This window comes from Nicotiana tomentosiformis, chromosome 1 (assembly GCF_000390325.3).
Source record: "Nicotiana tomentosiformis chromosome 1, ASM39032v3, whole genome shotgun sequence".
Classification (NCBI taxonomy): domain Eukaryota; kingdom Viridiplantae; phylum Streptophyta; class Magnoliopsida; order Solanales; family Solanaceae; genus Nicotiana; species Nicotiana tomentosiformis.
The window spans coordinates 133,707,466-133,779,554 of record NC_090812.1 but is presented as its reverse complement, the minus strand read 5'-3'; the positions used below and the strand labels follow the sequence as shown (position 1 = coordinate 133,779,554).

The following is a 72,089-nucleotide window of genomic DNA, read 5'->3' as shown; positions in this document are numbered from 1 at the left end:
CATGTTGATTCTTATATGTCTTTAATTAATGTTGACTTATTGTTATGTTTTAGTTCTGCCTTATATACTTAGTACATTATTCGAACTGGCGTTCTTTTGTTGGGGACGCTGCATTCATGCCTGCAGGTATAGATAATCAGTTTGACGAACCCTCATAGTAGACGAGATTGGCATTCAGCGAAGGATCGGTAAGGCTCCACTCATTCGGAGTGCATCCGAGTCTATGAGTCATCGTGTCAGAATTTTGCTACACACTTATGGGTAGGCCGGTACCCTATCCCATTTGATGTCAAATAATCATAGAGGCTTTGTAGATAAAGGTTCATTTTGTACAGTATGTCAGAGGACTTGACGCCCATATGTATTCATGTTTTAAGAAAAATGATTCACTGATACAGTGTTTTCCCACTTACACTTGTACATTATTAGTTGTGACCATGTTGGCCCATGATAGTTACAAAAGGAATGAGTTCATCCAACTCGACCTATGTATGTTCTAGTTTTGGTCGAATGATCATGAGTTTCAGAATGCTTCACTCGGGCCAGCACGGCACTGAGTGCCAGCCACGCCTCCCCAGGTTTGGGGCGTGACAATATAACTGAGACATTCCCGGATGAACAATTTCTAGCAGTGGCAATGGAGGAGGCGCCATGGTATGCAGACATTGCAAACTACCTGGCGAGCGGTATTGTCCCCTTTGACCTTTCCTCTATCCAAAAGAAAAAGTTCTTTCGTTACTGTCGCATGTATTATTGGGATGAGCCTTATCTGTTTAGGATTTGTGTTGATAACATGATCTGGAGATGTATCCCCGAGATAGACCAATCTTCTATTTTGCAGGCTTGCCACGTGTCACCATATGGTTGCCATTTTAGGGGAGTAAGGACAGCTGTGAAAGTGTTGGAGTTGGGTTTCTACTGGCCAACATTGTTCAAATATAAACACTTATGGGTGATGGGTTGTGATGAATGCCAACGAACCGGGAATATTTCCCGCCGACATGAGATGCCTATGAACCCAATTCAGGAGGTAGAAGTGTTTGACGTATGGGGAATTGATTTCATGGGGCCTTTCATTAGCTCATATGGTAACAAGTACATACTCGTAGAGGTGGACTACGTGTAAAAATGGGTGGAGGCTGCAGCGCTACCTACAAATAATGCAAAGGGGGTAATTGGTTTTTTGAGAAAGAATATATTCATCCGATTTGGCACCCCAAGGGAAATAATCAGTGACGGAGGCACTCACTTTTGTAATCGCGCCTTCGCCAAGCTGTTAGAAAAGTATGGTGTACACCACAAGGTTGCCACCCCATAGCATCCCCAAGCAAGTGGGCAAGTGGAAGTTTCGAACAGAGAAATAAAGAGCGTTTTAACAAAGACTGTGAATGCCACAAAAATAGATTGGGCGAGAAAGTTAGATGATGCACTCTGGGTTTATCGTACCGCTTTCAAAACTCCGATTGACATGTCACCGTACAAATTGGTATTTGGGAAGGCATGTCACTTACCAGTGGAGTTGGAGCATAGAGCCTTGTGGGCATTGAGGCAGTTGAATCTCGACATAGAAGAGGCGGGTACAAGTAGAGTCTAAAATATTACCAGGGCATGGTTGAGGAAGATAAAATGATCTCGACTGTGTACTTGAAAAATCCTTGATAAGGGATAAACCGAGTCATGCCGCGACATTAAATCAGGCGCTTCTTTGGAGGCGCTTCTTAGGAGGCAACCCATGAGTTTGTTGTAATTTGTCGTGCCGCGACATTAAATCAGGCGCTTCTTGGGAGGCAACCAATATTTTTTGTATTTTCATTATTTTTCGTGTTTGATTTTGAACTATGGAAGTATTGACAGGTTTATCAATGTGCAAGGATGAATTTGTGTGCGCTGGAATGACTCGGGGTGAAGAAATCAATCCGAAGAGGGGCTAAAAGTGGCTCAAGTGGAAAAGCTGGAAAGACAAACATGTGCGGCCGCGCACCAACCGCGCATAGGCTGTGCATATTTGGATCCCCACTGTCACACATGCGCGGCCGCACACTGACAGCATATGTGTCTGCACATTTTTGGACCTTCACTGCCACACGTGCGCGGCCGCGCACCAACCGCGTACCGACTGCGCACTGGGCATCGTTTTGTAGAGTATTTAATTAGTTTAATTTTCTTTTCTTTTCTTTTCTTTTCTTTTTTCTTTAGTTGTTTTTCTTTTATTAATACCGGACCCTCCCCATTCGCCTAAACCCCCCTCTCTTTAAACACAAGAAGCAAATGCCCAAACCCTCCCTTTTCCCCAATTTCAAAATCAAAACCTATACCCTTCCCCTCATCTCTCCCACTCATTCACTTCCCAACCCAAATCCTCACAAGTTCCTTCAGGTAAGTGCCATGGTTTCTGTTTCCCTCTTACTTTAGTTAGTTTTTTTTTTCTTTTTTTCTTTTCTTTTCTTTTCTTTGTATTGTTGTAGAATTCATTGTTGTTCTTTTCTTTTCTTTGTATTGCTAGTATACTTATTTGTATGTGAGGTTATAGTTTAATTTCATCTTGTTGAGTTGGATTAGAGACGTTGGTATATTTGTGGTGGAATTGAGATTATTATTGGGTGTTTGGGGAGTTTGGGTGCACTTGCACATCAAGTGTTTGTATAAATGCCACAGTGAGTTCATGAATGTAATTTTGTGACCAATTATGCTGGTGAAGTCTGAGTAACCGCTCTTGGTTCACACATCGTGCCTTTAACTTATAGTGGTATTTGTTCCAGGGAGTATGACGCTTTCCAAGAAATGATGAACCACAGGTGCCTCTTCTAGTAGTCACGCAGGCTCATCCCGGGCGCAGGCCTCGACCAATGCACCTCAGTTTGACAGCACAAGGTTCATATCCAGTTCATCCCAGGAACGTTTTAGTTATAAGGCCCCTAAGAAACCCATACCGGAACGGGGAATTGATATGGGGTCCCTCCAGAATGACTCTCCCAATATGTATTGGGAATTGGTTCAGCGTGGGCTGGGTATTTTCTTTGAAGAACCTGATGACGCCAATTTAATGGTTGTGTGGGAGTTCTACACAAATTGCTCGAAACATGTGTACCATGTTTTCATGGTACGACATAAAAATGTGGATGTATCTATCGACGCCAATAGGAGGGTTTACCGGTTGCCAGTATTTGATGGGGCGGAGGACTATTATGATACCTATGGTAGAGAACCAACCTCCTGGAGTTTGTTTTTTAGAACAATCTCTATGCCAAACAAAGACGTAGTGTGGATTACGCAGGGGCGGAAGTTTCACTCGGCTTCGCTCACCTTTGAAGGGAAGTGTTTGATTTATATCATCAATAGTCGCCTGCTTCCTTCTTCTAACACCACTGAGGTGAATGGTCCCCGAGCTGCACTGATCTCGTGCTTTATTAATGGCCACGATTTTGATGTGGCTAAGGTTATTCACGACAAAATGTTCATTCGTTATCCAGTGTAGAGGTATGGGTTCTTCTTTCCTTCCCTAATCACTAGATTATGCCGGGCAGTACGTGTACCGGAGAACAGGAACTTGGATGGAAAAATTAAAAAAGAACAGAAGTTCCGGGCTGATAAAGTGACCATTGAGAAGGATCATGTGGTATCTGTCGAAGCAAAGAGCGATGAGTCTGATGCGCCAGATGAGGGATATGAAAGGCAGACTAAGGTTGTGGCTACGTCACCCCCACACGAGCAGGTTGCTGAGGCTGAGGGAACATCCGTGGTCAGATGGTACACAATGATGATGGCCGTAAAGCATGAAATGGCAGGGTTACAGACTTCTGTCACGGACTTGGGGACTCGAGTAGATTCACTGGCTACCCAAAATGCAAAATCTGAGAGGAAGGCCATGGCATGGCTGTGTGCACTTGGCAGGGCTTGCCATCTCGACCCCGGCACTGTCTCCGACCAGGACTGACATCATCAGGGAAGTTTCCTTTACCTTGCAATTGTTTTCTTTGTGTGGCATGGGGATATGCCACCATTTAAAGTGTGGGGTGGGAGATATTTTGTATGTATATTATATGTATATAGTAATGTAGAGTAGTGTTAGTTTCGTTGGTTAGTTTAATATATATATATATATATATATATATATATATATATATATATAAATAAAAAATAACAGAAACCAAAAATCAAAATCAAAAGTTTCGATCTGTCCCGGCGATGGATATCATTCGACGGGTTTCTTGAGGGATTAAAGTCGAAGAAAAAAAAGATTTTCTTATTTAGGAGTGTATAAATTCCCCCTTGGTTTTTCTTCGGGCCACGGTTCTTTTCCAAGGGTTTTGTTTGAATCGGGTGTAGTTAATTTTTTAATTTTTTAGAAGTAGGAACACATGGGCTATGGGCTGAAATGGAAACAAGGTCTCTTAACATCATTATGCCTTGAAGATAGCGGGTACTGTAGTGTGACGCTTAGGCTCAGTTGTTGACTCTTGTAGAAGTGCCTTAAATTATATCTTTTTAACTTGGCTTAAGTACTTTGACTAGAGTGTTATAATGATCCAATCTTGAGTAAGTCATGTGCCATGTGTGTGTTAGGCTTGTTGTATTTTGTGTATTGCAGGTGATACCTAGAACTTGCTCTGTGTGTTTGCAAAGCAAAATAGTAGTTTTGTTCAGTCTTGGAAGTGATATATAGTCATTTCTTTGTTGAGCCAGATATGTATATTTACCCACCTAATTGTTATGTATCATAGTTAACCCCTTTGAGCCGCAATCCTGTTTCTTTGGCAACCACATTATAAGCCTTACCCTTTTGTTTGAATTAGCCATCTATTTAAACCCTTTAACCTTGCATGAGCACTTGAATAGTTATGAACTTGGTAAAAGTTAAAGTGTGGAGTGGTTGGTTTGGCTTTTGAGTGGAACTAATGAAATAAGGAGAAAGATGCAATGTTTTGAAAAAGTAAGAGTCACTTGAAGGAAAAAAAAATAAAAAATATATATATATATATATATATATATATATTCCTTGATAAGTGGTGATTCTTGATGGGAGTATGCTTAAGTAATTGGGAGTTAATGTATATTGATTTGAAGGTGGGGTATGGTTTGACATAAGTGTGGGGTTCTGATTGCTAAAGTGTATGTAGCAAAGTGCTTAGAGAGGTTGAGTCACTCTTTTATACAAATGTATCCTACCCGTCCCGCAACCTACATTACAACCAGTTAAAAGTCCTACTTGATCTTTGACTGAATGAACTTGATTAGTAGAGTAGTATACTACGGGCAAGCCTATGGAGCATCTTTTGTGGCACATGAATATCGTTTCTGAGAGTGAGTGAATTCTGTCTATTTTGAAGTTCCTCATTGTTCATGAATTTTATTAATTGTGGGACGAGTCTCTTTTGTTGTAAGCAGGCACTTGATTCATGAAGGAAGGTAATTCTTGACATCTGTGTTAGAGTAAGTGAGTAAGTTGGGAATAATGTGTGGTGCTTGTGAGTCAACTCTTGAGGTGAAAATGTTACACTATTGTGCTTAATCTATGTGAAATATTCTTGGTGTGATGAGTTAGGAAAGTTGCTTAGTGAAGTTGTATCTATGTAAAGTGTGGTTTAATTGCTCGGGGACGAACAATAGTTTAAGTGTGTGGTAATGATAGTAGGCTATAATTTTGTAGTTTGGCCACTATCTTCACCCTAAATTGGCTACACTTTATTGATGTTTAAGTGTTAAATGATAATAAATTACTCTGATTGAGAACTTTATGCTTTGCAGGAGCAATTCCGGGCTATGATGAAGATTTGGAGCTAATATGGAGCATTGAAGGCCAATTAAAAGATTATGGAATAAATTGGGATCCCATTTGAGGATCAAAGTCGGTTAGCGCACTTAAAAAGAAAAACGAAAAGATGCATGAAGTTTCTCATTTGCGCGATTGGTGCGCGACCGCGCAAGTCAGGCAGAAACCGGCCAAAGTGCGCGGCCAGATGCGCGGTTACCTGCCTAGGTGCGCGGCCGCGCACATCCCTCTGAGAAAAAATATTCCAAGGATAAAATTGTAATTTCAGAGGTGACCATCCTTGACCTATATGAAGCCCAGCTCGCTGTCACGCCCCAAAATCGAGGAGCGCGACCGGCGCTCAACCGAGTGAACCCGACCAAGCAAGCATGTTAGATTTCTTCTACCCAAATTCATTCATGAATAAAGATAATATATGTTTTCTTTAATTAAATAATAAAGTGGTCATGTCTGCAACTACCAATTCATTTCCAATTGTTTCATCATTTTTAATGTCTCAAATGGACAAGTAATACATCCACAACATAACATAGTTTGTCTTTCCCAGCACCAATACACAACCCACACTATGTCTACGGAGCCTCTACAAATAAAGAATAGTATAATGATAATGCCTGCAACAAGGCCCCAGCTATACCTCAACCATAATACATAAAGATCAAAAGATACATGACCCCGAGATGAAGTGGGGCTCACCAAGTCAGCTGGGAAGAAAGTGTACTGCTATCACTGATCAATGTCTCCTGCTGTGGAACCACCTGCATCTATTTAAAGATACAGCGCCTCCGGCAAAAGGGACGCTAGTACCGTCGAATAGTACTAGTATGAAAACTAAACACTAATTTAAGAATTTAGAAATACAAGATAATTATGATGAACAAGTGCGGCAATAGAATAATATAGATAACTGTCTCAACCATAGCAAGCTTATTAAAAGCTATCAATAACATTTATAGGATTTAAGATGAGATCCTATGTAACTATCTTCACACAAAGCGGCCCCGCCGCCTCACCCGATGTATACAGGTGGAAGTGTACGTACAATACCACAACTCTAATCAAGCGTATCTGCCGCCTCACCTCAATGTATGCGGGTGGATGTATAACCACAGTACCAAGAACCTACACAAAGCGGTTATGCCGCCTCACCCTAATGTATGCGGGTGGTGGTGCCACAACAATACCAAAACCATGCACAAAGCGATCGTACCGCCTCACCCCAATGTAAGTGGGTGGGAATGCAGTCGCACAATATCATAATCCCTACACAAAGCGATCATGCAGCCTCACCCCAATATATACGGGTGGAGGTGTATCACAATCACAATCTCTACACAACTTGGCATAATACCTTTCACATAAATTACGACTACAAATTATAACATGTGGATACGTAATCCATAGTTTGGGACACATCCTCAATTTATAATGCAATATGATAAGAGCATTTGAAATACGAATTGAACATATATCTTCATCACAAAACTTATCTGAATACTCGATTTATAATCAATATCTCGGAACTCACAAGGATAATGAGAATTCCAAATCTTAAAGAAGAGTTTAACCAACATACCTCAATTGAGCTTCCTTAAACATTAAAACGTTCCGGAATTCTTAGCAACTTCAACCTATTTTAGAAATATAACAAATTGAACCACAATTAGGAAGATGATTATGGTTCTAGCTCATTTGAGCATTTTATCAAACACTAGGTGTGCATTAAGGTTCAAGGTCCTTTTATGGAGGATTCCATCATCCCACCACCCAACCTTTATCATTTTTAGCTCAACAATATTTCTACACCCTTTTATAATACATGCATGTAAAATAACCAACCTCCTTGCCTAGAAATTATCTTGCTTATTATTCATTTCCACACAAAATTCGAAATTGAGGGTTAGGGTGTAGAATCTTACCTCTATGATGAAGACCTAGTGAGTTTCCCTTCTTAATCTTCCAAATCTTAAGCAAGAATTGAAGAATAATTATTGAAGAATCACTTTCTCACTCTAGTGCACCCTCTCTAACTCTAAAATGTCAGATAATAGCTCAAAAATGACCCAAAGAGTGTATTTAACGAAATAGGATCGGGTTTTAAAAACCCAAAAATGGAGCTCCGGAACAGGTTCTGCGGTCGCATATGCAACCGCATAATGGTTATGCGGACCGCATATCGGTTGCATAATTGGTTACAAAATAGCCAAAAGAACTGCTTGTGTATGCGGTCCTCATAACTGTTATGCGGTCGCATAATGCACCACATAACAGTTATGCGGTCGCATAGTCGACCGCATAGTTGCTTCCAAGTGACCCAATTAACTGCCTCACTATGCGGCCATTAAACACGTAAGCCTAGTCCGGCACCATGAAATATTTGTTTCTTTGCAAATTTTACCAAGCTTTACACTTAAGTACTTTGAAATTTTTCGGGGTGTTACACTCCCCCAAAAATATGGTATCTGGGTTTTTAGAAGAATTTTGAAGGCAAGAACAGGCAAGTAGCGAGACGGAAGATTCGGAAACAAGTTTTTACCTCCCTTTCTCCCTTTTTTATCGTTGATGATGAATTCTTTATGAGTAGCAAAACTCTTTGTTCTAGGGTTTGATGGAACCTCTTGGAGGATGAATCTTTGTTGAGTTTAATACAAGTTTGCCATTAATGTTTCTCTACTTGTTCAACTATGTGATTATTGTGGTTGATTGAAGGGCCCTCAATTGGCTATGCCTATTTAGTGTGTATTACTTGGAAAAGGGTATATGTTTAGGTAGTTGTTGAACAACATCACTCCTAACGTATAAGAGGGATCAATACAGAGGGTTTAAAGGTGGGTTTAGGATTAACGAAACCTTGATGCGATTGTAGTGAGCGGTCAAATAGTGCTAGCTAGCGTAATTCGGAAGAATACATTTAGTAAATTGTTGTAGTTACTCATAAGGGAATTGCGACACCTAAAGTGCTCATAATCGGTAGAGAATATCTAGGCGGATTTGTAGCAGACGTAGCAGGGAGGATTCCGATAAGAGGGGAAATCGTAACTCTAGATCTTCCTAATCTTGTCTACAACAGTTGCTTTATTAGTAATAAAATTATAGCTTTTTATTATCTTGTTATTAGTTAATAAACACTCAAGTCATTATTCTATCTTGTTGGAAGTTGATTAATTGAATTCTTGCTTAACTAAATATTTTGATTAGTAGGTTAATTCCCTGTGAGATTCGACTCCGGACTTGTAAACCGGATTAGATTTGCAACGACCGCTTAGTCCTTTTTATAAGGCACAGTTGGGCGTGATCAAGTACTAATGCAAGTTCTAAAATCCCCGTAAAGATTTTAAGGTACTTTCACTTAAAGCCTAGGCTTTAGAGGATGTTCATGTGTCCTGAAACAGCTATTGCAATGAAATGGCATGCTAATGAAAGACCCAATGATGGGAATTTAAGGCATCCTGTTGATGGAGAAGCTTGGAATAATTTTGATTCCTTGCACCCAGATTTCGCTAGGGACTCACGTAATGTTAGGCTGGGTCTTTCAAGCGATAGTTTTAATCTATTTCGCACCATGATCATTTCTCATAGCACACGGCCTGTTGTGTTGATGAACTATAATTTATCGCCGTGGATTTGTATGAAGCTAGAATATATTATGTTGTCAATGATTATTCTAGGTCCATCATCTCCAGGAAATGATATTGATGTGTACCTACAACCACTAATTGCAGAACTGAAGGGACTATGAAAAATCAGGATAGAAACAAATGATGCTGATACAAACCAAACATTTCAAATGCGTGCAGCTTTATTATGGACAATTAGTGATTTTCTAGCATTAGCAATGCTTTTTGGATGGACCACCAATGGGAGATTGGCATGTCCGACTTGTAATTATGACACATGCTCTCAATATCTCAAACATAGTCATAAGATGTGTTACTTGGGTTATCGGAGATTTTGGCCACCTGATCATCCATTCCGAAAAGATAAAAGGTCATTTGATGGTAAGGAGGAGCATAAACCTGCACCTACTTCTTTTTCGGGTGTAGAAGTATTTGAAGAATTACTTGAATTCAACAATGTTTTTGGAAAGGGCAAAAAGAAAAGGTTTCGGAATAACAAGAGTCCGTGGAAAAAGAGATCCATTTTTTTTGAATTGCCATATTGGGCGCATAACAAATTGAGGTACAATCTTGATGTAATGCACATTGAGAAAAACATATGTGATAGTTTGATTGGGACTTTTTTAGAAATAGATGGAAAGTCAAAGGATCGTGTAAATTATCGCTATGACTTACAAGAAATGGGGATACGAAAGGAGCTACAACCAAGAGAAGATGATAATGGAACAGTGAGTTTGGCTCAAGCTTGTTTCTCCATGAGTCCAGAAGAGAAAAGATTATTTTGCACCGTTATAAAAATGCCAAATTACCAAAAGGATGTGCTTCGAATAAATCAGACTGTGTGCATGTGAAGGAGATGAAAATATCAGGATATACAAAAGTCATGATGCTCATTTTATAATGCATTACTTACTCCAGGTTGCAGTTAGGAAAGCATTGCCCAAGAATGTTTCGTTGCCCTTGATTAGGTTGGGCGATTTCTTTAGAGCCATATGTAGTAAGGTTGTAAGGAGAAGGGATCTTGAAAAAATGCAATCTGAAATTGCTGAAATAACATGTGAACTTGAAAGGATTTTTCTTCCAACATTTTTTGATATAATTCCATATTTGCCTATTCATCTAGTGAATGAAATTAAGCTTGGGGTCCGACTCATCTTCGTTAGATTTATTCTATTGAGAGGGACCTTCGTTGGATGTATTTTTCGACTCCAGACTTGTAAACCGGATTATATTTACAACGACCGCTTAGTCCTTTTTATAAGGCATAGCTGGGCGTGATCAAGTACTAATGCAAGTTCTAAAATCCCTGTAAAGTTTTTAAGGTACTTTCCCGATGTTCATGTGTCCTGAAACAGCTATTGCAATGAAATGGCATGCTAATGAACGACCCAATGATGGAAATTTAAGGCATCCTGCTGATAGAGAAGCATGGAATGATTTTGATTCCTTGCACCCAGACTTCGCTAGGGACTCACGTAATGTTAGGCTAGGTCTTTAAAGCGATGGTTTTAATCCATTTCGCACCATGAGCATTTCTCATAGCACATGTCCTGTTGTGTTGATGAACTATAATTTATCGCAGTGGATTTGTATGAAGCCGGAATATATTATGTTGTCAATGATTATTCTAGGTCCATCATCTCCAGAAAATAATATTGATGTGTACCTACAACCACTAATTGTAGAACTGAAGGAACTATGGAAAATCGGGCTAGAAACATATGATTCTGATATAAACCAAACATTTTAAATACGTGCAGCTTTATTGTGGACAATTAGTGATTTTCCAGCATTAGCAATGCTTTCAGGATGGAGCACCAAGGGGAGATTGGCATGTCCGACTTGTAATTATGACAGATGCTCTCAATATCTCAAACATAGTCATAAGATGTGTTACTTGGGTCATCAGAGATTTTTGCCACCTGATCATCCATTCCGAAAAGATAAAAGGTCATTTAATGGTAAGGAGGAGCATAGACCTACCCTTACTTCTTTGTCGGGTGTAGAAGTATTTGAAGAATTACTTGAATTCAACAATGTTTTTAGAATGGGCAAAAAGAAAAGGTTTCGGAATAACAAGAGTCCGTGGAAAAGAGATCCATTTTGTTTGAATTGCCATATTGGGCGCAAAATAAATTGAGGCACAATCTTGATATAATGCACATTGAGAAAAATATATGTGATAGTTTGATTGAGACTTTTTTAGAAAAATATGGAAAGTCAAAGTATCGTGTAAATTATCGCTATGACTTACAAGAAATGGGGATACGAAAGGAGCTACAACCAAGAGAAGATGATAACGGAATAGTGAGTTTGGCTCAAGCTTGTTTCTCCATGAGTCCAGAAGAGAAAAGATTATTTTGCACCATTATAAAAAATGCCAAATTACCAAAAGGGTGTGCTTCGAATATATTAGACTGTGTGCATGTGAAGGAGATGAAAATATCAGGATACAAAAGTCATGATGCTCATTTTATAATGCATTACTTACTCCAGGTTGCAGTTAGGAAAGCATTGCCCAAGAATGTTTCGTTGCCCTTGATTAGGTTGGGCGATTTCTTTAGAGCCATATGTAGTAAGGTTGTAAGGAGAAGGGATCTTGAAAAAATGCAATCTGAAATTGCTGAAATAACATGTGAACTTGAAAGGATTTTTCTTCCAGCATTTTTTGATATAATTCCACATTTGCCTATTTATCTAGTGAATGAAATTAAGCTTGGGGGTCCGACTTATCTTCGTTGGATGTATTCTATTGAGAGGGACCTGTGTAAATTGAAGGAGTTTGTTGGTAATCAATCGTGTCCAGAAGTATCAATAGCAAAGGATTTTTTAGCCGAAGAGTGCTTGACTTTTTGTTCGAGATACCTACATGATGGCGTGAAGACTAGATTTAGTAGGTACCAAACTGAGGATGATGAATGCCCTCAAAATTTATCACCTATATTCCCTAAGATTGGCTATCTAATTGGAGGTTACAAGAAGAAAAAAAAAAGCAAGACTTTTCTCATGGATTCACAGTTATCTTATGAAGCACATCCATATGCTCTGTTCAATACTGGAGATGAACTAGTGAAAACTTTTATCAAGTAAGAATAAATTATATAATATTTATTTATATTTTAAACATTATTTATTTTCTTATGATAAGATACTTTAAGTTCCATTTATGAAGGCCTAATAATTGAATTTAAAATATTTATTATTTCAGGGAACATAAAAGTTTAATGGGTAATCATACGAGATCAAATGCATGGGTAAGAACAAGGAATCATAGTCGAGAATTCAGCAACTGGTTCAAAGAAAAAGTTAAAAATATTGAAGTACCCGATTATTTACGGTGGCTAGCTAAAGGGCCTAATATGGTTGCCAAAAGATATACTGCATACTTCATTAATGGATACCGATTTCATACCATAGGACGGGATTCTTCAGGAAAGACTTAAAATAGTGGAGTGACTTTATCGGCAACAACTGATAGTTTTGCTAGTGCTAGGGACAAAAATCTTATCGATGAAGAGGTTATCTATTATAGAGCTATTCAAGATATCATTGACATTGATTATTGGGGTTGTTTTAGTGTTGTACTATTTAGGTGTGATTGGTACCACAATAAAATAGATGACTATGGGTTAATTTGGGTGTACTTCAATAAATTATGCAGTACAGATGATTCTTTTGTGTTGGCATCTCAAGTTTATCAAGTTTTTTATGTGGTAGATCAAATTGAGGAAGATGTTTATTATGCAAGAAAAAAGGTCCCTGTTGATTTGTATGATCTAGAGGAAGGGAATTGTCCTAACATAGAAGACACATTTTGGAGGGAATCTAATGATGACATTAGTTCCTCAAGTAGATTACTTGATGTTGATGTTAGATGGTCAAGAGAAGATGTACCTGTTGATGTCGTAGATATTCCATATCATGCACAATGTTCACAAGATAAAAATATAAAAACATCAGAAGAGGAAGAGGAAAATGAGTTTGATGATACTGATTGGGATTGGATGGAGGTTGATGACTAAAAAAGATATTCTGAACTTTTAAATATGTTATTGATTGTTGTTTTAATATTTTTCGAGTGAGTGATAAATTCTCTTTTACAAAATATTTTATGATTATTCTTGTTTGTATCTAGGGGTGGCATGTGGGCCGGTTAGGACCGGGACCGGCCCAGGACCGCAAGCCCACATGGGCGGTGGGCCTAAACGGTCCTAACCGGATAGGACCGGGACCGTGGGATGGTGGGCCGGGTAGTGGGCCGGTCTCATAGGGGAGGCCCGCGAGACCGGGACCGTTTAGGACCGGGATCGGCTCAGAAGTGGGCCGGTTCAAGCGGTCCTAAACGGGCCCAACGGATAATTTTAAAAATAAAAAAAATTTGACCGTTTGGCCATTTAAAAACCAGCCGTTTGGTTTGCCAAAATAGCCGTTGGCTATTTGTAAAATAGTCATTTAACCCCTCAAATTTTGTTTTAACCCCAAACATTTTATAATTACACTTTTACCCTATTTGCAACTATAAATACCCCCTCATTCTTTCATTTTTCTCACAAAATCATCAATCTCTCTCAATCTCTCTCTAATATTCTTCTATAATTGCTTACTTAATTGTTACAATTTGTGCAAAATTATGAAGTTGGTGAATTGAAGTCTTCAAGTCTTCAACGATAATTATTTTTTAACAAGTTGTTCGTCAATTCGGTAAACTCGTTCCAACTCTTATGTTTTAATATTATAGTTTTGTTTGTTTTATTTACTTTGCTTAATTAATTAAGATGGCTTATTCCCTAAAAAAAATATTTAGTAAAAATAAGGAAAAATCCAAGAGTGGTGAATCTAGTGGCCAATCTGTTCCTCCTCCACTTCCCCCGGCTCCCCGACCGAAACCTGTTACCCTTCCTACACCTGCTATTCTTGATAGTGATAATAGTTTATTATAATTTTCCGAGAGTCAATTTTGCCATAATATTGCCCCCGGTGAACAATTAAACCATGAATATATGAATGCTCTTTATGGTAATCCAACTATTGATGAAAATGATGATGAAGAAATAGATTTTGATGAAACGCAACCGGATGACGATACATCCACTAGTCCTGCTCTTGAAGTTAACCCAATTAATAATAATCCAAATGATCCCCCGTCTGACCATCCTATTACTGCCCCCTACTTTTTCTAGACAACCTTCTAAACGGGCAGAAACATCTCTTGTTTGTCCATTATTTACTCAACTAAGAGAAAAAAATAGGGCTAAGTGTAAAACTTGTGGCAAAGAGTTAGTTTTTAAATATGTTGGAAGTCGGGGGTGGAAGTCGGGGGGGACGGAAAGTTTGACTAGACACATATTGCTACACCCTCAAGATAAAGCTAGATATTTTCGTATGAAAGCTTTGGCCGAGGGGACAAGTGCACCTAGTCAGGCTGACCTTAGTACCGGGTCAAATCAATTTCAACCGGGAATTAACACTGTTACCGGTGGTATTTTATATTATGATAAAAAAAAAAAGATCGAGAAGAATTGGCAAAAATGGTTACTGTTATGTGCTTACTCTATTTTAAACATGAATATGAATAATATTTGCGCTATTTATTTACTCATATAAATTATCGTGTTGCTATTACAACTGATATTGGTAGAAGTGGTAATGACTGTGATTACCTTACTATTACCAGTTATTGGATTGATGAGGATTGGATAATGCAAAAGTGCATTATTGCTTATAGAATAATTAATTCACGTCACACATGGCAGTTTATTTCTAACACGATTACGGATATTTGTAGATATTTTTACATTAGTGATAAAATAATGTCAGTTTCAATGGATAATGCTACTAGTAACACAAATGTTGTAGCCTTGCTTACCACTACACTAAGTCCTGCATTTAGTAATATTTTTCATGTTAGATGTATTTGTCATATTTATCATTTAATTGTGGGTGATGGTATGCGAATTTTAAATGTTGAAATTGAAAAGGTTAAAATGGCTCTTAATTGGCTTTTTAATTCAAACCGTAGAAGTAGACTTAGAGAATATTTTAAAAGATGCAATGAATTTGGCCTAAGAGAAAGAAAGGTTCCTAAACCTTGTCCAACTAGATGGAATTACCTGTATGAAAGTTTAGTTGTTGCATATGAATATAGAAACCCCATAAACTCAACGTTTAATGCTCATGTAAGTGATGATAATGAGTACCTTACAAATGCGGATTGGGCTAATGTTAAAATGCTTGTAGATTTTTTAGAAAAATTTCATATTGCTACAAATAAATTTTTTGGGCAATATTATCCTACTATTTCTAACTGTTTAGTTTATATTGCAGAACTTACAAATTTGTTTGATCATTTTTCAGAGGGTCGGGAAATTAATCAACTTGCTATTGATTCCATGAGAAAAAAATTTAAAAAATATTTTTTCCATATTCCCCCTATTTATGATATTGCTGCATTGTTAAATCCTGCTATGAAATTAGAAGGTCCTCAATTTTGGTATGAAACTGTTTATAATGGTTTAACACTTGAAGATGAGGAGTTGTCTACACTTGCGGACGCAATAGCCTCAATTAAAGTAAATGTTCAAACTATTTATAATGCTTATCAAGTTGCATTAGATCATGCTAGACCAAATGTTCCAACTCCTTCTTCTTCTAGTTCTCAATCATCTAAAAGAACTGCGGGAGTAAGAGCACTTAGTGCTTGGGCAGGGTTCAGAGGTTCTCAAGGTTCTAGTACTAGTAATGTTTCACAACTAAACGAGCTTGAAGTTTATTTGTCACAGGGAATTGAGGAAGTGAATCCCGACGGCTCCTTTAATATTTTGGAATGGTGGAAGGACAAAGAAAAATACTTTCCGATTCTTTCAAGGATGATCCGAGATATTTTAACTATTCAAGCTTCAACAGTGGCATCAGAGAGCGCTTTCAGTCAAGCAAGACTTCAACTCGGTGATTATAGAGCGTCTATGAGGGAGAGCTAGGAAAAATCAGTACTTTTCAGATATTGGATCCGTTCGGAAAGAAGAAATTTTGGACTTGCTGAATCACAACCAGAGGTAGACGAAGCTTATGAAGAAATGCTAGCTGAACTTGCGGAGGATGATGCTTCGCCTGGAAGCGGTGATGACCAAGCTTCATTTCTGCCACCACCAACGGAAATTCCTTCGGACCTTGAAGGATTTATGAAATTTGTAAGAGATACCATGTAAATTAATATGTAACTTGTATTTTGGCACATCTTGATTAGTTTCTTTTTCTTCTCAATGGTGGTATTAGCACCTTGTTGTGCTCATTCCATAGGGGAGAGTAAGACTAAGAAAGATATTGCCATAATTTTTTAATGCTATAATAAAAATATAACGCATTGCTTTGAATATCTCTTTATAATATTTTTGTCTTTTTATATACCTTAAGCTATACATATAGTATAATATAGTATATACTATACTCTATACATATATATATATATATATATATATATATATATATATATATATACATCTTACTATATACATAGTATATAAGCCATATATATAGTAGAGGAGGAAGACTAAGAAAGATATTGCCATAATTTTTTAATGCTATAATAAAAATATAACGCATTTCTTTGAATCTCTCTTTATAATATTTTTGTCTTTTTATATATCTTAAGCTACACATATAGTATAATATAGTATATACTATACCATACTATACTATATATATATACATCTTACTATATACATAGTATATAAGCCATATTCGATAGTATACATCTTACGATATACTATATATACATCTTAATATAGTAAGATGTATATATATATATATAGATAGATATATATCTTAAGCCATATTCGATAGTATATAAATTATATATATCGAATATAGCTTATATATATACTATACTATATATACATCTTAAGATATATATATAACATCTTACTATATACATAGTATATAAGCCATATTCGATAGTATACATCTTACGATATACTATATATACATCTTAATATAGTAAGATGTATATATAGTATAGTATATATATATATAGAGAGATATATATATCTTAAGATGTATATATAGTATATAAATCGAATATTAATGTATAAATCTCTTAAGATGTATATATAGTAAATCGAATATAACTTATATATCTTAAGATGTATATATAGTATAGTATAGTATATATATTATAACGCATTGCTTTGAATATCTCTTTACAATATTTTGGTCTTTAAATTTGAATAAAAAAATTTAGGTGACAATTCTATAATATAATTTACTAGGAATTGCCTTAGATATTTTTATTATAATTTTTTTTCAACTTGTATAAAAATAATTTAAAAAATAGAACGTTTTCGTTGGGCCCACTTGGGCTCGCTTAGGACCGTTTGGGCCCGCTTAGGCCCGGAACCGGCCCACTTAATACGGGACCGCTAGTTCGTAGTCCCAGTCCCGAACCGGTTCCAACGAGAAGCCCGCGAAACCCGGGACCGCTTAGGACCGGCCCGCCTAGGACCGGCCCACTTAGGACCGGATCACTTAGGATGGGGCCCGTGAAACCCACTTAGGACCGGACCCGGCCCACATGCCACCCCTATTTGTATCTTTTCAATTAATTTTTTTTTATAGAATTTAATTCTGAATTGTGATCCATTTTACAAGATTTTCAAAAACCAATTTGAAGAAATCTAGTGTATCATTGAGGAGAATCGCGGCTTCACTGTTAACAGATTTGGAACTATTAAAAAGTATGTATTGTTATTTATCTTCATTTGTTAAGTTATAAACTCAGAAAAGAAAAAGATAAAATATTTGGTTTTGTTTCCTGAATTCCTTTGCCTTTTCCTATTCATATTTTTCTTGTCCCTTGTTATAAATATTTACACATATAAATTTACACATATATTTGGTTTGTTTTCCTGAATTCTTCTGCACATAAGGAGTTAAAAAATTATAATGTGAGAAACTATTAATGCCAAAAGTGTTTGTTGTTCTTTAGTAGTAGTAGTCAGCTAAATATAATAGTAAAAGTTCAATGGGGTTAGCTACCTCCTTAAGTAGTTTTCATGGATGTCAAAGCACAGAAAGGATGGGTAGATAAGATAATTAGATAAGGCAATACTTTTTTCCAAGTCTTTAGCTTTTACTACTATTTGGTTTTTTCTTTTGACCAGACCTCCTTTTCTAGAATTCATCGTCATTTTAAGGTGATGCCAAGGTTGCTTCCCATCCTTTCAATTATTTGTTCCTTGTCAATATTCACCTCTATTAAAATTAAAGTTATTTCCCCTTTTTTTTTCAAGTTATCATCATTATGTTTCATATTTTGATTGAAATAATCCTAAATTTGAAGAAGCTAAAAAGGGAACATAAAACAAGAAATATATAAGAACCTGGTATTTTCCTTTCAACCATGAGGATCTCATGGTATCATCTTTGTTCAGTTTTTGCACCAGTTTTGTATCATCTTTCTTCCCTGTTATCTGCTGAAGATCTGGCAGCATTTTTGTGATAACCCAAAAGGGTCATCTTATGTTTTAGAACTTGAATCTGTACTCTTAAGCCTTAAAAATCTCATTTTACCCTCCTCGATTTGCGTGCACAGTCCGGATAGGTTTCCGTTAAGCTTTTATGTTAAAAACTAATGAAAATAAGAATTTTTACCTTAAAAGTTGATTTTAGTTGATTTCGGTCAACATTTTTGGTAAACATGCTCGGATCCGTACTTTGACGGTCCCGGTAGGTCCGTATCGAATTATGGGACCTGGTCGTATACCCGGAATCGAATTCGGAAGTCCCTAACTTGAGTTATGAATTTTTGATTAAAATTAAAAGTTTGGAAATTATTTATTTTTAAGAATTGATTGATATTTGGCATTGTTAGTATCGGGTCCGTATTTTAGTTTCAGAGTCCGGTACAGGTTCATTATGATATTTAAGACCTTTTTGTGAAATTTGGTGAGAAACGGAGTTGATTTGACGTGATTCGAACGTCCAGTTGAGAAAATAGAAATTTAAAGTGTTCTTGAGAATTTCATTTGATTTGGTGCTAAATTTAGAGTTCTAGGTATTATTTTGGCAATTTGATCGCGCGAGCAGGTCCGTATGATGTTTGTAGACTTGTGTGCATGTTTAGTTTGGAGCCCCGAGGGCTCGGGTGAGTTTCGGATAGGCCACAGGATGTTTTGGACTTGGAAAAAATCTGGTTTTCTACAGATTCTGGTGTCTGGCATATCCTTCTTCGCGTTCGAGAAGGTCCTCTCGCGAACGCGAAGAGTAAACTGATGAGACAGGGATTTCTTCTTCGTGAACGCGAAGGCTTGGTCGCGAACGCGAAGCGGTGGGGTCGTTACCCTTCGCGAACGCGACAAACCCATCGCAAACGCGTAGTGTTAGGCATTGGGGAGGGGGAGTTAGCCGTTCCTTCATCGCGAACGCGAGCAATGCCTCGCGAACGCGAAGGCCAGGGAGGAGTAACCATCGCGAACGCGAGCTGGGTCTCGCGAACACGAAGGCTTGGCAGTCAGTACTCTTCGCGAACGCGACAGTGCTCTCGCGAACGCGATGAACACTGTCGCCCGGCACTTAACAGAATTCGAAAACAGGATTTTAGCCAAAAATTCATTTTCTCAAAAACCAAACGGTGAGAGGCGATTCTTCAAGAGCCATTTCTTCCCTAAATTGTTGGTAAGTGATTCTAAACTATTTTCTTTCAATTACCCATTACATTTCTTGAATTTTCAACCTAAAATCTAAAGTTTTCATGGTAGAATTAGGGGTTAGGGTAGAAACTAGGGATTTTGAAAATTTGGGGATTTAGACCTCAATTTGAGGTCGGATTCCAAAACCAATTACATATTCGGGCTCGAGGATGAATGGGTAAATGGATTTCAGTCCGAACCTCGAGTTTTGACCAAGCGGGCCCGGGATCGATTTTTCGACTTTTTGGAGAAAAATGTGGGAAATTTAATTTATGAAATATAATTGATTCATTTAGCAATATTTGATATTATTGAGTCATTTTTGAATAGATACGAGTGGTTTGGAGGTGAATTCCAAAGGAAAAGTTGTGATTGAGAATTAAGTGGCCTTCGGAGCAAGGTAAGTGTCGTGTCTAACTTTGACTTGAGGGAATAGGTATTATGTGTTCATTTGCTACGTGTTTGTTGTTAAATACGATGTATAGGTGAGGTGACGAGCATCTATATATCGTTGTCGAGTCATAGCATGCGAGTGAAATTCTATTCTTGTCTATTTTGTAGCCTTAAATTCTACTATCCATGCTTAGCGGGTTATTTGAAATGTTGGGTGACTCATATCTGGTTTCACTGAGATTTGGTAACTTTCGAATATTGATTCAAGATTGAGATTACATTGTGCTATTGATTATGGGTAAAATACTGGTTTCTTTGTGGTACTCCTATCTATCCATTGTTATTGATTCTGTGATTTGTGAGAAAGAGTGTAAAGCACGAAGGGTGATGCCGTACATGCATTATTTATATTGTGAGGAAGAGTGTAAAGCACGAAGGGTGATGCCGTGTATATTATGAGAGGTTTAAAGCACGAAGGGTGATGCCGTGTATATATTATGAGAGGTTTAATGCACGAAGGGTGATGCCGTGCCGTTCTATTTATTTATTTGGTGAGGTTGAGAGTAAATGCACGAAGGGTGATGTCGTGCCGTTCTATTTATTTATTTGGTGAGGTTGAGAGTAAATGCACTAAGGGTGATGCCGTGTCGTTCTATTTATTTATTTGGTGAGGTTGAGAGTAAAAGCACGAAGGGTGATGCCGTGCAGTTTTCCTTGCTGTTTTAATTGCTCAATTCGTTTAAGGATTTTCGGTTTAATTCTATCTTTTCATTATTCTCACTCTTTATGTTGTATTCCCCCACTGTATGTCCCCTTCCCATTATTTTTATGTTATTTCTTTATTTACTGTTGTTACCACTAGCATGATTATACTGTTCAGGTTATATGTGGGTGTCTTGTCCTAGCCTCGTCACTACTTCGTCGAGGTTAGGCTCGACACTTACCAGTACATGGGGTCGGTTGTACTGATGCTACACTCTGCACTTTTTGTGACTTTGATACTGGCTCAGGTTGATCGAGCTTTTACTATTGGTCCGTTGTCCGGAGACTCAAGGTAGATCTGTCGGCATTTACAGACCTTGAAGTCCCCATCTACTTTTTATGTCACTGTTGCTTTCTTTCATTTAGACAGTTGTATTTCTTTCAGACTATTACTTGTAGTAAATTCTAGAATGCTCGTTAATTGTGACTCCAGATCCGGGTGGTAGTAATTAATATAGTTTTATAATATTCGGTACTTATTATATTATATCTTAGTTAATTACTGTTATTTACTGAATGGAAATAAGAAATTGGTTTAACGATTTTCTAACGTTGGCTTGACTAGCAAGTGAAATGTTAGGCGCCATCACGGTCCCGTCGGTGGGAAATTTCGGGTCGTGATAATTTTCAATAGTTCCAGCACAGAATTAGTGCTGCAAAAGCTGTTGTTTGACCTGCATTGTTTTTGCACCAGTTGTGCACTGCTATTTTACTGAACTTGAAGTTGTTTTGGTTGGAGAAGTTCTGCACAATCTTTGAAGTTATTGCTGTGAAATTGCGGAGTTTTCTGTTGCAGCATAGAATCTGCATTGCTTGTGTTGCAGCAGCCACTGTTTTAGACTGTTCAGCTGCATGTTTTTGCACTAGTTTGACACCTATTTTGCATCTGTTTTGGATAAGCTTGGGACTGCAATTGAGCTAAAAATCTGCAGTATTAAGAACAAAATCTGCACTTGAAGAATCAGTTGAGAAGTTGGCCATATGCCCTTTGGCTTTTTTTTTTTCCTATTATTTATCTGATGAAAATATGGCCAGTTTTTTCTTTTATTTATACTTATGCTAACCTTTGTTTTCTTAACTTAATAGTTTTGAGATGACTATGAATCAAGAACTGACTACAAGGAAAAACAAAAAAGAAACAAACTCACAGTATCTTCCAGCTGGGTTACTTTCATTGTTGGTAAAGGAAAAGTTTTTGTTGTTGACAACCAAAAGAGTTGTTCCAGCTAAATTTTCAAATAGACAACCAATGCATCCAAGGTTAGGACCTGAAGTGCAAAAACCAGTGCGCCAATTACCACTTACCTCTCATGTACCACAAAATGTCCAAGAACAAGTACAACAAGTACCATTGGATTCTACTGCTCTTGTAGCAACAAAAGGGCAAGACTAAGTGCATCGAGCGACACTACATTCTACAGCTTCTGCTGCACAAGCAGTATTTGAACAAGTGCAGTAAGTGTCGCAACATTCTACATCTTCTACAGCACAAGTAGTATTGCAACAAGTGCCGCAAGTGTCGCAACATTCTGCCACTCATGAAGTAATTGAACAATCTGAAAATCGAGGCAAGAATATATAGATTTCAATCATAAATTCAATTAGCACTAGTGATTTGGTAATTATCTCTGGTTCGTAATTATTGCAGGCCCTTCCACTGTAAAACGAAAAAGAGGAAGGACACAGATGCAAAGTGTACATGGGCGGAGTGAGCGAAAATTGATTGTCCTAAATGATTTAAACCAACCCATTGGTCCTACCGACGAAATTGTAAAAGAATTGGATAGTTTTCTCGGTACATTGGCAAGAAATTCAACCTTTTGTCCTCTAAATATACATAACTAGAAGAAACTGAATACAAAAGAGAATATGTGGAAATATATCAAGGTTTGAAGTTTTCATTATTTCAATTTTTAGTTGATAATATTTCATATTTTTGCTCTAACTCAAGTACACCAAACTGTAGACAAAATATGACATTCATGATGATGGAAAAGAGTGGGGTTTTCAATCAATTCAAAATGCTTAGAGAAAATATAAGTGTTGGTTGAAGAAAAACTACTATGAAGCCTATGCGAATGACGAACTTCGAATGGCAAAAAAGCCTACATATGTTTCAGAAGCTGAATTTAAGTACCTTCTTGAATACTGGAAGTCTGATAAAGTTCAGGTAAGTTATAGACACAGTAAACTTAATTTTGGACAAAGATAATGACTAATTCTTTTTGAAGTTCATTCCTCGTCTTATTTTAGTGTCTAACACTCTTTAGAGTATCAAAATGCATAAGGCAGAAAAGTATTAGATGCTTAACATAAAATCTTACCTGTTGCAGCAAACTTCCAAAACTAATACTGAGAATCGAAAAAAGTTGCTACAATCCGCGAGGTTTGGTATTTTCTCTTATTTTTTATTAATATGAACTTGTTAACCTTACTTGTGAAGATTTTTATGCTGACTTTCATGTAACTAGAAAAAAAGAAGGGAACTTCTGATGCTCCGTCAAGTAAGGACATGTTTGTGGCAACAAGATCAAGAAAACCTGGTCGAGTATACAAGGAATCATATGAAGATCCAATGCGCAAAATTGTACAAAGATTTCTACTCTAAAGCTTGTTGAGATTATCTTTTTGGTCCTAATTGTTACCTCAGTTTTATTTACTTGTATTTTCTTCTCTTAAAATTTATTTTTAGGTTGAAATGGAGAAAATACAAACTCAATAAACTGAAGTTGATAACCAATCAGTTGACGCATTTGCAACAGTCATGGGACCTGAACATCCAGGTCGCGTAAGATTGTATGGACGTGGGGTTGCAAAGACTATCTTGAAACAAAAATTTGAAAATTCTGGACCCTCTTCAAATACTACTGATGAGATAATGCAGCAAAAAATAGAGGGAATGGAAGAGAGAATGCAACAAAGGATGCATAAAAAGTTCGAGGAACAACAGAAAACTTGGCGGCAACAAATCACACTTAATGTTGTTGCACAACTTCAGCATCTTAACCCAGATTTACGAATTGATCCTAATATGCTAACATTCGGTGGTCGTTCACTCGGAGAAGCTTCCTCTGCAAAACAAGCTGCAATTCAACCAATTAATCGTCCATTTGCTGGCAGTAATAATCAAGGTGTGTACTTAATTAATGCAAAATGTTGCATCTCTTCTTCTTCTTCTTCTTCTTCTTCTTCTTCCTCTTCTTCTTCTTCTTCTTCTTCTTCTTCTTCTTTCATAGTTGACAAATTGTTGATATCGTTCTCTTTGTTGCTGTCGTACTCTTTTTATTTCTGGAATTTAATATTAATAATGAGAATACTAGTATGGAAATAACCACTTCTTGAAAGCGGATTGAGTCTGAACCTATTCTTCTTTTTCTTCTTCTATTGTTGCTGTCATATTCTTTTTATTTCTGGAATTTATTATTAATAATGAGAATACTAGTGTGGAAATAACTACCTCTTGAAAGTGGATTGAGTTTGAACCTGTTCTTCTTCTTCTTCTTCTTCTTCTTCTTCTTCTTCTTCTTCTTCTTCTTCTTCTTCTTCTTCTTCTTCTTCTTCTTCTATTGTTGTTGTCGTACTCTTTTTTTTATGGAATTTAATATTAATAATGAGAATACTAGTCTGGAAATAACCACTTCTTGAAAGTGGATTGAGTCTGAACCTGTTATTCAACGTGTTTCCAAAAGTTGACCAACTCTGATGCTTTAGATTTGTTTAATGGTTCATAGGTTGCTGCTGGGATCATTATTGTGATAATTTCAATAGCCAGAATCCTGAATTTGCTTATTAAGACTTAGAATATACTTATTTCCTATAGGTCCGCTTAGTTGGAAAATCTTCAGGAAATGAAGCTTAAATCTCAAAAGACTATCAGAAAACAGAGAAAACAACCTTAACAGAACTTCATTACATGAACTTTTATTTGCTATTTTGGAAGCGAAAAGAGATAATAAATGGAGAAGATTTTTAGCTTAATGGAGTGACTTTTAGCTTTTGACCACCGCTTGTTCTATGGGAAGAACTTCAAGGTCAAAAGTTAAAAATATTTCTATGGGGCAAGCGAGATATAATACTTGGTAAAATTAGAGTTATTTATTTTCTTCTACTTTTAACAATCTTATTTAGGCCTTTGCTCTGTCAACAACCAAACAGTGATGGGTTTTTTCTACGATTTCTTGCAAAAGTTCACAACTTTTCAGCTCACCTTTATTCTTGAAAAGGTGTGAGATGTGATTCCAAGGAAGAAAATGTTATCAATTTTACAACTAAAAATTTTGGTTTATTTGATATTATTCCTGATAAAGCTATAGGTAAACTCACAAAGCTTCAGTATTTTGAGTAACGATAATCTCACTAGTTTGCCTTATGATATTTGGAGCTTAGGTTCACTTAAGTACCTTAACCTCTCACATAAATTTCTAATAACCTTTCAAGTAAAATAAGCAATTTGGCGAGCTTTAAATCTTGAACCTTTGATAACAATTTCTTTGGAAAAAGGAATTTAGATAAATGACTTTACTATGAGATGATAAAAAGTATCTCTTTAATCTTAATGTTGGTATCTTTCTTTTTATTTCGTTTCTGCAATTTATTGTGTGTTCATGTTTCAGTATCTATTTGGCAATGAGCTCTTAATTGTTTGATATTTGATTAGTTATCTAGGGGGATTCTTGTTAATTTCTGACATTGTTCTGTTTCAAGGTGTCATTTTATGCACATTAGCTTTATTGGAAATCATGCAATATGTTCTTTTCTTTATTCATTTGAGTGCTGAAATCATGTCTTAAGAAATTTCTTTTCTGGTGATGTACTACTAGAAACATGAAGGATGTCAATGTGCTTATGTGAACTATTCAGTTGTTGACAAATCCAAGTAGTAGAAATCATGTCTACTACTTGATTTTCTCTCTAAAAAATCATGATAGTTTATATCGAGATGTCGTATTCTATTTTGGCATGCTTCAAGTCAAACGATTAAGACAAGTTTAGATATCATGAAACATAGGGATTTGACATGCTGTCTGTTATTTGTGTTGGTATCATCATCTTGATTAGAAATCTTAGGATTTTATATTTGTATGAAAACCCAGGATCTAGTGGCTGTTAACATATTAGAAATTTGTTCTAGGACTTCACTGCCTATTTGTTAGTTCAACTATATCTTGTAATTCATGATGGAGACAGTGTTACAGAAATGGAACTAATGAAGCATAATCTACAGATAAAAAAATAATTTCTGCCCATAAACAATCATACACAAGTCAGAAAATTCTCTTTTTGGTTAATGTTGTGTGTCTGGTATTCTTAAGTCATTCAAAAGACTTGACCTTTCATGTGATTGATTTTATTTATCCTCTTTTGTAGGTGGAGAAAATGAAAAAAGGTAAGATGAAAGCAATGAAGATCCTGCTTAAGAAGATTTTTGGATTGTTGCTGAAACTCTAAATGTTCTAGGATTCTTTTTTTATCAAACTTTTTGGAACTTTTGGATTGTAAAACTTATATACTTGGTTCTTAACTTTTGGATTATAAAACTTATGTACATAGGTTCTAATATTTTGCTTTTACGGATATTACAACTTGGATTATAAATATTTATGATTAGTTTTATTTTGTGATTTATATAAATTATTGTCTATTATAATGTAAATATTTATTTACAATCAGGGAGTATATTGTTGTTTCAATTAAACCGCTACAATAGCTTACCTGAGCCGTTGCTATAGGTAACAAAAAAACTGTCTCAATAAACCATGCAAACCGTTGCAATATGACAGATAACTGTTGCAATAGGTAATCTGAACCATTGCAATAGGCACTATAAACCGTTGTAATAGATAATGCAAATCGTTGCATTAGAGACAATTAGATTGTTACTATAAACAACTCGTATTAATAGTAATTGAACCGTTGCAAAAGCGGCCAAAAAATATTGTAATATTTTAACTTAACCATTGCAATAGATTAAATAACTGTTACACAAACTTATATTGCAACGCCTTTGAACCGTTCTAGTTGACAAAAAATACTCATCGCAGTAGAATGATAAGTAACCGTTGCGATAGATTGCTATATGGCAACGGTTTTCTGAACCGTTGTAGTAACCGTTGTAGTAGAGCTATGGCCACGCGACCTAGTGAGACTATCAAAAAAATGTTGCCATACCTCTATGGCAACGACTTTCTTATATACCGCAACAGTTTTCTTGCGTTGCCATAGGTTTATTTTCCAGTAGTGGGCGCTGCATCTTTTAATGGATGCAGGTATACTTCTACAGGATGATATGGATCTTTGATAGGGATCTTCTTCACTACTCAGCTTATGGTAAACCCGCTACAGTTCTAGTGGGTGTTTGGGTCTAGTTTGTTTTATGTATATAGGTATCCTTTGTCATAAAAGCTCCGTGTACACTGTGGGTTATGTACTTAAAGTTTTGAGTTTTGTCATGTATTTATGTTCACAATATTTACAACTATTTATAAAGCTGTGTACCCACCACGAGAAAGTATTTTAGGCCATTTAGCCAAATGTATTCAATATGAAAGTCAAGATCTAATTATGTTATGGTAAATCATGCATGAGTAATGATGATAGGTTAGTGTAAATTAGGCTTGCTCGACTGGGTTTACTCGGTTGAGTGCCGGTCGCGCTCCTCGATTTCGGGGCGTGACACCATCCTGGTGTTGTGGCTGCTGAAACTGAGACTAACCCGAATGTGCTGGATAACCACGATGATAACTTTGAATCGGAGGCGCACTTATAGGAGCTCGTGATGCATTGTAGGCTGGCTGCCCAAAATAAGACACATAAGGACCACGACCACCTGAAGTACTATGGGATGCCTGAAGCGCCGACTGAAATGTCCTGGGAGGATGGCCCCTACCAAAAGTACCCCTACCTCCATATGAGGCACCACTAAAATCACCGGAATGACGACGCCTCTCATCAAACCCATGCACTCACTCCTATACAAGAACTATATCGATCCGCCTGGCGACATTAGTAGCCATCTGAAAATAAATCTCACCCCCAGTCTCCTTGGCCATCTGTAGCTTGATAGGATAAATGAGTTCATCAATAAACCTTCTCACCCTCTCTCGATCAATAAGAAGCAAGATAAGGGCATGACGAGCTAGATCCACAAAACGGGTCTCGTACTGAGTGACTCACATACTGCCCTACTGGAGACGCTCAAACTGCCTGCGGTAATCCTCCCTCAGTGTGATAGGAAGGAACTTCTCTAAAAATAGCTGAGAGACCTGGTCCCAAGTAAAAGTAGGCGACCCAGCTGGTCTGGTCGATACATAATCCTTCCACCATCTCTTGGCGGAACCCGTCATCTGAAACACAGCAAAATCGACTCCATTGGTCTCAATACATAATCCTTCCACCATCTCTTGGCGGAACCCGTTATATGAAACACACCAAAATCGACTCCATTAGTCTCAACTATGCCTATGTTCCGCAGCACCTCATGGCAGCGGTCAAGATAATCCTGTGGGTCCTCAGAAGATGCACCACTGAAGTGAACTGAGAAGAGCTTGGCAAACTTGTCCAATCTCAATAAGCCCTCAGAAGACATGGCGACCCTATCACCGGCCTGTGCCACAATAACCGGCTGAACTACCTCACCTGGCGGGGCAACTAGTGTCTAATACTGGAGAGCCATCTTCTCCGGAGTGTGTGTAGCGGGAGTCTGTGCTCCTCCCCCCAGTCTGAGAGACGGCTGGTGCCATAGAAAATATACCGGCCTGGGCCACACTCTTCATAAGGCCCATCAAACAGATTAGAGCGTCCTGAAGCACTGGGGTGGCGATGAACCCCTTCGGGACCTCAGCTGGCCCAACAGGTACAGTCTGAGCTGGAACCTCCTCATCAAAATCTACCTAAGGCTCCACTGCTGGTGCTGCTGCTCAAGCTCTAGGCTGAGCTCTGCCCTTGCCTCGGCCTCTGGCGTAACCTCGGCCTCGACCTCTGCCCCTCGTAGGAGTTGTTGCTAGGGGCTCCGGCTATTGTCTAGCTGAAGATGCGGTGCGTGTTCTAGCCATCTAGGAGAGATAAATAATAGAATAGTTCAATCATTAATGGTAGAATAAAATCACACGACAAAGAAGAATAGAAGTGAACTTGTTCCTGAATCTATAGCCTCTGGAAGATACCTACAGACGTCTCCGAACCGATCCTCTAGACTTTACTAAGCTTGCTCGTGACTCGTGAGACTTATGCAACCTAGTGCTCCGATACCAACTTGTCACAACCTAGAATTCACAACTTCGGGACAGTGATGGCGCCTAATATTTCACATGCTAGGCAAGCCAACGTTAGAATAATTTATCTTATTTTCACTAGTTTAAATTAAATAATGAGAAAGAACTGAAATAACTGCAATAATCCAAAGTAAAGTGTGGAAGCTAAAACAGCCAAAACATCTGATACAACCCTGGACCCGGTATCACAAGTGCACGAGGTACTAGAATAGTACAAACACGGGTCTGAAATAAACATAAAGCTGTCTAAAGGAAAATACAAAGCTAAATAAAAGGGAAGGGGACTCCGGGAGCTGCAGACGCTAAGCAGCTGTACCTCAAGTCTCCACAAGCTGGCCAATCCGAGCATGCTAATGATGTGTCGCAACACTAACAGAAATGCACTTTGTTGCATCTTATTAAACTTTCACGTTACCAATATATCTAGCTTTGGACTTTCCTTCCATCCCGCATAAAAATATTTAAAGTGTTATAACAGGGTTATTACCTGTCCAAGATCTTTGTACTTTTGTGAACTTTGGTATCTCAAGTAGTAGAAGGCTCTCCTAGAATGGGCAAGGATGGTGAGTTGTTTGGCTTAATTGTCTGGGTTTGGGAACTCTCGCATCTAAATGAAACATTGGACTTATGCAGCTCTCACATTTCTTGTCTCTGTGCGTACACAATTTTTTTTCCGTTCTAAATGTAACTATTACAGAGGTTAGGTTCGTTGATGAAATTTAGAGATCTTAACTGAACCTAGTACATATTCTAAACTTTAAATATGCCATAATGTGGACTACATCCATTTTTTAGTTTATATAAAAAAATTTACTTTCTTGATTAATGATTTTGCAAAATATTTTAGGACACATTTGATAGTGATGACATGAATCATCAAAGAGATTATGTCTTAAACCATATGAGAATGTTATGGACCAATTGGAAAGGAACATCGCACAGGTATGTGAAGTTTAAGCCATTGTATGAAGCTCTAAAAGATGTCTCGGAGGAGGTAGACAAGAGTGATTGGGAATGGTTGGTTAAGGAATATTTTTTAAGTGAAAAATTTAAGGTAAGACTTCATAACTACATTTAACTTCTTATTATTGTAAGTAACAGTTCATGATTTCATGGTTTGTTCTTAATATAGGAAGCAAATATTAGAAACTCGATCAATAGGTCTAAGTTGAGAATGCCTCATCGTACAGGTAGCAAACCGATTAGAGAAATTACTTACGAATTGGTAAGTGCACAGTGAAATCCTATATAGAAACCTCCTATTTGTTTGACTTGTTTATTTAAATATGAAGGGAGGCAAAGACTGTAATCCACCGAACATGGCAACTATCTTCTTTGAGACGTGCAAAAAAAATGACACGCTTGTAGAACCTGAAGCTAGTAAAAATTATGTATATTTATTGATGAACTTCCTTTTACATCATTCATTTTATTTTTATGTATTTTGTTATTTTAATTTTTCTTGTATTTTATAGATTGAGATACAAGAAGTGGTACAATCTTAGCCGTCTCTGGCGAATATCGAGGCAGTAGAAAGGTGCCTCGGACCTCAAAATAAGAGTCGCGTGATTGGATTAGGTGGTGGTATAACCAGTAAGGAGTTGGAAGGCGGTAGCTCCTCAGAGGGTGCAATACTGGCTGAGCTGAATGCAATTCGAAAAGAAAACGAGTCACTACAGACCGAGCTGAATGCAACTAAACAAGCAAAAAAATCACTAGAAATACGTACCGACGACATAGATTCTAAGTATGCACATCTTATAAGCTTACTAGTTGATCAACCTTCATCAACACCATTTTCAAGTCAACAAAGGATAGGCCGAAGTATGTAGCAGGTACGTAAGCTTTCTACCAACTATGACCTGATGAATATCCTTAAATGAATTTAGTGAATTCTTTTATTGTTAGTTAATTAAAGTACTGACCTTGACATATCTACAGTTACTCTAATATTGAAATCTAATTAGATATGTGCATCTCAGTGTAACGACCTAACCGGTCGTTTTGAGTATTTACGCTCCTTTCAACTATTTGAAGTCTTGAATAACTTCCTACGAGGTATTATGACTTGTGTGAATTGTCGGTTTTGATTTTAAGGTATTTCGAAGTTAGCTTAGCATAATGAATTTCATGTTGGAAGCTTAAGTTGAAATAGTTGACCGGATGTTGGCTTATGTGTAAACGACCCCAGAATAGAATTTTGATGATTCCAATAGCTCCGTATGATGATTTTGGACTTAGGAGCATGTCCAAAATTTTTTTGGAAGTCCGTAATAGAATTTGGCTTGAAATGGCTAAAATAGAAAGTTAAGTTTGGAAGTTTGACCGGGGAGTTGACTTTTTGATATCAGAGTCGGAATCCGATTCTGAAAATTTGAATAGCTTCGTTATGTAATTTATGACTTGTGTGCAAAATTTGAAGTCATTCCGGATTGATTTGATGTGTTTCGGCACAAGATATAGAATTTGAAAGTTCAAAGTTCATAGATTTTGATTTGAGGTGCGATTCAATGTTTTGATGTTATTTGATATGATTTGAGGCCTCGAGTAGGTCCGTGTTATGTTATGGAACGTGTTGGTATATTTGGTTGAGGTCCCGAGGGGCTTGGGTGTATTTTTGGATCATTGGTTGAGAGATTAGTAAAGTTAAGAAATTTGGAAGTTTGGCCATGATCAATATCGGGTCAAGACAACCTCTTTTCAATGTTTTGAGTGCACGAGCAGGTCCATAGCGTGTTTTATGATTGAAATTCATATATGGTTTGTGTCTGGGAGGTTCCGGATGAGTTTCGGGGTGAGTTTTAAGTGAGTCCGGGCATTTCAGCACTCTAATATTGTTCTGGTACATTTGGGGTGCGTACCGCATATTTTGGGGGGCTGAGGCGAAGGAGAGGTGCGGACCAAACATAAGAGTGCGGACCACAACAGAAAAATGCGGACCTTAGAGGAGGAGTGCGGACCGCACAATTCTGTCTGCGGCCGCACTCCAGGGAGTTCTGCAGATTCATCGGTCCGACTTTGGAAGCTTATATCTTTTGATCTACAAGGAATTGTGAGATGATTCAAAAATAAAAGTTGTAGCTCTTCGTGTCTAGTTTTCAGAAAGGCAAAGAAGTCATTATTTAGATATATGTAGAGAAAGTTATGGCCAACAAACTAAGGCATGTCAGTGCAGTCACCAAAAAGGTGCGGCCGCACCATTTTTGTGCGACCGCAGGAGCTGGGATGTGCGGCCATACTTGGAATTGAGCGGACCGCACATGGTGAATTCAGAGAATGTACTATATAACTAAGACTTAGGTTATTATTTCATTTTTGGATCTTGGGAGCCCGGTTTGAGACGGTTGTTCGTGAGTTTTTCAAGAAATTCATCGGGGTAAGTGATTCTAACTCAGATTTGGTTAACATACATGAATATATCATTGTTTTCATCATGTAATCAGTATTTTGAGATGGAAATTTGGGGAAAATTGTAAAAATTTCATAAAATAAATTTTTGGGATTTGAACACCGATTCAGAGTCGGATTTGAGTGAAATTAGTATGGTTGAACTCGTAACTGAATGGGTTGTCGGATTTTTTTGAGTTTCGCAAGATTCTGAGACGCGGGCCACATGGGCAATTTTTGAGTTAAATTTCAGATTTTAATGGAAATTTGCATTTTACTTATGGAATTAATTCCAATAAGTTTTATTGAGTGAATCGAATTATTTGTGGCAAGATTCGAGGCGTTTCGAGGCCAATTCACGAGGCAATGGCTTAGCGGAATAAGAATTTCACGGTTTGAGGTAAGTAACAGTTTTAAATCTGGTCCTGAGGGTATGAAATCCCAGATTATTGGATTATGTGAGTATTATGGAGGTGACGCACATGCTATGTGACGGGCGTGTGGGCGTGCACCGTAGGAATTGGGACTTGGTCCATTCCGTGAAACTGTAAAGTTGTATAACTTGTTGCCAGCTATATGCTCTCTCTGTGTTATAGAAATTTGACTGCAAACTATGTTATAAACCATGTTTAGGCTACATACTGGTACTGTTGGGACCCACAGAGGTCGTGTACGTGTTGAACTATCTGCTTAATTGTTGTTTTGTACTCAGTCACAGTTTACTTGTTTATTTTATCTTAGTCTCTATTGTTCATTATTGATCCATCATATCATTGTTGTTTAGGCTGATTTCATAATTATTGAGAGCCCGAGAGACTAGAGAGATTTGTTACTGAGTGAGGCCGAGGGCCTGATTGTGAGATATTATATTATAGCACGTGAGTTGTCCGTGCGGGATATTATAGCACGTGAGTTGGCCGTGCGGATCCAGATATTGATACTATAGCACGTGAGTTATCCGTGCAGCACGTGAGTTGGCCGTGCGGATCCCGATATTGATACTATGGAAAGTGAGTTGTCCGTGCATCACGTGAGTTAGCCGTGAAGATTATAGCGCTTGGGCTATAGGAGCCCCCCGGTGTTTGTACACCCCCAGTGAGCGCGGGTACCCATTGAGTGAGAGTGCTGAGGGCTGAGAGCCGAGTGGTTGAGCTGTTGTGACGAGTTGAGTATATGTTGCCCTGAGAGGCTGTACTTGCTTTTCATTTGTTGTTGCACTTAGTTGCTATCTGTCATTGTTGTGAAATTTTCTGAAAGATTTTATATCCGTAATACATGAATTTGAACTGTATAGAATTGATTTGACTTAAACTGCTGGATTTGAAAGCATGTCTATTCTTTGCGGGAATTACTGAAGGTAAACTATAACTGTGTAGCTCGTCACTATCTTCAGTTCATTATTTATTATTGTTACTTGCTGAGTTGGTTGTACTCATACTACACCCTGTACTTCGTGTGCAGATCCAGGTATTCTTGTACATAGCGGGTGTTGATTTCTTTCGCACAGTTGATTTTCCACAGATTCAGAGGTAGCTATCGTATTTTGCAGACCTTGCCTCTCCTTCCTTATCTCCTTATTTACTGCATTTGGTCTCACACTATTATAGACTGTATTTTCCAGACTTTATTTATAATAGATGCTCATGTACTCAGTGACATCAGATTTTGGGGAGTGTTCGTATTAGTATTTGTGGAATTTCGTATTGTATTTAAATATTATATTTTCAACCTTAAAGAGAAGTTTTTGTTTATTGAGATTATCGGCTTACCTAGTATCGAGATAGGCGCCATCACGGCAGGCTGGGAGTTTGGGTCGTGACAAGTTGGTATAAGAGCCTAGGTTACATAGGTCTCACGAGTCATGAGCATGTTTTGTAGAGTCTTGCGGATCGATACGGAGACGTCTGTACTTATCTTCGAGAGCCTACAGAACCCTTAGGAAAATTTCACTTTCTTGTATTCTACCGTGCGAAATTGATTTAGATTGAAACATAACTATTTGAATTTCTTCCACTCATTTCGTATACGCATGTGAGCACTCGGTATCAACTGTGCATCACCGGCTTGTGATTCTATGAATGAGGTTCAAGATGTGTATTCTGTGTTTTGGTGGTGGGCCAGTCTGGAGGACTTGAGGCCAGGTTTAGACCGCAGCTTAGGCTCGGTAGCTTCAATTGTAACCTGTACATTTAAACTCATATGTACGGTAATGTCCCTCCGAGTGGAATTTGTGGCTCTATGAGCGGTAGAATGGCTTTGTGATGAGTATGATGTAACTGTGGGATGTGTTAAGACGATTTGAATGTGACGAGAAGTGTTTCATTGAAATGTAAAGGAAGGCCATTAAGTGCTTTATTTTCGTTTTGATATGACATACAATCTCGAGTGTGAACGTTTTGAAAGATCTTTCACGTTGTTAAATTTTGGGGCAAACTAAATTCTCATGTATGGTGAATAAGTTTGGACTCAGAAAGATTAAGTGATTTCATAGCAATTGTGGCTGCGAAAGAGTATAACAAGATGCCAATTTGAGACTAAGCAGGTGGGTTATCTCCTGCGGAGTAATTTATGTAGGTGTGTTCCTTATGATATGAATAGAGAGTTTCTTTTCTGCCAGCGGCGTGTATGTGTTGAGACTTGAATTTGAATCTAGTTGATAAAGTTGACTTGAGTGTTAAGAGAATGAATGCGAGATTAGCGGATGATTGAGGTATTTTATGGTTGGTGTGTCTTGATCTTGAGAACAATTTTCGTTGAACTGACTGCGGTATTAAGGCCGTAATAAAGTATGGGTATTGTGAGTTATCAACTATTTTAATCTATGGCTTTAAGCCAAGTGGGGGAGCCTGCTATTGACAATTCAATTCATGGTTATGTGTCAAATCTGTTTTTTTTTGTCTGAAGTATACTTGAGGATCAGTGATGACTTGCAGAGGTGGAGTTCGAGAATGACTCGAGTAAGGAAATTTCCTGAATACGGGATATAATGCACTTACGAAAATATGAAATTTATGGAATGATTAAGTTGTTATTTTGAAGGATGTAGTGCACATGAAGTATGAATTTGATTGGTCGTGTTAAGGCAGGGTTATTTATTTGAGTGTTGATTGTGCTAAATGAGCATATGTCTTTCGGCCCATTTGGGGCGGAGTAAATTAGATTTGAGCAGAGTGGATGACTCTCAAGAGGGTATTAATGAATTCAAAATATATATGTGAAAATTGAAAATTGTTCGAATTTGTATATCACTAGAATCAGTTACTTACATTGGACGGTATCGGGACGTACGATAATTCTGTTTGGCTATGGATTCTACATTTTCAGTATAAGAAAAGAAAGAGGAACAATTTTAAATTCGCATAAGGTATTTTCAGAGTGAGTGTTACGGTTGGGGTATTTATGAAGGTGCTTAAGAAGAATACAGTTTCTTATGGGCCTTAGGGCGATGTGGTTTTATGTTAGGATGTCTTGTAGTGAGCTTGGGTAAGGATAGTAGTGTTTTGACAAGGAGAAATGTCAACCTGAGGGTGATCCAAAAGAAATTCGGAGAAAATAGGACAAATGGGTAACATGCTGGATCAGTATGGTAATGGTATGCTAGGTTCTTTTGGTTCATATGATGATGTGGGGCTTTACGGGTGTTTTGTGGCAATACTCTCGGATTTGGCAACTTGTGTGGCTTGGTAGAGTTATAGGGATTCAGTTCTGATAGCTTGGTTATGTGAAAATGTCAAAGTGTTCTTAATGGTTTCTACCATGGGTTGAACCGGATATATTCTACCGGTGTATGAAACATGTTGTGTATTATGAATTCCTCCTGGAAGGAAGCAAGATGAAGGTTACTGAATGACCGGGTATGTAATTTGCTGGTTACCTAAAGTTGATAATGAGATTCTCGTGCTTGTCACATGATGGCATGATAGATGTGGTGTGTGGTGCGGGATTAGGATTTACATGTCCAAGGTGGCAGTTCATTCTTGAAAGGAAGATCACGAATTTTGGACAGAAGGGTTAATTTCAGATAATTAGATAAATGTTATAACTGCTCGTTAATCCCTGAGAAGGGTGCGCATTTCAAAAGGCGCATTGTATTTTGACTTACGGTTGTTCATTGGTATTGCAGTACTCACCTGGTAGATAGACTGTTGATATTCAAATTATTGTTGTGTGGCATAGAAGAATTATGAAAGTATTCCTTATGGGAAGATCGTGAATGGAAGATGTGTTAGTCATCCAAGTGCTGGAGTTGGGATCAGATACGGTGATTCATATGTTCGATGAATTTGGAGACTAGGAGTTCTCGGAAGTATATTGTTTCGGGGTTGCGACGTATTTGAGATGAGTATTTTATTTTTACTCAGTAGAGGCACTAGTTGCGTTAATTATTTGTGATAGCTACGCGTTATAAGTATGCATATATATGAGGTTTGAGCCCATGTGCGGGCATTAGAGCAAGTATTCATACTCGGAAGAATGCTTAGGCTATTATATGCCTAGAGTTGACTGTTAAGCGTAAAGTTATAACGTTTTCTGTATTCGTACCTTTGTTGAGAATTATCCGGGCTATACTTGAGGTTACAAAGAAAATGATTCCCTAAATAAACGGAGTAGTTACTAATTTTTCGTAAAATTACCGATTTGAAGCGTGATAGCAGACTTTGCATATGCTTGCACTCTGGCGTGCTATTTATACCAGTCCAGGAGCATGAGAATCTTATTTCATTATTATATACAAGTGTACTTGTTTAATTGCTCTTGTATGATATGCTAGGACTGGAGGCGTGTGACCATGCCTGGGGATTCATATTATTGGCACGTGAGTTGTCCGTGCCGTGTGTGGAAATTCTATTTCTATGATAATTTATCTGATTTATTAATTTCCTTCCTCTACAATTGTGCATATGCACCTACGGTTATCCTCTTTACGAAATTTGAGAAGTTGATTGTAACATTGTGGTTGTGGTGGTGCTTGTTGAACTTACAATATGGTTCCCTTTCTTGTGACATCTCCCATATTTGGGTACACGGATTGCACAGTGGTGGCTGGAGTTATATTGATGTGGTGTGTCTATAGGATAGTTTTGTTTAATAATATAAGGTTATTGGACCTAGAATGGGTACTATCAGGCTTGATTATGGTATATTCGAGAGGATTATAGTTCTGGTTGGGGCGAGAGAGCTCCATGGCTAGTTGATCTGATGAGTGGTTATGAGTTTTTGATTGTTTCTTTCATTATTGGCAGTGTACGAAGGTTTTGGAATGAGCTTCTATTGAATGCGGGGTTTTATACTAGTACTTGGTTGGTTTTGAGTAGTTACTGTGCTCAGAAATGGTGTTACGAGTATGCGAGTTGTGTAGTATGTCATACGATTATATCTGGGATTATGGTTATGGCTGGGTATAGCTTGTTCAGGCTTATACAATGTGTAGATGTGAGATTCGGGTCTTGAAAAGAATTATGAATGTTAGAAATTTGGCTCCAAGGTTTTTGGGCTAAGGTTAAATTAATGATTTATAGTTATGTTATGTGGTCAGGCCTATATAGAATAGGGTGACGTGGGATCACCCCCAGGTATGTGCATGGTAAGGAGGAACAATGATTTAAGGGCTTAGGAACAACTCTTGGCACGTTCGAGGACGAACGTATGTTTAAGTGGGGGAGATTGTATCCACTCGACCGGTCCTTTTGAGCATTTACGCTCCTTTCAACTATTTGAAGTCTTGAATAACTTCCTACGAGGTATTATGACTTGTGTGAATTGTCAGTTTTGATTTTAAGGTATTTCGGAGTTAGCTTAGAAGAATGAATTTCATGTTGGAAGCTTAAGTTGAAATAGTTGACCGGATGTTGACTTATGTGTAAATGACCCCGGAATATAGTTTTGACGATTTCAATAGCTCTGTATGGTGATTTTGGACTTAGGAGCGTGTCCGAAATTATTTTTGGAAGTCCGTAGTAGAATTTGGCTTGAAATGGCTAAAATAGAAAGTTAAGTTTGGAAGTTCGACCGGGGAGTTGACTTTTTGATATCGGGGTCGGAATCCAATTCTGGAAATTTGAATAGCTTCGTTATATAATTTATGACTTGTGTGCAAAATTTGAAGTCATTCCGGATTGATTTGATGTGTTTCGACACAAGATATAGAATTTGAAAGTTCAAACTTAATAGATTTTTATTTGAGGTGCGATTCGATGTTTTGATGTTATTTGATGTGATTTGAGGCCTCGAGTGGGTCCGTGTTATGTTATGGAACGTGTTGGTATATTTGGTTGAGGTCCCGAGGGGCTTGGGTGTATTTTTGGATCATTGATTGAGAGCTTAGTAAAGTTAAGAAATTTGGGAGTTTGGTCATGGTCAATATCAGGTCAAGACAATCTCTTTTTAGTGTTTTGAGTGCGCGAGCAGGTCCGTAGCGTATTTCATGATTGAAATTCATATATGGTTTGTGTCCGGGAGGATCCGGATGAGTTTCGGATAAGTTTTGAGCGCGTCCGGGCATTTCGGCACTCTGATATTGTTCTGGCACTTTTGAGGGTGCGGACCGCACATTTTGGGGTGCTGAGGCAAAGGAGAGGTGAGGAACGCACATAAGAGTGCGGACCGCACCAGAAAAATGCGGACCTCAGAGGAGGAGTGCGGTCCGTAGAATTCTATCTACGGCCGCACTGCAGGGAGTTCTGCAGATTCGACGGTCCGACTTCAGAAGCTTATATCTTTTGATCTACAAGGAACTTTGAGATGCTTCAAAAACAAAAGTTATAGCCCCTTGTGTCTAGTTTTCAGAAAGGTAAAGAAATTATCATTTGGACATATGTAGAAGAAGTTATGACTAAAATACTAAGGCATAGTAGTGCAGTCACCAAAAAGGTGCGGCCGCGCTATTTTTGTGCGACCGCAGGAGCTGGGATGTGCGGCCGCACTTGGAATTTTGAGGACCACACATGGTGGGTACATATAATGTACTATATAACCGAGACTTAGGTTATTATTTCATTTTTGGACCTTGGGAGCTCGGTTTGAGATGATTGCTCATGGGTTTTTTAAAAAATTCATCGGGGTAAGTGATTCTAACTCAGATTTGGTTAACATACATGAATATGTCATTGTTTTCATCATGTAATTAGTATTTTGAGATGAAAATTTGGAAAAAATTGTAAAATTTTCATAAAATAAAATTTTGGGATTCGAACACCAATTCGGAGTCGAATTTGAGTGAAATATGGTTGAACTCGTAACTGAATGGGTTGTCGAATTTTTGTGAGTTTCGTCAGATTTCGAGACGTGGGCCACACGGGCGATTTTTGAGTTAAATTTCGGATTTTTATGAAACTTTGCATTTTACTTATGTAATTAATTCCAATAAATTTTATTGAGTGAATCGAATTATTTATTGCTAGATTCGAGGCGTTTGGAGGCCAATTCACGGGGCAAAGGCTTAGCGGAATAAGAATTTCACGGTTTGAGGTAAGTAATAATTTTAAATCTGATCCTGAGGGTATGAAATCCCGGATTATTGGATTATGTGAGTATTCTGGAGGTAACGAACATGCTATGTGACGGGCGTGTGGGCGTGCACCGTAGGAATTTGGACTTGGTCTATTCCGTGAAACTGTAAAGTTGTATAACTTGTTTCTAGCTATATGATCTCTCTGTGTTATAGAGATTTGACTGCAAATTATGTTATAAACCATGTTTAGGCTACATGTTGGTACTGTTGGGACCCACAGAGGTCATGTACATATTGAACTATCTGCTTAATTATTGAGAGCCCGAGAGACTGCAGAGATTTGTGACTGAGTGAGGCCGAGGGCCTGATTATGAGATATTATATTATAGCACGTGAGCTGTCCGTGCAGCACGTGAGTTGGCCGTGCGGATCCAAATATTGATACTATAGCACGTGAGTTGGCCGTGCGGATCCAGATATTGATACTATGGCATGTGAGTTGTCCGTGTAACATGTAAGTTGGCCGTGCAGATTATAGCGCTTGGGCTATAGGAGCCCTTCCGGTGTGTGTACACCGCCAGTGAACGCGGGTACCCATTGAGTGTGAGTGACGAGGGCTGAGAGCCGAGTGGTTGAGCTGTTGTGACGAGTTGAGTATCTGTTTCCCTGAGAGGCTGTACTTGCTTTTCATTTATTGTTGCACTTAGTTTCTATCTGTCATTGTTGTGAAATTTTCTGAAAGATTTTATATCCGAAATACATGAATTTGAACTATATAGAATTGATTTGACTTAAACTGTTGGATTTGAAAGCATGTCTATTCGTCACTATCTTCAGTTCCTTATTTATTATTCTTACTTGCTGAGTTGGTTGTACTCATACTACATCCTGCACTTCGTGTGCAGATTCAGGTGTTCTCGGACATAGCGGGTGTTGATTTCTTTCACACAGTTGATTTTTCGAAGATTCAGAGGTATCTATCGTATTTCGCAGACCTTGCCTCTCCTTCCTTATCTCCTTATTTACTGCATTTGGTCTCACACTATTAAAGACCGCATTTTCCAGACTTGTATTCATAATAGATGCTCATGTACTCAATGACACTAGGTTTTGGGGAGTGTTCGTATTAGTATTTGTGGAATTTTATATTGTATTTAAATATTATATTTTCAACCTTAAAGAGAAGTTTTGGTTTATTGAGATTATCGGCCTGCCTAGTATCGAGATAGGCGCCATCACGACATGATGAGATTTTGGGTCTTGACACTCAGATTTATTGTTTGAATGTATAACATTATATGTGCTTGGCGAGCTAAAATATGCAAATTCATGTGGACCAAATTCATAGTTTAGTATCTTTTTACTATCTTGGGTATTAAACAAGATATATATGGTGATTTTGAGTCGCGCAATTGAAACCTGAGGAAACGAGTTGTTACATATTTTCTGGGTGTGCATTTGTGATATGATCTTCTAAAATAGAGAATATAAATAAGACAAGGTTTTACACCTTTGTTAGCTACTGGAAAGTGGCTAATTATTATGCTTATATGTTTTTCTATTTTTTAATACATTTATATAGAGTACTTATTTTCTAGTAGTGTACCGAGAAAACCTACCAACAATTCTTCTACTTGGTAGCTTGGGAAGTCCAAATAATAATACAAAAGGACACATAGGTAAAGCTTCTAAGCATATCACAGTTAAAAGGTATTGGCCAGTACTTTCAAATAACCATACATGGATCCTTTTAACTTTCAACCCCAAGTCTTTCCGGTTCTTTAGTTAATTGCTTTGGTAATTGATCGAGCAACTTCTATTTTATTTACATGTTAAGCATGAACACGTAATATAAATCCGTACACTCTAAGAATAGAGAACATCTACTAGTTTATCGGTCAAGTCCTTGATCAAATGTGCAGAACAAACTGTAGATAAAAAGAATTTTCACTTTAAATATTTAAATCAGCACGATAACGAGAAAAAATGAACGAATTATGAGATTATAGACCCAGGTTTATGTATCTGGAATTGAATTTCAACTTTGATTTGTTTCTTGAGCTCATAAAATGTGACAGGTTTAAGTGTTTGTTCATAAAGTGGGACAAGTTTATGCATGTGTTTCTTCTGCACATTGCTCTCATGGTTGAAGTTTTTTTTTTAATTATAACATCGCCGTATGGTGGCAAGACCCTGCCATTGATAGAAAATATTTGTACAAAAACGAGGTGGATTAAACATTCTTACCCTTAGCTTTAGTGTGACTTGACAAGCCCAGTCAACGCTACCCAAAACTTTTAAGCCTATCTAACATACTTACCAAAATATAGTAGATAGGCTATCGACTGAAGTGTCAATTTTCATCAAAGATGTTTACTCTATGATTGTGTCTAAAAGTGACTACCTACATATTGTCTATCCTATAAGGGCCTTTGATATTTTGAGGGAGATCATTACTGGGCAAAAATACATGATCTAACTTATTAACACTCAACTTAGCCAATGCATCTGCTACATGATTTGCTTCTCTAATGATATGTTGGATTGTGTAGTTAACCAGCTTAGTATAATTCTTGATTTCTTAAATAATATCCTTCAAGTGCCATGGTGGTCTAGGAACTTATTTCAGCATATTAATGATCAACAGAGAGTCGCTTTCTAACATAACGTTAGTGAAACCATTCATAGAACTCCACTTTATTCCAATTAAGAATTCCTTTGCTTCAGCCATGTTGCTACTACAGTTCCCCAATGAAGAGGCGAAGGCCATGATCATGGAGCCATTCTCATCACTGATACGCCTTTCTTCCCATATAACACCCAGTGGTGCAGCAAAAATTTTCCATAAAGAAACAGCCACCTCACCACTCATGGTTGAAGTTATCTGTATTATCAATGCTTATGCAACCTAACAAATGTATCTAACTTCGATTGTTTCTTTCCAATTTGATTATGTAATACAGTAACTTGTGAAGTCCCAAATAACCAATAATTCAATCCTAAGCGTTTCTTTCTTGTTAAAGATAATTAATTTTTTCTAAGGTTCTTCCTAAACATGATTGTGCAAAAGGAGGGAACAATAATACTTTTTTGTATTGTATCATTTGCTACCAATGTTGTGGTTATTATACCGTTGGCGAGCATTTGTAATACATTTCATGATACTCTTAATGTTGGATTTAGTAATGTTGTTGTAAGAAGCACTGATTGTTCATAGTATTTTTAGATGATCTTCGCTTCGTGATTTTACATTTTACTGTGTGGTAGCAACTCATCAATCTTAAATCTTGTTTTCTTACTCAACTAATATGAACCTTTTTTAACAGATAAAGGGCCTGAAGTTTGAAGAATCTTCCATGAAGATAGTTCTGAGCAAGTTGAAACGGCTAGAATTGTTGAAGAACAAGGAAAATCTATTTTGTTTTATTAGGAGTTGTAATCGTCATCTATACAAACTACTATTTTACTTTCTCTTTAATTTGTTGTTTTCTTTAAGGAATTGAATAATTAGTTCTCTATAATTAAAAAAAATATTTTATGTCAATATTGACTTCATTCTTTGTATGATTTCGAATGCGTGTAATATATTTATTACTTAAAATTTCACATTAGCGAAGAGAAATTTTGGTTTTTAAAAAGTATGTCATTGAAAGTACATACAATTAACGTATGGAATTTCGGTCGCCAAACACTAACAACGATTGAAAATTAGTTACTCTTAGTGAAGTTTTTAACGACTGGGACGACATATAATGATGGAAAAATCCCCTCGCTAATGGTGGTATAAAAACTGGATTCCTTGCCATCGTTAAAAGAGTTTTTACGACGGGATAAAAATTCAGTCGTTTACCTTTAACGACGGAGGCACTAATAACCGGAGATGACCAGTTTTACCCCATCGTAATTGACTGATAACGACCGGATTTGAAGTTTTAATGATCAAATTTCCTATCGCTAAAGACCTATTTTCCTGTAGTGTAAGGAAACATCTTCATATTCACAGAAGATCTCTTCAGAGTAGGTATCTCGGTTGTGGTACTTTTAGGGTGCTTAAGAGAAAATATAGTGGATTATGGGCTTTAGGGCGATATGGTTTCATGCTAGGATCTCTTATGGTGAGTGTTGGGTCAAGGGTCGTAGTGTACAAGCAAGGAAAAGTGTTAACTTGAAGTAAATTTAGAAGAAACTTAGCGAAATATGACAGTTTGATAGTAGGTTGGATCAGTATGGTAATTGTATGATCAATTCTTTTGGCTCTTTTGATGTGGTGTGGCTTTACCGGTATTTTGGGGCAATACTCTTGGGTTTGGGGATCTGCGTAACTTGGTTGAGTTAGGTGGATTCAATTCTTATCGCTTGGTCTTGTGCTAATGGGTTTTGAAGAGTTGTCGATGATTTCTACCATGGTTTGAGATCGATATCTTCTACCGGTATGAATAGTATATTGCGTGTATTGTTATTTACTCTTAGATGGGATCGAGTGGAAGTTTCACATCGATGGGGGTACATATCCTGCTTGTTATTCAGAGTTGATAATGGGATTCTCGTATTTTCATATGATGGCATGATAGATGCGGTGTGACATGTGGGATTGAGGTTTGCATGTCCAAGGTTGCAGTTCAGTTTTTGAAGGGAAGGTCATGAATAGCACAGACGGTTTCAAATGTTTAGAGGATGTTAGTACTATCTGGTATCACCTTAGAAAAGTGCGCATTTCATAAGGCACATTGCGTTTTGACTTACGGATGCTTCATTGGTATTGCGGTACTCTCCTGGTTGATCGACTGTTGGTACTCTTATTTTGCTATGTGGCACAGAAGAATTATAAAAGTATTTCTCATGAGATTAATGTGTATGAGGAATGTGTTAGTCATTCGAGTGGTGGAGTTGGGATCGAATATGATCATTCATGTATTCTAGGAATTTGGAGACTAGGAGGGTTCTTAGAGGCAAATTGTTCCTTGGTTGTGGAAGTGAAGGTATATTAAGAGGTTGATGGCTAATTGTATATGTTATGGATAGGTTACTGTAGACTTTTGGAGGGTTATTTATTTATTTGTGGATGACCGAAGTTGATTTGGGGGCCCATTGGTAGGCCTAAGGAAGATGTGTAATCTACACCGGGTCAGATTTATTTACTCAGCATAGCTATTGTTGAAGTGTGTGTCATCGGTTAGAGTTGATCTTATTTGTGTTTGTTGGGTTCCATGTATTTCTCTATTATGCTACAATGGGTTGTGATCAGTTAGTTATTTGCACACATGATGCATTTCTGTTTGGGCCTTGTGGCAAAATTCGGGCGAGATGGTACTTTGGGTGTTGAATGGTTGATTGTACCATGGTTATGGTCATTCACTTCATGTGTTTGTTGTTGATTTGCGTATGGTTGTTGATTTTAGGCAATATGGCTTGAGGTGTTTCATCTGGGATATGAACCTTCGTGTTAGATTCATGTGTCTTGGTTCTACTATGCATGATTAGTTAATAGCATTGCGCTTGTATGTGAGGCCCCGTACAATTTCGCAAAGGAATTTAAGGTTTTGTGGTGCCGAAGTAGACTTACATGTTTGAGGATTATAGAAATTCATCGCGGCGAGCAAGCTCGCCGCGGCTCAGACTTTTTGGGTTGAACAATGCATTGGGGAGTAAAGGAAAATTGTTCGCACGAAAAAAGTCATTTCTGTGGCTCACTATGCGGCACATATAATCACTCTGCGGACCGCATAATAGTCGCAGAGTGAATCAGAGAGAGGGCAAGATTGGAGGAAGTCTGTTGTGCATTATGCGACCACAGACTAGTTTTGCGGTGCATTATGCAACCGCAGAACAGGTCTACGGGCCGCATAACTACCGCAGACCTAACCAGAAGACCCCCCAATTTTGGGCATCAATTATGCGGCCGATATGGGGACCACATATCAATTCGGCGACCGCAGATTGTGTTTCGGGACTTGAATTTTTCTAAATTTTATACCCGACCCCATTTTGATAAATACCTTTAGGGCTTATTTTGGGTCATCCATCTGATATTTTTAGAGAGAGGTGAGAGCATCTTAGAGAGAGAAAGTGAAGACCTTGTCATTTGTCCATCAATTCTTGTTCAAGGTTTGAAGATTTCACAAGGATCTTGCTAGGGGTTCAAAGAGGTAAGAATTTCTTCCCCCAATTCTTCAATTTCGAGTTTGGGGAAAAATAAGAGTGATTAGGAGTATGATTCTTGAGTATAAGAGTATTATTTATACTTGCTTGTACTAATAAGGTTTGTGGAAAGATTGTTGAGCTCAAATAAGTAAATATTGGGTTAAGAAATTAAAGAAATCTTGTAGAAGAACCTTGTAGCCAAATTTGCACACCTGGTGTTTGATAAAATGCTCAAATGAGCTGAAACTATGAATTCCTTCCTAATTTGTGTTCAATTTTGTTATATCTCTAAATAGAACAAAGTGGCTAGGATTTTTGGAACATTGTAGTAAATTGAAAGGCTCGAAGCAAGGTACGTTGGCTAAACTCTTCTCTTAGATTGAATCCCACGATATTCATATAATTTATGTAAGTCCCGAGTTGTTCATTACAAAAGTGGCTATTCCGAATAAGATTGTGTTGGAAGATATATGTTCAATATTTATCCCAAATGCTTTAGTCATGATATGTTATTATTTGAGGATGTGTTTAAAATATGGGATGTGCATTAAAAATGTTTCAACTTCAAGTCAAGTTCAAGCGAAGGCTATTATGTCAAATTTTGTGAAGAATCTCTATGTGGCTTAGACTCTTAAATGCTCACATGTGTACTACAAACCTTGTTTTGAATTGTTGTTGTTGTTGATGATGATGATGTTTGAAAGAGAAAAGGTGAGCACGAAATACTAAATATGTCCAACGTGCCAAGAATAATTTTTATAATTATGGCCACTAGTGCCGATGAAATGAAAAGATGTGAATGAAGTATGAAATGAGATGACTGATATAAATAGGTTGATGGCTTGAATGAGACGACCTAGCCGATCGGATCGTGATCGGACTCCATGCCAAACACATGGTGGTGATTTTATTGAAAATTGTAATTGAAATTGTGATTGTGGTTGATGTCTCTAATGAGATGGCCTAGCCGATCGGGTCGTGATCGGACTCCGTGCTAAAGGTACGGTGGTATTGGTATTGAGAGTGATTATGGTTGATGTCTCTAATGAGATGGCCTAGCCGATCGGGTGGTGATCGGACTCCATGCTAAGAGTACGGTGGTATTGGTATTTTGAATAATAGTATTATGAACGATGGTATATCGGTACTAAGGATATCCAACCTAAAAAAATTGAAATTTACTTGAAATGTTATGTGGTTCTTAACTCGATGTTTTGGTATTGTTCGAGGCTTCCATTGATTTTATGATTGTTCCTCCTTGTAGTATTATTCATTCTATTGAGAGGGTGTTTAGTTATATATACTATTGCTATTCGACAGTACTAACGTCCTTTTTGACGGGGGAACTGCATCTTTAATGGATGCAGGTGGTTTCCATAGTAGGACATCGATCAGTGATTGCGGTACACCCTCTTCCCAGCTGACTTAGTGAGCCCCGCTTCATTCCGGAGTCATGTATCTTTTGTTCTTTGTGTATTGTGTTTGAGGTATAGCTGGGGCCTTGTTGCCAGCATTATCATATTGCTCTTCTTTATCTATAGAGGCTCCGTAGACATAGTGTGGGTTGTATATTAGTACTGGAAAAGTCAAAGAAGGTTATGTTGTAGTTGTATTACTTGTTCCATTTCAGACCATGAAAAATGTGTGTGAAATTTGAGACTTTAAAATGATGAAACTACTGATAATGAAAATATGTATTGTCTCCATTCATGGGTGAGTTTGGGTAGAAGGAAATCTAACAGGCTTGCTCGGCCGGGTTCACTCGGTTGAGCACCGGTCGCGCTCCCCGATTTCGGGGCGTGACATTGTGGTGGTATCTGTTGAGCTTGGGGGGGCGGTTCTCTCATCTGATTCTTTTTCCATTTTGGGTAGATTTGAGTTATTTCTTATTGGTGCACAAATTACACGGTTTGCAGCTTTAGGTAGTATTGGTGTGGCATGTCAGTAGAGCAACTTGTATTTGTTGAGATGAGATCATTGGACCTGGAATGGGTGCTATCAGATTTGATTACTGTACATTTTGAAGTAATATAGGAAGTCACCTTATAATTTGGAATTATTTCATATCGGCCGAGAAGCTCCACCACTGCTTGATGTGATGAGTGGTTATGAGATTCTGCGTGTTTCTTTCATCAGTTGGCAGTGTACGAAGGTCTAGAACAAGGTTTTGTTTGATACGAGGTTTGTTACCGATACCGAGTTTGCTATTGAGCAGCTATTGTGGTCGGAACTTAATTATATGGGTATCTGCATTATGTGGAATACCAGGTGATTACATCTTGGGTTATGCTTATGGCTTTATTCGGCTTGTTCAAACTTATAGTGTATATATGTGAGAATCGAGTCTTGTAATGGAATTCAGATTTTGGAGATTTGATTCTGATATTTATGGGCTAAGATGGAAGTAAGGATCTTCAATTAGGTTGTGTTTTCAAGCTTATATTATTTGGGGTGACATAGGATCACCCATGTGTATGTGCATGGTGAGTTTATATAGTGATTTGACGGCTTTGGCACGACTCTTGGCATGTTTGACGACGAACATATGTTTAAGTGGGGGAGAGTGTAACGACCCGACCTATCGTTTTGAGCATTTGCATTCTATTCAGTGGTTTGAGGGCATGAGTAGCTTCATATGATATATTACGACTTGCATAAATTATCGTTTTTGGGTAATTCAGTATTGATCTAGAAAAATGTTTCTCTACTAGGAAGCTTTAAGTTGGAAGAGTTGACCAAGTTTGACTTTTGTGTATTGGACCTCGAATCGGAGTTTTGATAGTTCTGTTAGGTCCGGATGGTGATTTTGGACTTGGGCGTATGCCAGGATATGCATTTGAATATTTCTAGAAGGTTTTGGCACGACCTGGCAAGAGTTGCCAATTTAAAGGTTTGGAATGTTCATAAGTTTGACCGGGAGTTAACTTCGATGTTATGAGGCTTGGATTGTTGTTTCGGGAGTTGTAATCAGTTTGTTATGTCATTTGGAACTTGTGTGCAAAATTTGAGGTAATTCCACGTTGATTTGATGTAGTTCGGCACGAGTTTTGGATGTTTAAAGTTCCAAAGCTCAGTAAGTGTGATTTGAGGTACGATTCATGGTTGTGATATTGTTATGTGTAATTTGAGGCCTTGAGTAGGTCCATGTTATGTTATGGAACTTGTTGGTATGTTCGGGCGGAGTCTCAAAGGGCTCGGGTGAATTTTAGACTTGTTTCGTACCATCTTTCCTTCATGTGTGGATGCTGGTTGCTGCTGGTTCTAGTGTTGCGCATCTGTGGTTAGATTTGCGCAGGTGCGGTGGTCGCAGAAGTGGACATAGTGTCACACATGCGAAGAAGGCTGAGTTTTAGATTTCCGCAGATGCGGGATTTTTGGCGCATCTACGGAAGCGCAGAAGCGGTGGCTTAGAGCGGAGAAGCGAGAAGGAGCGTAGAGGCGTGTTTTGTATCACACTTGTGATGGCGCAAAAGCAGAAGTTTTTCCGCAGGTGCAAGAGGTCGGATTTTTAGAGGCCTCTGTAGAAGCAATATTTGGGTCGCAGAAGCGGCTGGTGGTCCGCATATGCTAACTGGGAAGAAGCTTATATATCGAGGGTTTGGTTATTTCATCACATTTTGGAGATTTCGAGATCCGTTTTGGGCGATTTTGGAGACGATTTTCACCACATGGATATGGGTAAGTACTTTTGACTCGATTTTAATTATATTACATTATTCCATCTTCGATTTTTGCATTTGAATGATGAATTTAAAAGAGAAATTGGGGGGGGGGGGGTTCTAATTTTTCTAAAGTGAATTATTGAGTTTTGTAGATCAATTTTGAGTCAGATTTTAATGAAATTACTATAGTTGGACTTGTAATTGAATGAATTATTGGAATTTGTGAGTTTTATCGGGTTTCGAGGTGCGGGCTCAGGTTGACTTTTTGGTTAACGTTGAGTATTTGATTAAAGATTCGACCTTTAATATTTGGGTTGATTTCCTTTAGCATTATTTGATGTTTTTTGAGTTGCTTTTGGCTAGTTTCGAGTCGTTCGAAGATCGATTTACGCGGGATGGCATTTCTAGAGTATTGTTTGGCTTGCTCGGTATTTGATTTGGCTTGTTCAACGTAAGTAACATATCTAAACTTGGATTTGAAGGTAATTATCCCTAAGAACTATGATATTTACGATGGGTTGGGGGTGACGCACGTGCTAGTTGACGGGCGTGTGTGCGAGCAACGGGGTATTCATGATCCAGATAGTTATTAGGCTAATATATGCCATGTTTTGCTATTATGCTTCTTGATATCATGTTTTCTCCATTTGTATGACTACGTAAGTTGTTATTCATGCTAGAAATCAAGTGTAGGCTATCTGATTTACTCGTTGAGACCCGATAAGGATATTTTGCAATGTTGAGCTATTTGCCTTAGTCGTAGTCATATTATTTTAGTCATGATAGTATATCCGCCTTTTATATCTCTGCCTTTGTGCATTCTAGTTATGCTATCACACATGTTATTAGTGCCTTTGTACGTGACACGAGTCTGAGCTGTATTTGAGGTATATTGTGGTATTTCTTATTATATGATTAGGTTATGTTTCTATGATATGTTGTCATATGGATACTTGAGCGGATTGATGACTGATGTGGGTTGTAGAGCCATATTGTGTGTTATGTTGGATCGGGTTGCATGCCGCAATGACTATATTGATATTGAGGTGGCGCGTATGCCAGGCCCCACATTAAGCTATGTTTTACTGATTTTGTGGCTACACGTGCATCAAGCCATATGACTGGCTATGTAATTATAATTACCGCTTGGGCAGGATCCGCCCCTCCGGAGTTTGACATGCCAGCAGTGTGCACATGCAAAATGTTTTATATACTTGCTTTAGTACTGGGCATTTATGCCAGGTACCCGTACATTGCTAAGTGTTGTTATGTGTGTTGGTATGGGCCTTGGGTCAGGTACCGTGAGTGTGCTGAGTGTGGTAATTCTTGATGCTTTCACTGTAATAATATTGAGTTGACATGAATATTTGTCATGTAGGCACAAAGATGTATTTTTCTCAAGCTAGAAGGTAATATGACATCGGATGATTTGACATGTATACTTGATATATATGCATAGAGATTTATATTCCTCATGCTAGACGGTATATGATAATTGATAACTTGATGTTTATATTTAGCACATAGGCATAGAGATGTATATTCTTCATGCTGGTATATGATAATTGATGATTCGACATGTATATTTGACAAGTAGGCATATAGAAGTACTTTCCTCGAGATAATTTGTAAATGAAAATCCTTATCTGGTGTTGTGAATTGATAAATACGATTATTTTAATAAACTCATGTTTAGTTGATTTCGGTGGTAAGTTTTTCACTTGACTGTTATACTTGAGAAGCATGTCTACTTTCCTATAACTATGAACAAACTGAGCTTATATCTCTAGAGTTATTTACCTTTATTGTCCTCATTATATTATTACGAGGTCTTATTGGCTATTAATGTTGGACTTTGACTATCATCCGAGCTCGTCACTGCTTTCAACCTAAGGTTAGGTTTGTTACTTATTGAGTACATGGGTCGATTGTACTCACACTTCACTTCTGCACCTTGTGTGCAGATCTCAGAGCTGATGTTGTTGTGTATGGAGGGAGCTTGCATTTAAGATGTACATGTTTTTCGGATATAGCTTCCACTTGTCCTCGGTATCTTTATATTTGCCAATATTTTTATGTATATTTCGGACACATGATGTATTTATTACATATCGACGTTGTAAAAATCCAAGTCTTAGAATTTCATGATTTGTACTACCAATCGTTGGGATTTGTATAAAAGTTAAGTTATTTTATTCATTGATTCATATTAGTCTTATTTGAGTTGTGTTGACTGTTATTTGGATTACCTAACAGATTAGGTTAGGTGCTATCACGACTAGTAGATTTTTGGGCCGTGACACTAATTCAGCTAGTTCAGTATTTATATCTCGTTCTTGTTATGTTTAGCTTGCCTAGAAAGCGAGTCAAGCGCCATCACAACTGGATGGTGGTTTTGGGTTGTGACAAGTTGGTATGAGAGCCTTAGGTTCATAGGTTTTATGGGTCATAATCAAGTTTAGTAGAGTCTTACGTATCGATACTGAGACATCTGCACTTATCTTTGAGAGGCTACCGAACTATTTGGAAACACTTCACTTTCTTGCATTCTTGGCATGCAGATTCATTAATTACAAAGTTTGAACTTTTACTATTTTAATCTCTCACAGATGGTGAGAACGCAATCAGTCGGATCGGGCGGATATGCACCAGAACAGCTAGCGACAGCCACGAGAGGTTGGGGCCGAGGTAAAGGCTTAGATGGGGCTTGCACCACAGCGATGGTAGCACCTACAGAGCCACTAGTCGTTGTAGTAGGGGAGTAGGTTCAGAATATTGTTGAGCCGGTAGGACCAGCTCAGACACTGGCATTACCTATTGTTATACCTGGTGTTCAGGAGGCTTTAGCTCAGATCTTGAGTGTGTGTATGATCTTGGCTCATGCGGTTACGATACAAGTTGCACCAACTACCTCGCAGGCTGGGGGAGGAGCCCAGACTCCCGCCGCCCATAAACTGGAGCAACTAGCTCAGGGTTATCAGACACTAGGGGTGTTACCAGTTCGGCTAGTTATTGTTGCTCAGACCGAGGTTGGTCCACCTATGTTTGATAAGGAACAGAAGAGGTTGGACCGGTTCAAAATGCTTGACCCTACCGAGTTAAGCGGAGGTTAGAGGATGCTCAGAGTTTTCTAGATTAGTGTCATCGGATTCTTCACATGGCGGGTATTGTGTAGACCAGTGGAGTTACCTTTACTACTTTGCAGCTGACAGGGGAAGCCTATAGATGGTGTCAGGCCTACGAGTCTAGCAGGCCAGCTGGCGCAACACCACTTACATGGCATGAGTTCTCAGTTCTCTTCTTAGAGAAGTTTGTTCAACATACATGCATAGAGGAGTTCTGTAGAATGTCTATGAAGCTACGCCAAGAGGGTATGACAAGATGAGATTTTAAGATTTGGCATGTCATGCATTATTGTTGGTTCCGACTGAGAGGGAGAAGACTAGGATGTTCATTCATGGTCTCAACTATAGTTTATGTTACAGTTTTGTTCCAGAGGCCAAGATGGATGCTAGGTTTGACCAGGTGGTTAAGATTGCTAGATGTTTAGAGTAGGTCCGCAAGTGTGAGTTTGAGATGCGGGAGGCCAAGAGGCCTTGTGGTTTGTGTGGATTTAGCAATGCCTCATTTGGAGGCCAGTAAAATTACAGTAGAGGTCGTTCTTTCAAGACCGCTCAGGCAGCTTATTAGATTCCTCGTAGTTATTCAATTAGGCACAGTTCATACAGTGCTCAATCATCATTCAATGCGTTGCCGGCATAAAGTTCTTACCGTGCTCTATATGCTCAAGGTTCTAAAGGAAGTTATTCAGGTTATCAGGTTAGCAGCCTCATAGGAGGGGTTGTTACGAGTGTGAAGACATGAGTCATCTCAAGAGGGATTGCCCCAGACTTCTGAGTAGGGTCCCACAGCTGAGCTTGCAGCCTATGGTTTCAGAAGTAGTAGCTACACCACCCGCACAACCAGCTAGGGGTGGATATCAGTCAGTTTGAGGTCTCCTTAGAGGGTGAGGTCGGTCAGGCGGTGGTCAGGACCGTTGCTATGCATTTTTTGCCAGTCCAGAGGCAGTTGCTTATGAAGCCATGATCAAAGGTATTGTTTCAGTGTGCACATTGATGCTTATTTGACCCTGGTTCCACTTATTCATATGTGTCATCATACATTACTCATTATTTGGACATTCCTCGTGATTCTTTAGTTATACATGTTCATGTATCTACACTGATGGGTGATTCTATTATGGTAGACCATGTATATTGGTTGTGTGTGGTGACCATTGGGGTTATGAGAGAAGAATTGATCTCTTATTGCTCAGCATGGTAGATTTCGATGTAATTTTGGGCATGGATTGGTTGTTACCATATCACACAATTCTTGATTGCCATGGTAAGACCATTATGTTGTCTATGCCGGAGTTTCCGATGTTGGAGTGGAGAGGCTCCCCGAATCATGTTCCCAGTAGTGTGATTTCATATTTGAAGGTGCAACGGATAGTTGAGAATGGGTGTTTGGAGTATTTGGCCTTCGTGATGGATGTTAATGTTGATACTCCTACAGTTGAGTCAGTTCTGGTAGTGGTGGAGTTCCCAAATGTATTTTCTGCAGACCTGCCGGGTATGCCACCCGATAGGGATATTGAATTTGGTATTGACTTGATGCTGGACACTCAACCCATCTCTATTCCACCATATCGCATGGCACTAGTAAAGTTGAAGGAGTTGAAGGAACAGTTCAAGAGTTGCTTTATAAGGGTTTCATCAGGTCTAGTGTGTCACCTTAGGGTGCGCCAGTGCTATTTGTGAAGAAAAAGATGGTTCTATGAGGATGTGCATTGACTACAGGCAGTTGAACAAGGTTACACTCAAGAACAACTACCCACTACCGCGTATCGATGATTTGTTCGATCAACTTCGGGGTGCTAGAGTATTCTCAAAGATTGACTTGAGATCAGGATACCATCAATTGAAGATCCGGGCTTCAGATATTCCGAAGATGGATTTCAGGACCCGCCATGGTCACTATGAGTTTCTGGAGATGTATTTTGGGCTGACCAATGCCCCAGCAACTTTTATGCACTTGATGAACAGTGTATTACAACCATATCCTTATTCCTTTTTATATAATTTTCATTGATGATATAATTGTGTATTCACGCAGCCAGGATGATCATGAGCAACATCTGAGGATCGTGCTCCAAAGTTTGAGGGAGAACAAGCTATATGCTAAATTCTCCAAGTGCGCATTTTGGCTAGACTCAGTGGCATTCTTGAGCCACGTGGTGTCTAATGAGGGGATTAAGGTAGATCTGAAGAAGATTGAGGCAGTTCAGAGTTGGCCTAAACTGTCTTCTCCTACTAAGATCCGGAGTTTCTTTTGGTTGGCGGGGTATTAGCGCCTTTTTGTGGAGGCGTTTTTATCTGTAGCAGCCACATTGACTAGATTAATGCAAAAGGGTGTCTCGTTCTGGTGGTTTGAGGAGTGTTAGGAGAGCTTTTAGAAGTTCAAGACTGTTTTGACGACAACTCCAGTTTGGATGTGTGTTGATGCACGAGGATAGAGTTATTTCTTATGCTCCACGTTAGTTGAATCCCCATTAGGAGAACTACCCTATACTGGCAGCCATTATTCATTGCTTATGATTTGGAGGTGTTATCTTTACACTGTGTCTTGTGAGGTGTTCACAGATTCCAAAAGTCTCTACCACTTATAGAAGCAAAAGGATCTAAACTTGAGGCCACAAAGGTGGTTAGAGCTACTAAAGGACTATGTTATCACCATTCTTTATCACATGGGGAAGGCCAATGTGGTGGTTGATGCTTTAAGTAGGAAGGCTGAGAGCATAGGAAGTCTTGTTTACATTCCTATTGGGAGAGACTGTTAGACTTATGCTTTGGCCAATCAGTTCATGAGGTTGGATATTTTGGAGTCTAGATGATTTTTTTCTTGTGTTGTATCACAATCATCCTTGATTGAGTGCATCAAGGCACGTCATATGATAATCCACAGTTGCTTGTACTAAAGGACACTGTGCAAAACGGTGATTCCAAGGATGTTACTATTTGATATGATGGGGTATTGAGGCTCCAGGGTCAGATTTGTTTTCCAAATGTGGATGGGTTGCGAGAGTTGATCCTTGAGGAGGCCCATAGTTCGCGGTATTCCATACATCCGGGGGCTGCAAAGATGTATGATGATTTGAGGTAGCACTATCGGTGGTAGAGGATGAATAAGGATATTGTTGATTATGTTGCTCGGTGTTTGAACTGTTAGCAGGTGAAGTACGAGCATCAAAGACCCAATGGTTTGCTTCAGAGTCTTGATGTTCCTGAGTGGAAGTGGGAGCGTATCACCATGGATATTGTAGTTGGGCTTCCACGGACTTTGAGGAGATTCGATACAATGTGGGTCATTGTTGATAGACTGACCAAGTATGCACACTTTGTTACAGTAATGACTACCTACTATTCAGAGTAGCTGGCTCAGATTTATATTCGGGAGATTGTTCGCCTTGATGGTGTGTCCGTGTCTATTTTTGGAGAGCGTGCATTGGGAGCATATGTCGAACTGAGTACAACATTTCATCCCTAGATGGACGGGCAGTCCGAGCGTACTACTCAGATTTTGGAGGACTTATAACGTGACTGCGTCATTTGTTTCAGAGGTTCATAGGATCAATTTCTTCCATTAATAGAGTTCTCCTACAACAATAGCTATCAGTCGAGTATCCAGATGGCTCCTTTTGAGGCCTTAAACGGGAGGCGATGTCGCTCTCCGGTTGGTTGGTTTGAGCCTGGGGAGGCTAGGTTATTGGGCACTAATTTGGTTCGCGATGCTTTATTGAAGGTGAAGTTGATTCAGGAGCGGCTTAGTACAACGTAGTCCTGGTAGAAGAGTTATGCTGATAGGAATGCTCGTGACATTGCATATATGGTGGGTGAGAATTTTTTGCTAAGACATTTTCCCATGAAGGGTTTGATATGGTTCGGAAGGAAGGGCAAGGTGACCACTAGGTATATAGGTCCCTCTGAGGTGCTTGAGAAAGTTGGAGCGGTGGCCTACAAACCTGCCTTGTCACCTAGTCTATCTGTAGTTCACCTAGTATTTCATGTTTTGATGCTCTGAAAGTATGATGGTGATCCGTCACATGTTTTGTACTTCAGCACGGTGGAGCTGGTGGATTTGACTTATGATGTGGAGCTGGTGGCCATTTAGGATCAGCATATTCAAAAGTTAAGGTCGAAGAATATAATATCAGTGAAGGCTCATTGGAGAGGTTAGCCAGTCAAGGAGGCTACTTGGGAGACCGAGAAGGAGATGCAGAGCAGATATCCTCACCTTTTTGAGACTCCAGGTATTATTCTAGACTTGTTCGTTAACGAACGTTTGTTTAAGAGGGGGAGAATGTAACGACCCGGCTGGTCGTATTGAGTAATTTATCCCCTTTTTTCCATTATTTAATGCTTTAATTATGTGTATTTGAGCTTACGTGACTTTCCGAGGTGGTTGGTTTGATTTCAGAAAAGTTTCGGTGTGAATTGGGAGACTTAGTCCTAGGGTTGGATGCTTAAGTCGTAAGAGTTTATTGGTGTTTGACTTTTGAGTAGATGGCTCTAGAATAGTATTTTGATTAGTTCCATTAGCTTTATATGGTGATTTTGGACTTAAGTGTATGTCTGAATGTGGTTTTGGAGGTCCGAAAATGTTGATTTGATGTTTTTTGGCGAAAGTTGAAAAGTTGATAGGTTTGACCGGGAGTTGACTTTGTCGATATCGGGTTCGTGTTTTGGTCCTGAGAGTTGCGATAGAAGCGTTATGTCATTTGGAACTTGCATGAAAAATTTGAGGTCATTCGGATTTGTTTTGGCTTTTTCGGCGTAAGTTTTAAATTTGAAAATTTGGATTAGATCCTTAGGCTTGAATTAAGGTGTGATTTCTGGTTTTGATATTGTTTGGTTAGATTTGAGGCCTTGAGTAGGTCTGTGTTATATTTTGGGATTGGTTGGTATGTTGGGATAGGGTCCCGGGGGTGCTTCAAACTGAGTTCTGACCATTTGTGGACTTAGTTGTATTGCTGAAGGTTCATGCATCTGGTGTTTTTGCATCTGCGGGGGCTTGGCATTAGATGCGAATCCATGTGCGGCCATTTGAGCGCAGATGCAAAGGAGGAGGCTAGCAGAGGAAGTTTGGAGATGCAGACCATGGAGCGCAGGTGCGCAAGCACAGTTGCGCAATAGCTTCCGCAAAAGCAGAGTCGTAGAAGCGGCTTGGGGTCTGTATAAGCGGCTGGTCGAGAAGTATGTGACATCCGCTTTTACGATGGGATTTTCACAGATGTTGTATCGCAGGTGCAGCTCTGAGGACCGCAGGTGCGGTTTTGCTGGACAGTCTTTATATTAGAAAGATTTGGTTATTTCTCTCATTTTTGGACTTGGGGGGCTCGGCTAGGGACGTTTATTGGAGTTCTTTTCATCACAATTGAAGGAGTAAGTGATCTTTATTAGTTTTGGTGTTAGTTATTGATTACCCATTCATTATTACACCAAATTTATAAGAATTTAAGGTGAAATTTGGGGATTTTTTGACTATGATATTAGAGAGTGAGATTTGATGATTTTAGGATTGATTTAAGGTTGGAATTAGATGAAACTCATATATATGGACTCGTATCGGAATGCGTGTTCGGAATTTATGAGTTTGGTCGGGTTCTAGGGTGTAGACCTGGGGTTGACTTTCTGAGTTTGCTTAAATATCTTAGCTTTATCATTTGGAATCGATTTCTATGGCTTTTATTGATTATATTATGTTAATCTGGATAGATTTGGGTCCTTCGGAGGTTGATTCAAGCGAGAAGGGCTTCTTATCGCACTGGTTTGGCTTGTTTGAGGTATGCATCTTACCTAAACGTGGTTGATGCACTAGTTGCTGAGTTATTTATAATAGCTACGTACTATAAGTGGCGCATATGTGTAGGGTTGAGCCCATGTGCATCCACTGGGGTATTTATCCATATTCGGGGTAGTGCTTAGGCTATGATTTGTTAAGCTTTATTTTGTGATGTTTCTCATATTTGTAACCCAGTTGTGAGCTATTTGATCCATGTTTGAGGTTACATAGAGGTTAATCTCCTGATTAAACTTGATAATTGCTACTTTCGTGATGAAATTATCGATTTGCGCTATGATAGCATACTTTTCACATGCATACAGCTTAGCATGTCACTTATACCAGTCCAGGAGTATGAAATCTGATATTCATTGATCATATACATGTATTCATGTATATTTGCTTTCTATGTGGTATGGTTTGGACTGGTAGCACGTGACCACTCTGTGCGGATTATGATATTGAGCCTGTGACCAAGACTAGTGGATTAGGATTATTGCACGTGACTACACCATGTAGCATGTGGATATGCATGCATCCCCCTAGGGTCACCCTCTCATGTTTCTTTTTGATAGTGTACACGCGGATTGAGAAAAACTGATCAGTGGTACGGTTGTGGAAATTTTGAGGAAAAGCTGGCTAGTTATTGCATTTCATCTTTATTTGCAATTTCCTTACGTATTTACCTGATTTACTTACATATCATATTTATATGATGGATCATTGACTAAGCATAGTACTTAAGTAATTGTGTACACCAAGATGGTTCTTTTTGTTCTTTATTACTTGATCATGTTATTGTTCTGTACTTGTTAAATTCATGAACTGTACAGGTGATTAGCAAGTATTATGTATAATTCTTGCTTCTTTTACCTCTCCAGGTGAAGTTATGATACTTGCTGAGTACATGGGGTCGATTGTACTCATGCTACACTCTGCAAATAATTGGCAGATCCAGGTGTTGGACCGAGCCATCAGTAACAGAGTTTTGCTTGCTGAGTTGTCCGGGAGACAAGGTAGAGCTACATTTCCAATTGTGCTATTGTCTTTATTTCAGACAGTATTGTTATTTAGCTTTTCAGACTTGTATTTCCATTTTAGAGCTCATGACTTTGTATTTCCCAGTTCTTGGGGATTCCCCATCTATCGACATTGTTATGTTATGTAATTGGCCTTAGACTTGTACTAATTCAGTTAATTCAGTATTTATATCTCGTTCTTGTTATGTTTGACTTGCCTAGCAAGCAATATAGGTTCCATCACGACCGGATGGTAGTTTTGGGTCGTGACAATATCCACAATGCCTTGATCAAATACTTGAAACTTAGTTTGATGTTAACTATCTTAGTGTGTTTTCAAAAGACTATGAACGTAAATTCGATTTGTATCTAGAAAAGTAGTTGAGCTAGTGTTACAGGAATCATGAGAAGAGAAAGATTAGTGGCGTAATTTCATTAGTTTCACCAGTGCTCCAATAGTAACTTATGAGTTATAATTGTGAATACATACAAAATGATATATAAAATTTTGAGATAATATCAAAAGGGACTCATATGATCCAGAATATCGCATACCTTATGATCAACATGCATGTTTGTAGTCAACAAGAGATATACACTTCTAACAGATGTATAACACCTAGCTCTTGCAATATGTTGGTCGCACAATCTAATTCCTTGTATGAATGACTGCAAAGACGAGATGATAATATGTTTATAATATTTGATAAGCACTGTCATTATGTATGAGTTGGAGATGTTGAATATAAGAATCAACACGTAACAGGTGCTTCTACTAGGGTGTTTACCCGAAAAATCGGATAACGTTGAATTTATGTATGGTTCTAAGTGTAAGTAGATTCCTTTGATCCGAAGATAACAATACACGTATTTATGATGCAAAATAGAAAATGATGAACAAAGATACTTAGTGAGCTTTAGAAAGATAAACACAATGAATTCTTAATCCCCAGGAAGATGTCTTCTATTACAATCTATCTTGCCTTTTATAGCCAAGGATCACTACTTTATCTATAGCAACATAATGGAATAATATTACTAGTGGAGGACCCATGATGGTGTGTATCCTCCTTAATTCCCGCCAAGATTCTCTCCTTTGGTGCGATTGTAACAGCTTTTTGTCTGTGAGCTCGATACCGACTCGAGCTCGGTGTCAGATCGGAACCTCGGCCTTAGTTTTGAGCTTGGTTATCACTTTCAGGCATCGATGTTCGGGACCTATATCGGTCGATGTTACCTCGGTCGATTTGGACGCCCCGAGCTCGACGCCCCTATCTCGGAATTCGTTCGGGTTCTCCATGAAATCCCTTGACTGAGATGCCATCCTCGACCGATCTTCATGATCGAGGATCGGTTTTAAGCGTATACAGATAGCTCCCTCGTTTCTTTGAAAGGAGATGACGAGAAACGATGTGATTTCCCTAAGGTTCATGAAGAAAGGGTCGAGCTCGATCAGCAGGTGAGCCTCGTTCTGTTAAAGTATGGATTCGATTCGACTGTGGAAGTTAACCCTTTGTTGTCTCAGTTGCAGAAAAAGATCGAGAAGATCGGGCTACTTCAAGAGGAGGTCGATCAAATCCGGGCCGAATGCAACCAGTGGAAGGAGACTATTGATCGCCTGGCAGCGGAGGAAGAAACCATCTTAACAAAGTGATTATCAGCCGATGTTCAGCTTCGAGACGTCAAGCAAAAGGTGTCGGTTCAGGCTAAGAAAATTGATGAGCTTGAGATACGGCTTGCTGAGGCTAAGGCGGAGGCTGAGTCGTCAAAAGTGTTGGCGGATAAGTCTATTACTGTATATCGAGCTGATGTTGAGGCCGCTCAGGTGGAGGCCCAGGAAGTGGCGAAGATTGCCGATGCTCGATCTCATTGGGTTGCCGAACTTGTTAAGTGTAGATCTCGGAGGGAGACCCTCGAGGAGATACATGCTCGAGGTTTCGACCTTACCGAAGAGGTAAGAAAGGCAAAAGAGCTTGAAGCAGAAGCTGAAGCCTTGGCTTCTGATGATGATGATGATGATAACGATGATGGTAGTAAAAGTGGGTCCGAGGGTGGGGAAGACCCCGACCCAGAAGCTTAGAGTCTAATTCTCCATATCTGTAAATTAATTACGTAGGCAATTTTGTATATATATAACAAGGTCGATTTTGATCGATCAGATTTGGAGTGACATTTTGCTTGTTGAGTTGATGATAATGTGGTGGTTAATGTAAACTCTGAGTAAACGTAGCTTTTTCAATGTTTCAAACTCGATTGGGTCCTTGTTTGAACTCGGCAGCCCGTAGGCTTTAACATTTGAGTGTTTATTTCGAACTCGATATAGAAGTAGCCCGTAGGCTTAATATTCGAGTGTTTATTTCGAACTCGAGATAATGTGGTAGCCCGTAGGCTTAATATTCGAGTGTTTATTTCGAACTCGAGATAATGTGGTAGCCCGTAGGCTTAATATTCGAGTGATTATTTCGAACTCGAGATAATGTGGAAGCCCGTAAGCTTAATATTCGAGTGATTATTTTGAACTCGAGATAATGTGGAAGCCCGTAGACTTAATATTCGAGTGATTATTTCGAACTCGATATAGAAGTAGCCCGTAGGCTTAATATTCGAGTGTTTATTTCGAACTCGAGATAATGTGGAAGCCCGTAGGCTTAATATTCGAGTGTTTATTTCGAACTCGAGATAATGTGGTAGCCCGTAGACTTAATATTCGAGTGTTTATTTCGAACTCGAGATAATGTGGAAGCCCGTAGGCATAATATTCGAGTGTTTATTTCGAACTCGAGATAATGTGGTAGCCCGTAGGCTTAATATTCGAGTGTTTATTTCGAACTCGAGATAACTCGATATGCCTGTAGGCTGGTTGCATAATAAATCTCAAGTCATTGTATATATGTTTTGTGGCAATCTACATGAGCATGGTTCATTTTGACCATTTTGGCTCTTACAATTTTTCCTCTATTGATGTGAGAAGACTCTGTTGCATCTGAACTCGATGTATTTGAGGGCCTGGTACGCCCCCGGTATTCGAGGCCGTTCGGGCTAAGGGTCGAAAGCCTCGGATACTGTTTTAAAAGCGCAGCACGATCGATGGTTGCCTCATTAAAAACCTTGCCGCAAAAATCCATTTGGGAAAAAACCGGTCTAAGGAAAAAGGAGTGCAACACGTGCTTTTGAGTAAAAGAATACTTCTGTTCTTTGTTTGAACTTCTGTACGGGACAGTTGAATAAATATGGGAAAGGTCGGACCTTAGCAGTAGTATCATTTTAGATGTGATACATTCCAACTGCTTGATAGCTATTTGCCGTTTATGATGCCGAGCCTGTATGATCCTTTCCCAAAGTTCTCGAGCACCTGGTACGGTCCTTCCTAATTTGGTCCTAGTTTTCCTTCGTTTGGATTCCGAGTACTGATGGTGACTTTCTTTAACACCAAGTCCCCTGGCTTGAAGTGGCGAAGTTTAGTTCTTCGATTGTAATACCTTTCGATTCGTTGCTTTTGTGCGGCCAACCGGATGAGGGCAGCTTCTCGTCCTTCGTCCGATAATTCAAGGCTGGTGTTCATAGCCTCGTTATTTGATTCTTCCGTCATGAATCGAAATCTGGGACTAGGCTCTCCGACTTTGACTGGTATCAATGCCTCGGAGCCATATACTAAGGAGAATGGGGTCGCCCTTGTACTGGATTTCGATGTTGTTCGGTATGCCCAAAGGACTTCGGGCAAGATTTCTCTCTATTTTCCCTTAGCGTCGTTCAATCTATTCTTTAGGTTTTGAAGAATAGTTTTGTTTGTTGATTCGGCTTGTTCGTTTCTGCTGGGGTGGTACGAGGTTGCTAGTATCCTTCTTATTTTGTGGTCTTCGAAGAATTTTGTGATTTTGTTGCCAATGAATTGCTTCCTATTATAACATACTATTTCGGATGGTATCCCGAATCGGCATATGATATGATCCCACAAAAATTTGATAACCTCTTTTTCTCTTACTTTCTCGAACTCCTGCACTTCAACCCATTTAGAAAAATAGTCAGTCATAAACAAAATAAATCTGGCTTTACCTGGGGTCGATGGTAGGGGGCCGACGATGTCCATTCCCTATTTCATAAATGGCCATGGGGATAGGACCGAGTGAAGTTGTTCTCCGGGTTGATGGATCATTGGAGCAAACCTTTGACATTTATCGCATTTACGAACAAATTCTTTTGTGTCTTTGCCCATATCGATCCAATAATACCCTGCTCTGATCACTTTTCGAACTAACATGTCAACACCGAAGTGATTGCCACAAGTGCCCTCGTGTACTTACCGGAGGATGTAATTGGTATCTCCCGGACCTATGCATACCGCCATCGGTCCTTCGAATCTTCTTCGATATAACGTTCCGTCCGCAGTCCAAGTAAATCGAGCAGCTTTAGTTCGAAGGGTCCTGGACTCTTTGTGGTCTGAAGGGAGCTTTCCGTTTTTTAAGTATTCAATATACTTGTTTCTCCAATCCCAGGTTAAGCTAGTAGAATTTATTTCGGTGTGCCCTTCTTCGATTATAGATCTTGAAAGTTGAACGACAGTTTCCGAGTTCAAATCATTCACCTCGACCGATGATCCCAAATTAGCAAGCGTATCAGCCTCGTTATTCTGTTCTCGTGGAACATGTCGTAGATTCCATTGTTTGAAATGGTTCAAAGTGATAAGCAGTTTATTCCAGTGTTTGGAGTGACGTTGCATTCTGCCTTCTTGGACTTCAAAGGTTTTGTTTACTTGACTCACCACCAGCAAAGAGTCGCAATTGTCCTCAACGACCTCCACTCCCAAATTTCTAGCTAGCTCGAGACCTGCAATTATGGCTTCATACTCGGCCTCGTTGTTAGTTAACCTGATAGTTTTAATAGCTTGCCTAATAATGTTACCCGTGGGAGATTTTAAAACTATGCCTAGCCCGGACCCCTTTACGTTCGAAGCTCCGTCTGTAAAGAGGATCCATGCCCTCGTCGATAAATTTGATTTTAACAGTAGTTCTTTTTCGAATTCGGGTACGAGGGTCGGCGTGAAATCGGCCACGAAGTCTGCTAAAATTTGAGACTTGATGGCCGTTCGAGGTCGATATTCGATATCATACCCGCTGAGTTTGATGGCCCATTTGGCCAATCGGCCCGATAGTTCAGGCCTATGTAAAATATTACGAAGTGGGCAGGTGGTTAATACGCTTATGGGGTGGCATTGGAAGTACGGTCGTAACTTCCTAGAGGCGCTAATCAGCGCAAGCGTCAATTTTTCCAAGTGCGGATATCTAGTTTTCGCTTCCCCTAAGGTCCGACTTACGTAATAAACAGGAAATTGCGTACCTTCCTCTTCTCAAACCAGGACACTGCTTATGGCGACTTCTGATACTGCCAAGTACAGGTAAATTTTTTCGTCAGTTTTTGGAGTGTGCAGCAGTGGTGGGTTCGATAGATATCGTTTCAGTTCTTGTAACGCTAGTTGGCATTCCGGTGTCCAAGCGAAGTCGTTCTTCTTTTTGAGTATGAGAGAAAAATTTGTGGCTTCGATCTGATGATCTCGAAATGAATCGGCCTAAGGCTGCTGTTCTTCCTGTTAACCTTTGTACAACTTTCACGCTGTTCACGATGGTGATGTCTTCAATGGCCTTGATTTTTTCTGGGTTAATCTCGATTCCCCGATTTGACACCATGAAGCCGAGGAACTTACCCGAGCCGACTCCGAAAGCACATTTTTTGGGGTTGAGCCTCATGTTGCATTTCATCAGAATACCGAATGTTTCCTACAAATGGGTCAAATGGTCCTCTGCGGGCAGGGACTTGACTAGCATGTCATCAATATAGACTTCCATTGATTTACCTATTTGTTCTTCGAACATTCTATTTACTAGGTGTTGATAAGTAGCTCCTGCATTTTTTAGCCCGAAGGGCATTACGTTATAACAATATGTTCCATATCTGGTCACAAACGAAGTCTTTTCCTGGTCTTCCGGGTTCATCTGGATTTGATTATACCCGGAATAGGCATCGAGAAAAGTAAGGATCTCGTGGCCGGCCGTGGCATCGATCAAGTGATCGATGTTGGGCAGTGGATACGAATCTTTGGGGCATGCTTTGTTCAAGTCCTTGTAGTCTATACACATTCTAAGTTTGTTTCCCTTTTTAGGCACTACGACCACATTGGACAACCATTCGGGGTATCTTACCTCTCTAATGGATCCTATTTTGAGCAGTTTAGTTACCTCATCTTTTATCAATGCGTGCTTCACCTCCGATTGGGGTCTTCTTTTTTGCTTCACCGGTCTGAATCTAGGGGACACACTTAGTCGATGTGTCATTATGTCCGGCGGGATTCCTGTTATATCTAAATGGGACCAAGCAAAGCAATCGATGTTATCGATAAGAAATTGAATGATTTTCTTCCTGAGTTCGGGGCTCAAACCCCTTCCCAGGTATACCTTTCGTTTGGGGCAGTGTTCGATCAAAATGATTTGCTCCAATTCCTCAATAGTTGCTTCAATTCCTCAATACGGACTCGATCTCATCGTCTTCCAAATCGTTACCTTTGATGGCACATGTATAGGAGGTGAGTTGTTCGTTAGGATCGGTCGTACCGTTATATTTGGGAATTACGGGCATACGGGACTTTTTTGGGATCGATTTCGGGGCCGCGCTCGATGGAAAAGGCTTTTGTATGAATTTCTTCGAATCCAGCCCTTTCATCATGGGCGGAGCCCCCGGGATCTGATCGATCCTAGCATCATATGTTTCGAATTTTTTGTCGTTGGCTTCGACTCGTTTTGTGAGTTCCTCGAGCTGATCTATGAAATCCTGCGGGTCCTCCCTCTGATCTGTCCCCGTGAACTCTGGGGGACTCAAAGCAATAAACTCTCGGACCCTTGAACTCCCAGACCCCTCAGAAGTTCCTGCACTAGCTGATGCCCTAGCATGTTGCTGGGTAGCTACCAACTGTGTCAACAAATGCACCGCACTCCTTAAGTCCTGATCTGATGGAAGTGGAGGGGGAACTGGATGTGCGGTTTCCCTAGGAATCTCCGTAGTTGGTGGAGGAGCCGGTAATGGCTGAGTAGGGGTCTCCCCTTGAGCCTCAGACTGGGCCCCATCTACTGGGGGTACCCTGTTGGTCCCCTCACCTACTACTGTATCTCTCCTCTGGCTAGCCGTAGTCTTCCTAGTCACCGTCATCTGTGCATGCAAACACCAACACATAAGTTTAATTCAAATTTCCTATAACTCAGTTCTATAGCACGATTTAGATTTCAAAGAAGTGTAACCAACTCCTAAATGCCCTGTAGTTCCTTGCTTATATAATGTGGTGCACAACACATCTATAAACAAGACCCTACTAGACACGGCTTGTAGACTCCCTAGGACAGAACTGCTCTGATACCAAGTTTGTCACGCCCCGAACCTAGGAGCGAGACAAGCACCCCGTGCCTCACCTAACCTGGCGTACCAAATTGCGACTAAGGGACTCTGAACACATAATGTCATACTTTGGCCATGGGGCCACCTTGCAAGACAATTTGCGAAGCAAAATATAAAACTGAATGGAAACTAGCACTAACTAAATATCAATATAAAGCTAGGCCGACAAGGCCGTCATAGCTACTACAGCTGACAAACCACCAATTTATACAAACCCAACATACTGCACTAACCAACAGGATATGCCTACAAGCCTCTACTGATAGATGTACTGTGATCGGAACAGGGCCCCGACCTACCCATAACATATATACAGATATACATAAGATGTACACAAAACTCTAGTCCTGGCAACTCCGAAAGACGTGGAGCTTACCGATCAGGCGGAACTCGGAAAACACCTACTGAGGAGGTCTACCCGTCTGTCTGTCTGAACCTGCACGCATGAAATGCAGCGCCCCCAAAAAAGGGACGTCAGTACGAAATAATGTACCGAGTATGTAAGGCAATAAAATAACTGAAATCTGAAACTGAACTGATAATATGATAACTGAAATTAACTGGGAGTCAAAGATGATCTGGAGATATACTTACCTGCTGATACTGACTCAACTCCTTCAATATAGTAAGTAAAATAATTGTACGGCCTTATAAGGCTCGGTATATATAACTGCTCTGCCATAGTAGGCTCGCTTATAGGCGCTCGGCCATACTAGGCTATGTATCTCGACCATGCTGGGCTCGCTCATAGGCGCTCGGCCACAGTAGGCTCGGTATATAACTTTCCATCTGATCAGAGGTTGCCCAATAGGGGCCTGCCCATCGATTATAGCTCGATGGTAATGAAAATACTGTAATACTGTATATATAGGCTTGCTGCTCTCTTGACTGAAAGAAGACAATACTAAAATTGAATATAGAGTCTCGATAAGGAATAATATTGTAACTTATGAGACTAGAATAGTGTGAATAAATTCATGAATATGAACTTCTCTTTTTGTCTCATTACTAACACATGTAGCTACGAGATCATGCCAAAATGAAGGAAGGCTTAGCCTTAACATACCTTATCACAATCTTTTCAATCACCAAGTTGAACTCATCTCTTCGCACCTTAATCTACAAGAATGATAATAATACTATCGTTAAGTTACGAAAGGTACAACTATCGCACAACGAACGACAAACCTATTTTGTATTAAAACGGGCAGCATCTCCCCTATAATATGCCCTTCCTCCAACTTCAAGATAACACCAACAATACAAGGACAGAACAATAACAACATATATACATCATTTTCCAGCCCTATATACACCATCAAATACTACAAAACAGCCCAACACACCCCAATCTCTTCGTACACAAAACGACCACCGTAGTAGTGTCAAACGACCCGAAAATGTTATGACGAACGACCAGCCAACCACCCTACATTTATATGGTGTTTATAAACCCCCTTCCTCCTCCAAAACTCCACAAAATAGTAATAAAACACGCAGCCCAACAGCAACACAAAACAGTCCACAAAACAGTCCGCTACAAGTGAATAACTCGAACTCACGGCTTCCGATCACCATCCCGTGAGTTCTTACAAGTATAGAACGACTTACCATGAATTTACAGAAGAAAAAATGGATGAAAGAGAGCAGTAAACTCACCTTATTTGTTGGATAACTCAGCTCCTATCTTGGTTCTTCAAACTCTAAGTTTTACCTCCAATTGGAACTTGAAAGGGAGAGAAAATCAATTAGGGTTTGTGGGAAATTTTTGGGAGGATTCTTTGCAGAGCTTATGTCTGGTTATTATGCTCTATTTTAAGTCTAATATATGAAGAAAATAGGCCCTTAAAAGGCCTCTTTGGACGACCCGAAATGGCCCATTTTTGGGCTTTCATTTAAGCAAGTAGGTGACACACCTACTTGTCACCTAGCAGCTTGCGCAGTATCGCAAAAATGTACATATCTCTCTACTCCGATGTCGTATTGACAAATGGTTTAATGCGTTGGAAAATAGACTCATAGATCTTTAATTTGATGTGTGGAACACACCATAACTCTAAGTATATTGGGAGAAAATTGCAGTTACATTTGACCCAAAGTTTCAGTAAAACTTATGAATGTAACTTGTGATGACTTTCATCGACTTTTGTTCCACAACTCGCTTGACTTAAAAACATAACACACGGATGTAATACGACTAATATAAATCATAACATAATCTCTTTATCATGTTAATCACCCTAGTATCACCCCAAAGGTACATGTTATAACATTCCCAACTTGTCGACTTTCGATGAAACATTGTTTTATTTAATTGCTTTAGCTTCTGAACTGTCCAACCCTCTTTGTACTTGTTGTTCATGATCTTCAATATTTGTAACCTCAGAGGTAACATGATTAACTTACTTTATATACTTTTAAATATTATCTCATTTTTTGTCCTACATTAGTTTGCTTACGACGCATTTTTACATACGAAAATATAGGGTGTAACATCACTCCCCCCTTGGGAACATTCGTCCTCGAATGTTTACTCTTGGAGACTTTGGAAACTTTTTCCAGAGTATCCTTCGTACACTAGGTTAAAACCAACCTGCACGTAGCCAGAAACATACTATGCATGCCACACATGGCCAATCTTTATAAATAGCAGCAATTCGCCTCTGTCGCAAATTCAACTCTTTCTGCTTGAAAATATATTGTAGGCTTTTATGATCAGTAAATATATCAACATGAACACCATATAAATAATGCCGCCATATCTTAAGTGCATGGACAACCGCAGCTAACTCGAGGTCGTGGGTCGGATAATTCCTCTCGTGCTTCCTCAACTGCCTTGAAGCATATGCAATTACCTTCCCATGTTGCATCAGGACACATCCTAACCCGACACCTGATGCATCACAATACACGGCATAACCCTCTAGACCCTCTGGAAGTGTTAGAACTGGAGCTGAGGTCAACTTGTTCTTAAGCTCTTGGAAACTCCGCTCACAAGCCTCTGTCCATTGAAACTTAGTTTCTTTCTGTGTCAACTTCGTTAATGGTGCCGAAAGGGAAGAAAAACCCTCTACGAACCTCCGATAGTATCCTGCTAAGCCTAGAAAGCTACGAACCTCTGTCGGAGTGGTAGGTCTAGGCGAAGATTTCACGGCCTCAATCTTCTGAGTGTCCACCTTTATCCCTTCATCTGATACAATATGCCCCAAGAATGCTACAGACTTCAACCAGAACTCACATTTAGAAAACTTAGCATACAACTTACGATCACGGAGGGTTTGGAGTACCGCTCGCAGGTGGTCCGCATGCTCATCCTCTGAACGGGAATAAACCAGAATATCATCAATAAATACTATCACGAACAGATCTAAAAATGGCCGGAATAGGCTATTCATCAAGTCCATAAATACAGCGGGTGCATTAGTCAACCCGAAGGACATGACAAGGAACTCGAAGTGGCCATATCGGGTCCTGAAGGCTGTCTTCAGAATATCTTTTTCCCGAACTCTGACCTGGTGGTACCCCGACCTCAAATCAATCTTGGAAAAGCATCTAGCTCCCTGCAACTGATCAAACAAGTCATCGATCCTTGGAAGTGGATACTTATTCTTAATAGTTACCTTGTTCAACTGCCTATAATCGATACACATCCTCAGCGAGCCGTCTTTCTTCCGCACAAATAGTACCGGTGCACCCCAAGGTGAGGTACTGGGCCTAATGTAACCTTTCTCCAGCAAATCTTTTAACTGCTCCTTCAACTCCTTCAATTCGGCAGGTGCCATTCTATACGGAGGGACGGATATTGGTTGAGTTCCTGGAAGCAAATCGATGCTAAAATCAATCTCTCGCTCTGGAGGAATACCTGGAAGCTCATCTGGAAACACATCTGCATACTCTTTGACTATGGGAATAGACTGAAGTGTAGGTATCTCAGCATCTGCATCTCTAACTCGCACAATATGATAAATGCACCCTTTTGCGATCATTTTCCTCGCCTTCAGATAGGAAATAAACCTACCTCTGGGTGTTGGTGTATTACCTACCCATTCAAGGACTGGCTCACCCGGAAAATGAAATTTGGCTACCTTTGCTCGGCAATCAACTGTGGCATAGCAAGCTGCCAACCAGTCCATGCCCATGATAGCATCAAAGTCCATCATCTCTAGCTCAACTAGGTCAGCTGAGGTCTGACGACTACAAATTGTCACCGTACAACCTCGGTAAACCCGTCTAGCAATAATCGATTCTCCGACCGGTGTAGATACCGCAAAAGGATCACTTAGTATTTCAGGCACTATACCAAACTTCCTCGCGACAAATGGGGTAATATACGATAAAGTAGATCCTGGGTCTATCAAAGCATAAGCATCGTGAGAGAAAATGGTTAATATACCTGTCACAACGTCTGGTGAAGACTCCTGGTCCTGTCGACCCGCTAAAGCATAGATACGGTTCTGATTACCACTTGAACTGGAACCTCTACCTCTGCCTCGACCTCTACCAGCCGAAGACTGAGACTCGCGCCTTGAAGGATGCACGGACATAGATGATCCTGTTGCTGAACTCGCTGGTTGTGCCATTCCCCCAGAATCTCTATTTGGGCAATCTCGCATCAT

At 39.1% G+C, this 72,089-nt stretch overlaps 1 protein-coding gene and 1 long non-coding RNA gene across 8 annotated transcripts; both read left to right on the top strand.

Annotated features, from left to right (window-relative positions):
• Positions 1-18,026: 18,026 nt before the first annotated feature.
• On the top strand, positions 18,027-26,855 carry LOC104104300 (uncharacterized). 7 transcript variants are annotated; one of them, XM_070191681.1, is made up of 7 exons: positions 18,027-18,116; positions 22,311-23,111; positions 23,191-23,394; positions 23,558-23,610; positions 23,696-23,811; positions 23,917-24,355; positions 26,592-26,855. In XM_070191681.1, exons 3-6 carry the CDS (start codon positions 23,288-23,290, stop codon positions 23,944-23,946), a joined length of 306 nt encoding a protein of 101 aa, XP_070047782.1. In that variant the 5' UTR covers positions 18,027-18,116; positions 22,311-23,111; positions 23,191-23,287; the 3' UTR covers positions 23,947-24,355; positions 26,592-26,855. The 7 variants fall into 7 exon arrangements, with proteins under 7 accessions (XP_070047782.1, XP_070047774.1, XP_070047778.1 ...); XM_070191673.1 differs by having other exon boundaries at positions 22,311-23,394; XM_070191677.1 differs by lacking the exon at positions 23,191-23,394 and having other exon boundaries at positions 23,558-23,811.
• Positions 26,856-30,404: 3,549 nt separating this feature from the next.
• Positions 30,405-43,829, top strand: LOC138893308 (uncharacterized). The gene is made up of 3 exons (XR_011408549.1): positions 30,405-30,548; positions 30,627-30,719; positions 43,658-43,829. It is a non-coding gene; the product is annotated as an uncharacterized lncRNA (long non-coding RNA).
• Positions 43,830-72,089: the final 28,260 nt, after the last annotated feature.

What these genes read in the sequence shown, in the direction of transcription:
- LOC104104300 (XM_018773484.3), top strand. Translation starts at nt 23,989, where the DNA reads ATGGGACCTGAACATCCAGGTCGCGTAAGATTGTATGGACGTGGGGTT. An exon ending in TGCTGGCAGTAATAATCAAG is followed by an intron (nt 24,356 to 26,591) that starts GTGTGTACTTAA and finishes CCTCTTTTGTAG; the next exon opens with GTGGAGAAAATGAAAAAAGG.